Raw genomic sequence first — 72,089 nt, forward strand, 5'->3', positions numbered from 1 at the left:
CCCTAGAATGCCCAAAAACTAACCCCACTGCTGATAGGAATTTAGTCAAACAGTTTGCAGCCAATTCCTTATTCCTCCGTTTAATGTTTCAATGTTTTTTTTTTGTTTTAAGTCTTTGCACAGGTATGAAACCACATAACATGAACTAAAAAGAATTTACAATAATAGGCAAGCTGGAAATTGAACTACTGCTGTTATAATATTATTTCCAGAATTAACAAACTCAAATACAAAGCAGGTTATTTTCAACTCACTAATTACTCCAGCATTTTGACATAATGTTCCAACAAAAGTTTCTAATTTTGCTGCTACAGTAACATGAATAGTGCTGCATGAATAGTGCTAGATGAATAGTACCCGCGTGAATAGTGCCAGGTGAATAGTACCCACGTGAATAGTGCCACGTGAATAGTGTCACGTGAATAGTACCCACGTGAATAGTGTCGCGGCCTGTAGCTGGAAATGCAACCAAATAATGCTGTTGCTTGTAGCTAGAAATGCAACCAAATAATGCTGCTGCCTGTGGCTGAAAAATGCACCCAATCTGCCTATAAATGAAGCTGATCGCAAAGGATTCCAAAGGCCAAACCTCAAGGGAATGACGTCTAGAATGTCACAAGAGAGGATAGACGTCCTCTAATGCCAAGAACGGATCTGCAACTCACACACCAAATTCTTCTCATATTCAACCTGCCCAATGAAGCCACAAAAGCTCCCTTTTATTCTTTCTCCAAGCGGCGACCCAACTCACTCAAACAATGTGGGATAAAACATGTTCAATATAAAACATATTAAAATATTCACTTATGTCTCCCTTGGTTGCCCCTTTGATTTACACATATCTCCATAAAATAAATATTAAAGTAACACGTTAATATTTTACAATTAAATTAAATGTTACTTTAATAAAACTTCAGGCATTAAAATATATTAGCAATCGGACTCCGAATAGTGTGAGTGATAGCTCGTCGGAAAGCTCTCGCCAAGGAGTATCAAATCCAATCACCAAAACTAGCCTCCGTTGTGTCCTGCTGACTTACTAAAAATAGTAAGTATGCCTGAAACTAAGTAAATCAACTTCGTTTTGGCCCAAACTGGAAATGACTAGGCCAAAACACTCCAGGATCCCTTTAAACCCTTCGTTAGCCCTCGGGACCATGTAGAGCTAGGCTAACGCACATATGCTTGGTCAATCTGCTAGAGTGGGGACATTACAGAATCAAGTCATAGATGTGGGAGCAATGAAGAAGCAAAAGGAGAAGAATGTATGAATGAGATGGTGGAACCAAAAAAGGTGATGGATACATCATTTCAAGTTCAATATTTGGTAGAAGGATCTGTAATTTCCCCATTATTTTTTTTGTTTTTAGGCCAATAATAATCATCCACAAACAGATAACCCGTTAAGGTTAGAAAGCATAAACTAAAAACTTGCTGAAAAAATGCAACCCTTCCACTTTCTGATCAATATAGTGCCCAATGTGGGAAGGTGAGAGCATACAGTGAATAGGGGATCGTTAGATCTCAAATCTACTGAAAAATGAAGTGGAATACAATACTGGGCGGTAAGCCAACCCCTTCCGCTTATCCAGTGGGAATGCAAGAAACTTGGTGGTGAACCAGCCAAGAGAAACATACAAAGGCACAAATCACTCGACCGCGATATTTCAGCGGGAGGATTGAATTACAAACAAACTCAACTCAAATACTTATGCAGCGGGAGGACCATTACAATCAATCATCACTCGACTGCTTATGCAGCGGGAGGACTGAATTACAATTCAATTGAAATAGGCGGCAAGCCAACCTCTTCCACTTTTTAGCGGGATGAGAGTTACATGCCATAATTGGTTAGTAGTACTACTACTTAACCTTACAATAATCAAGATAGTGAGAGAAGAAGAGTAATGCTGAACATCCAAGTAATAAGCATGAAATTTCTGCTAACATCAAAATCTGCAGGCTGGAAATGCAAAACCAGCAGCCTATGGATTCACTAAAACACTCATAACTCTCTCATTACTCACCCAATTCACCCAAAATCAGTTCTAAACTAATGCTACACCAGTCACAATGAAAACAAACCCAAAGGAAGCTATCAAAGCACCCATATTTATTTTGCACGCTTCCCAATGCACACACTAAACCCAACATCTAACTTGGGAAGTTCGATTTTCAATATAAAATTCCACACTCAAAATAAGATGCTAAAAACTTACAAGATGTATTGTCAGTGGTAGGAAGGATGGATGAGCCGGTACCTAGAATGAGGGAATTGCCTGGCCAAGAGGTATTAGCAAAATACACGTTCAACAATTCCGCGACCAGCAACTAGAAAACACTCCAATCTCACAAAAAACACTCCACAATCTGCAACTCACTCACCAACAACACTGGAAATACATGGACACAACTAGGTACTATCTTGCAAGTATGAAACTGAGACTTAGCTAGGAAGCCACACTTCGAAGCTCAGATTTTTCAATCGCCAATTCGGCAGCATAACGATGCAAATTCATATGATAACCAAAATGGGAGCCCCAAGGCTCTTATTTATAATTTCTAACTCCCCAAAACCAAATGCAAATGTTTACAAATTCGCCCAAATTCAACTTCTTCATTTGCATTTCCTTTACCACGTGGACCCAAGGATGGTGCCTGTTGGTTGAAAATTTTGTACACTTGGGGAAATATACAAAATTGTGGTTTCAACCACAGCGTGTGAGTAAAACTCTCCTAATTAAGGGAAGACTCCCCCTATCTAACTACAACTTTGAAAATAAAATAGGATGGGACAACAATCTTTCTTCTTCTTTCAAGAAAGACAATATCCTTTTCTCTTCACAAAAAAGGATAGCGATTGAATATAAACAACAGTAACCACTTTCAAATGAAATGAGAGAAAGGAAATGAAGTTTCCTGAAAGCGCAAAAACTTTCGTCACTTCCTTCGGATGGGACAGCAATATCAAGCTCAAAGACTTGATTATATGAAGTCCTATCTACCCTTTTATATACTAATGCTATAAAGGACAAGTTATAATAGCTCAAAGACTGGAATATCTTATTCTTTTCCACTTAAAAGAATGGGAAGTAGTATAAGCTCAAAGACTTACAGCTATTTCTCACAAAACCTACTCCTAAATTCTCCTAAGAACAAGTGAAAGCACAAAGACTTACAGCTTCTCTCAACAAAATATTTATTTTAATCTATATTAACCTCAACTACTTGCAACACAAAGACTGCAAATCAGATGTGATTAAGCTCTTTAAGAAACACTTGCAAGAAAGATAATATAGAACATAAACTCAAGTATGTAGCACAAAGACTCAAAGCTTGATCAATTTTCTTTTATTCCTTTCAATTCTTGAATTTACACATGAAAGCTCAAAGACTTCTTTGCTGTAAATTTGGCAGAGTTTTTGCTTGCTTTCCAAAAGATAAAAATTACAATAGACCCCTCAAGTATTTATAGAAGAGGAGCCTTGAGAAAAAGGTGGGAAGATTCTAACTAACTTGAGAGATTCTCTCAACCACCAAGACTTATTCCAACTACAGTCCTAATTGAACACAACTTGTAGTTGCCTTACATGTAATTATAAAAGTGCAAGTAATGAGTTAACTTGTATTTTACAAAAATACTTTTACATGTAACTTGTCGAAAGGAAAACTACAACTAAAGATTACAAAAGTGGGAAAATACAACTAAGTGTTGAAAAACACTTAAGTTGCAGCACATGAAGACATGAATCCTTTAAACTTCTGGATGATCATTTGTAGTTCCTCAGGATCCGGTTCATGGGTGTTATTGGCAACAACCGTGGTCTTCACGATAGTATCATGACACCGAAGGAGCGCAGAGCTATTTTTATGCAGGATGGACTGGATTTCATGCAAAAAGACTTGGTGTTTCATCAACATTTGAATTAAAGCGGTCGAGAATTGTTCGCTCCATTCATTATGAATCCTCATCTGTAAATCAGCAAGAACTTCTTCTTTTGGAATCAGCTCTCCATCCCGACTTAATATGTTGCAAGAGGCCCTTTCACAATGTGAGACAATATCTCGGAAAACTTCACCCCGAAATCTCTTTGCACCACCGATCTCCTCAATGAGGGATTTGAGAACAAGGGCCTTGTTTTCCAGAAGCTCTTCAAATTCCAAGTACATGACCTTGGAAGAGATGATGGCATGCTCCTGTAAAACACTCAGCTGTTGTTGGGGCATGGTACGCCAGATTGTCAAACTTTCTTCAACACTTTCCAGATTCTTTTTGAAAGTATCAAAAGTTTGATCCAGTTTCTCCTCAATGGTTTCCAACTTAGACATCATCTGAAAAATGTCTTTCATTACCTGTGCACATAGATCATGAAGCTGATCAACCCAGGAATTCAGTGCCTGTACATTCTGAGCAGCCCTTTCCACTCCACGAATTGATTCTTGGGAACCAGAAGAACCTATGGAGTTACTCCCTTCAACAGCAGGTTTTGTGATTTTATGAACGACTGCCATAAGTTATCGGTTTTCCTCTTCTAGCTTGTCTTCTTTGCTAGAAGTTCATCACACCTTTGTACCAGCGAAGCTACAGAAAACTGAGCATCATGTTTAATGACCTCATGCGTTTGTTTGCCCAATTCTATCCTTGTAACCGTATAATCAGCAGCTGACATTTCTTCAAGTGGCTTATCTAAAAATGGGTTCTACAATTTCAGCTACCTTCATCTTGTTGCTGTTAACAGGTACTCTGGAGATAGTCTTGGCCTTCTTAGTAACCTTGGATCTAGATTGTTTTAGTTGCTGATAATCAAAGACGTCAGGTGAGATTTCTTGCTTCTTCCTTTTTGGAGTAAAAGAGCTAAGCCATGGAGGCAAAGTCATTAACTCCCCTTCAGTAGCAGCTGTAGGCAAAGGAGAAGCAGTTTCTGTTTGAATCACCGTGGTCATCCTTGGAGAAATATTTGTTTGGACAGCGACCACGATTTGCTTAGTTACCAATGGGCATGAAGATTGCCTCATAAACTCGTCAAAATCAGAAGTGGAAGTATCAATTTCTGACAGCTGGATGCAAGTAGGAATATCCTCAGGAACTTCCAACACACTCTCTTGTTGATGATCAGGAGGGGCCTCGTATGCTGAAATGGGAATGATATTCTGAGGAGATTCATCCACAAGAGAATCCAGAGGAGAAAGAGGCATCTTAATGGAAACTGGGGGAATGATCTCATGAGGCGAGTTCGAAACTGGAGACTTAGGAGCATCATCAGATTGCTGCCCTTCTTCTGGATTATCTAGATCAACCACCTGAACATGAAATCGTGATTTTTCCTTCCCACGAACTGTCGTTTCCTCTGGAGGAAACACTACTGCCCGACTAACTCGCAACTTGATCCTTGTGCCCGAAGATGATGCACCTTCCTTGTTGTCAACCTGAATCTCAGACTTACGTCCAAGAGGCCCCATAGAATCATCTTCTTTTCCAACCTTGATTTTTATGAGTCTAACAACGTTACTTTTCAACCATGTGTTGGTGTTAGCCAAGATAGGCTGAAATCTCTCAAGGATGGATACACACTCTTTGTGTGACCATTGGATCAAAGGAAGTGGAGCTTCCTCAACCCTCCATGAAATGTACTCAGGATCAAATACGTGTCCATTGTCAATCATCCCTTGTGGGATGTCTACCAAGTTCAAATCAACAATTTGCTCAATAGTGAGCCTGCAGTAATCCATCTTCAGGACTTCGGCCTCTATGCAGAGATCTATCCAGATATCCTCAATGCGATGCACGTGCACAAAGGATTTTTTGATCTTCTCCTTCATACCCCTGTAATCAAAATCAGCTCTAGGTTTAAACCTTTTGAGTTTAATTTCCTGCATTTTAGTCTCCACGGCCTTAGCTTTTACGGATGTGACAAGAGAATATCGACCAATTTTTAATGGATTTGTTGTAAAGATCCCCATTCCAACCTTGTGTTTAGTAGACTGAAAAGTGTGGACAGCCATGATCTGTCTTCCCAACTCCATAAGAATGATCCTATCAATTGGGTATTGTTGACGTGTATTTTGTACACAATCAAACACAGAATAAAATACCCAAGGGTACCTTATCCTCTCTTGAATAAAGCCTCTGATTGCTGAAGATGTCGCAAAAAGGATCAATCAGGATGACTCCAAGGTTCTTTAATGTAGGATCTCTACGTGTGGATAAGCACCAGTGATCGTTGTGAATGCTGTTTCATCAAGGGGCCTTACGTTTCCGTTATTGTAGGAACAGGATTTCCTAAAACTAACAAGTTCTCAAAAAGATCAAAAGGTAAGGTTTGCAAGGGATGAATTCTAATCTAATCCTAAGAATGACTCAATGTAGGCTAGACTTGGCAAGATTCTACCAATTTCAATATTGCCAAAACATAACAACTCAACTGAAATTGATGTGATCTTCTAAGGTGACTAATGATTTTCCAATTCATCAAGGATCGTAGACACTACCATGAAGGTACATATCAATAGTTCAATGATGATTGAAGGTTTAAGTAATCCGAATATCTCCAGTTGACCACACAAGGTGTTCTTACAATCAGTAAGAAGCTAGTGGTTTGGAACGTGAATCTCACCGAAGATCAAGCCCAACACTTAGTCCTTCAAATTTAAATACTACTTCGACCAAGAATGATTCAAGAAAGTAAGCAACCACGAAAGTAGCCACAAGAATTGCACTAAAACACCATAACTTCAATATTTTATTGATCTCAAAGCCAAAATAGACAACAATTGCTTTAAATTCTCTCTTCAATGCTCAATCTTGCTACAAAATAACTTTCCAACTTACTCTCTCTAATCTCTCATTTTCTAATTTTCTAATTAACAAAATGAAAATGAATGAGGGTATATATAGCATCCTCAATTACAATGAACGACCCAGATCAAAAGAAGATCAACGGCTGAGATTCTGACACCTAAACCCTAATTAGGGTTTATTACAAAAAGTTCCCCTTTTATTGAACAATATTAAATGCATAGCCAAATATTTAATTGGCACAAAAATCTAGGAAACATAGACCAATGATAATTAAGGTGCCACATCATCTATAACAACCTCTCTTCTAGAACCTTGTTCCCTTTCCAATGCTCCTTCTTAGCATATGCAGTGAATCTAGACACAATTCCTTCGATCTCAGCAATAAGAATCTCTGGAAGATTCCTCATTCGTTCCTCCAAGTGGATGACCTGATCAAAAGCCTTGAGAAGAGCTGCATCCCATCTAGGTTCGAGTTCTTTGATTTTCTCAATCAGGAGCATAGTAGCGAACATTTGATCCCTTTGTTCATCTGTGATAATATTCTAATCTTTGCAAAAGATGACCTTGACCTTCTCCTCCAATTCTTGAAGATTCACATCTGTCTCATCTTCAATCCTTCTGCCAAGAATAGAACATAACACCTCAAACACCCTGTCCTGAATTGGATGGATGACCTCCTCAACTTGATTGCATTTGGTACTAATGTCTTCGAAAAGAACTTCCTTCATCTGAAGTAGAGTTGACCATTGGAGTAAATTATGAGCTCCTCCATCCATTATCTTTTCTTGTGCTAAGATCTTCCTTGGTGTTTGCCCGATTACTTGCAGAACAGGAATGATAACATCTCTAGTGTGGGCAAAGGCGGCTACTGTTATCATTAGGTTGTGAATGATCTCAAGGACCTGGATAGCTCGATGGGTGGTCTGCATCATTCTTGTTGTGAACTCAATGGCAACGGTATGGGATTTGTCAATCCAAGAGCTCTTAAGCTGGACCAAGCTCTTAACTCTTTCTGCCTCACCAACTGATTCAAGGGGAAGTGCTTGCACAGGAGATACTGCTGGATCCTGACATCCCAAAGGCTGATTGAGATGGCTAAAGTAACCTCTCCAAGCACTGACCTCTCGCTCAAGCTTTCTATTCTTTTCCATTTCTTCTCTAAGCTTGTCTTTAAGTGCCTCAAATGAATCAATTGCCTCATCCAGTGTCTGCTCGGCTGTGAGTGGACCAAGTTCAAATGTTTCTACATCATACTATTCTGCAAGGATTTCACCTTCGTACTTGTCCACTGCCGGTGTAGCTATCTGCAACTTCCTGGACCCTGTCTCATCTCTGATCATCTTGGACATCTTGGTGGCCTTCTTCCTTTCTATTACTCCCTGAGAATTTCCTACAAGGCTCTCTAAGTCAATTACATTATCTTCATCTTTGATCACAATCACCCTTGTTAGCCTCTCCTTCAACCAATCTGGAATGGCGTATCTTGTCTCTCTAACTTGTATCTCTTTAGGCAATGGTTCTTCTTCTCGGAGAGGAGATGTCACTTCATCATTATTCTTGTCTTCATGTAGCTCATTAACTTGAGGAGATTGACTTGATGAACGTTGAGACGCCTGCCCTTCTTCGTGTGTATCATTCTGTACCATTGATTCCATAGATTCCTCAACTTCAGGTACCCTCTTCTCTTATCCTACATTCTGATTTGTCTTTTTTTCATGTCGAGAAGATGTACCGGATGAGCGATCTTGATTGGCCTCTTGTTTCTTCTTGGAGGGTTCTCTTTTCTCAGGTCTTTCTTTCCTCTTCGCACCTCTAGGATGGGGATTGCCTTCACTTACACTTCGAAGATTACCTTCACTTGTGCTTCTAGGATGAGGATAGCCTTCACTTACACTTGCTCCTCCTTCCCCTGGTCTTTCCTCCAAAGTAAAAGTCATAGGTATGTTCTGTTCTCTCAACTTTTGATGTTGCACATCAACCCATCTGTGAGTGCAAGACAAAACTGGAGCCATCAAAGCTTTTAAGTCAAAAACCTCAGGTTCATTCCAATCTATCTTCACTGCTTTGTCTTCTCGGTCATAAGATGATTGGAGATGTCTGCCACTGTCCTGAGCTTGATCAGCCACTCTGTAAACTTTGCATTTCCTGATGAAATCCAAAGGTAACCTGGAATGCATCTTTCTTTTCACTTCTAAATCATCTGAGAGATTCATCAAAAAGTCCTCTATCTGAAATTCGTGCTTGTACTTTCTACCAACTGTTTCTTCTATATATCCATAAGGATCAAAGTTCTCTCTCAAGGCAAAGAACGAAAATGAATATAAGGCCAACTCTTTCTCTGCATCATCCATGGCTAGAGCATTAGGACATACCTCAACTGAATTCCCTAGTATGATAGGCACAGGAATTCCATTTCCATGCCTGTGTCTGAATGCCTTTGCATAAGCTGCCAACTGCCTAGTTACCTCAAGTAACACTATCCTGTCTGTCGGATATCTTGGCAACATATATGGAGGTGAAGGACACCCATGAACTCTAATATATGTAAACTTTTGGAATTGGATAAACCAAGCACCATACCTCTTCACAAGCTCCTGGGCATCTTGAGATAGCCGATTGTGAATCCCGCCTTGCAATGTCCTGGTGATGTTCATCATGAAGGTGTCATTGACTAACTTGTAGTCACTTCCAGGTGGATGTTGCAAATGGACATAAGAATCACAAACTCTGACTTCTCCAGGTCCTCTTCCGATCACTCCTCTGTGAGGTAGTCCTGCATATTCAAAACTCCCGATCAAGGCATATATGATGTACGAGCTCATGTGGAAGGATTTGGTAGCCTTCAGTCTTCTTAACTGCACATCCAAGCAATGGGTAATAATTCTAGCCCAATGAATTGTTCCTTTCCCTTGAACTATCACCTGGATGAAGTAGAACATCCACTTCTCAAAGTAGAAGGCTTGAGGAGCCCCTGTAACTCGATTGAGCATAGTTATCAAATCTCTGTACTCCTCCTGGAAGTCGATCCTATGTGGTGTGTTGGGAATCTTGCTCAGGCGAGGACGACTTTTGAGTAACCAATTCTTATTGATGATGCTCAAGCAAGTGTCTGGATCATCTTTGTAGATGGACCTAGCTCCTTCTAAGCTTTTGTAAATCATATCTTTATGTTCTGGAAGATGAAGAGCCTCACTTATAGCCTCCTCTGAAAGGTAAGCCAAAGTGTTTCCTTCCTTGGACACGATTGATCTTGATTGTGGGTTATAATGGCGGGCGCACTCGATCATCAGCTCATGGCACTGGACTGCTGGAGGGAAACCGGCCGCCTTGATAATGCCACTTTCAATTATTCTCCTTGCGATAGGTAATGGCTTTCCAATGTAAGGGACCTCTCGAAACTTCTTCACACTGAAGTTTCCCAAGTTGGTATCTCCAATGTTGCTCCATTTTGACACGATCTTGGTCTCCAATTCTTCATTCCTTTGATCTTCCTTCATGAGAGTTGGACGACTAGTGGATGCTCCTGCCTTTGGGGTCGCCATCTTGACACCTACACAACATTTCATAATGAGTAATATATTTTGCAATTTAAACATTTAGGAAACTTCATGATAAATCGTTGAATTGTCATTTCCTAAATATAACTACGCAATTTGAAATTCAAAATTCAAAATTTCAACATTTGAACAAGGGAGATCTCGCCATACCTCTTCTTGAGAACTAATTCTAAGAAATGATGCAAAATTAGGCAAGTTCGCTAGGCAAAATGTGGGTCGAGGCTCTCCCTTTAGCAAAATGTTCTTCCTCTAGACTTCGCAATCATTAATTCTACCACCTTTAGTCTTCAACGCCTTGAGGAAAATTCGCTCCACCTCTAGCCTCTAACAAAGTTCGCATTCCAACTTAGATCAGATTTCGCACTCCTCCTTGCTTCTCCAAATCGCACTTGAATAAATGATTGAATGATTGATTAAAATGGTTCAACACACCCCCATTATATAGGCGCTCACCACCTCACTTTCCCATAGGCCGACTTGGTGAAAATAGGCCAAAAATAAACAAAAAATTATAAAAGAAGAGGCCGACTTTTAAAAAGTATTAAAATGATACCCCAAGCGCTCTATCTTTTATTTTAAATTAATAATAATTAATTTCAAAAGGCCTTAATAATAATAAAAAAACGATTTTCTAAGGCTTAAATTAATTATTAAATATCAACGCACCCTTATTAAATGCCAATTTAATTAAGATATTTCAAGGTTTTAGCGAATTTGGCATTTAATGCGAGTTGTTTGAAGTAAGTGCTCAAGCATGGGAAAATAATGGACATCAATAACATCGCTCTGGTCCCTTGGAGAGGGACAGGAGCGATCATGCACTTTAGACCTTGCATTTCTCATTTTTATGTTCAAAACCTCACCTTTGGCGTCCAAAATGGGATTTTCATTTGGAACTTTGAGTTTAATTTGTTCAATCTTTGGAAGGAGCTTGCCTTAAAGCATTTTCGCCCTGGTCCCTTGGAGAGGGACAGGAGCGATTTTTGTCTTTGTCCTTGATCCTTGTCTTTCAATTCGCCAATTCAAGTTTGGAGGTAAACAATGATCTTCATTCGTCTCTTCAGTGCATGTTCAACTCATTTTTGCAAGGCAAAATTGACCCTCTTAAGATTTTCGCCCTGGTCCTCCAGTGAAGGACAGGAGCGATTTTTACATTTGAGCCTAAGATTGTCGATTCTTGGGGGCAATTCCTTGTTCATCATCTTTCGAAAGACATTTCTCACTTTGCACAACCTTGTTTTGGCGCGATTCTGGAGGAAAATTTGTTGATTTTATAGAAATCGCCCTGGTCCTCCAATGAAGGAAAGGAGCGATTTTTAGTCCATTGCACAAATTCTTAACCACATCAATATCTAATTACCTTCAAGGCATAAAACATCATTGGTTATTCCATCTTGAGTCTTGGAAACGAAAGTAGCATTCCAAAACGTTAGGCTATTAGGCATGTTTGAAGATTTCGCTCTGGTCCCTTGGTGAGGGATAGGAGCGCCCTAGCCCATTTTCATCGAATTTCATGGTCCTTGCAACTCCATTCTTCCTTGAAGCATTTTAAATATCACTCCAATCTTATGTCTTGATCTGGATTCGTCCAAATTTGGGGAGGAAGGCCTGTTAATGTGTTTTTTGCCCTAGTCCCTTGGAGAGGGACAGGAGCGCCTTGGCAATTATGAGCTTACTTATGCTTTGCTAACTTTCAAAATTATCTTCAATGGATTGATTACGTCCTCCTTCATTCATCTCAAACATGAAACTTGCTTTACCTTTGCCAAAAATTTGTCTTGTGAGAAAATCACTCTGGTCCCTTGGAGAGGGACAGGAGCGCCTATTGCAACTTGGGTTGATTCTCTCCTTTGTAGGCCACTCAAGTTATATTCAACGAATAAAACACACTTCCCTTGACCTCTTCAAATCGCGAAATCACTTAAATCTTGCAAGGATAATGCAAATTTGGAATTCAAGCTCCGGTCCTTCAGTGAGGGACAGGAGCGCCTTTTGTCCTTAAGGCCAAATCTTTTCACTTTTCATCTCAAATTTCCTTTGCTGGGGAAGATATCATCTTTTTACAATCCGTGAACGAGAGCCCAAATCCAAAGACGGTCCAAGAAGGTGTATACAAAGAAAATCGCTTTGGTCCCTTGGTGAGGGACAGGAGCGATCTCATCTTGCTAGACAAAAAGTTCAACCTTCCATTGCTTTTGACTAAGTCTGGGTGTTCTATCACGTTGATTTCATCCATCATTGTATCCTCGGCGCTTCAATTTGACCAATCAAGGCCAAGAATGGCCTAAGTAAACCATTTCGCCTTGGTCCTTCAGTAGAGGACAGGAGTGAATTCACCTTAAACCTTCAAAATTTATCATTTTCGAGTCTTCAAAATCTTCAAAATCTTCAATTTATGTCCAATTATATCCCCTGGCGACCCTGTACAAAACAATTAAAGGAAGTTAGAGACAGATATGCATTAAAATGACATTTTCGCCTTGGTCCCTGGGAGAGGGACAGGGGCGATTTCACCTTTATAAGCCAAGATAACCACAATTTAGGTCTTCAATCACTTCACGAAGCAGGGTTAGGTCATCTTCAAGGCCAGGGACCAGTTAGCAAGCCTTCAAAAATTTGGTCAAAATTTATCCAGACAAAAAATGTACAATTCCATCATTAAAATGCTAACACTTAGACATAGCTTGAATTTTCCCCAAAATCCTGACTGGACCTATCCTGAGACATACCTGACTTTCCCATAGGCTCATCCTATTTCAAAAATTTGCAATCTTCGGGAGGGTGCTTAGCAATCTTCCAAAATTTGACTGGACTCGGCTTGAGAATATCCAAAAGAAACCCCTAAGGCTTAACCCTAGTCCAGACAACTCATTCACTTACTCAAAAAAACCCTAAAAGGAGAGAGAAGAACAGGCAAAACAAAAGCAAAAAGAGGGGGCCCCCATTTTAATGGGGCGATGTGTGAAATGGTCACAACAGGTATCTAGGAAGCATATATGGCTGACCACTATAGCATCCAATTCTCATATAGGTAAAGGTGGGGAACTGTAGAAACAAGCATCCATACTCGCTCACCCTTTCCCATGCCTCATCTGATACCCTTTTGTTCCTCAGAGTTCTGTCAAATTGACACATGAAGTAACCGAAGAATGCATCTTGGACTCTTCTGAAATGCAATCTGCTGGGTTTCAATGGCAATTGATCATAATATTCCCAAACTGGTATAAGTGAGTGATCACCCTTGGTAGAAAGACTTGGAAAGTGTCTAAGTGATGCTGCCAAGTATACCAAATATGAGTTCATGTAGAAAGTCATGGTGGAAGGGACTGCTGCAAGTTGTTCACACAAGGCATTGTTGATGACTTCTCCCCATGATATATGATGAGACTGCCTTCTGAACATAATGAACTGGTACATCCAGGGCTCAAAAACATTAGAATGTTCAAGGCCCATCATCCTGCTGAGAAGGGTTATGGTGTCTCCTATCTCTCATTTGAAATCACAGCGGTACAACTTAGCGCACCTTGAGAAAGAGGCTCGTGGCTCTTGGATCCACCTGTTGATATGTCGCTTACAATCTTTTTCTCTCTTCACGTAATAGTCAGCTGCACTTTCTTTGGAGATTTCCATGTAAACAGGTGCAAGAGGTATTCTGAAGACCTTCTCGATTGTATTTGCATCAAGATGGATTATTGCTCCACCATCATCATTTTTGATGACTCTTGTCTCCTTGTCAAAGTGATGGGTGCAAGCGAGAACAAATTCAGGTTCTAGAGCAGCCACCGGGAAGGAAGATGCATGATGGATATGGCTGTCCAACAACCACTGCATATTGTTATCTTGTGGATCTTCCACCCTCTTGACAAACTCTGACATATCCACGTGCCCTATTTCTGTGTCTCTGATACGATCCAAAGGGGAAGAAACTTGGGAAGGTGCAACCTCGTTCTGATACTTGTCATATTTGTATTTCATCTTTTTTGGAACTGGAGATGACGGCAAATCTGACATTGATTGAAAACCTGGAATACTGTGATGAAGACTTAAAAGTGTTAAGGCAACTGTTATCACTTGGACCTGCACCCCTGTTTGCTAAGCTATCAACTCAGCAGGCCTGTGACACATGGGAACCCTCCTAGGCCTGTGGGTTGCCTAAAAAATGGAGTGAACCTCCAGAGTAAGCTGGTTCTTTTCAGATTCTGCACCTAAACTAACAATTTCTTCAGGGAAAAGAGTAAGGAGGAGAAAATGTAAAACTAGAACTTGAATATAAGGTGATTGCACCAGATGGTATTCTTTTTGGGATCTATCTAAGCAAAAGACACACAGTACAACAATGATAATAAACCCTTTTTTACACTGGCCAACAACTCATATCCCTTGCATCAATGCTTCATAAACAGGCTGGATAATCACAGTCCTAAGAGGGAAAAAATCCTTTTTTTTCACAACCTAAGACTATTAATCATTAAAACACAGCTTATGACCTGCAAGTAGTATATGTATTTCTGCATAAGGCATCAAAAGGAGATGTAAATTTTAAGGGGGGCAAAAGCCAACCACCAAAGAACTGACTAACCCTGAAGATGCAGTAACAAAGAAAGATGAGAAGTAGAGCAGCAAACCAAGCTATTATCCTTGCCAAACAGGTATCACCAAGCTTTATAAATCCTGAAAATGTGTTACAAAGACATCCCTTCCTGCAGAGAGAACTAAAAAATTACAGTCTGCTCCAAGATGAATGAATCAGAACCCTTACAAAAATGAAGGCTCCCAGTATATATGCCTTTTTCCAAACATATCAAGAGGACTCCACCTCCTCCTTTTAGGTCGAGCAAACTCAAAAACCCTACTTTTTGGGCCTCCAAAATATCTCAAAAGGGATAAACCTGAGCCAAAAGGCTAAGTCATCCATTCTGCAAACATAAAACCTCATAAATGCAACATAAATGCTCCTGAAATGTCTCTGACAGGCCTGCAAGCCCTCATAAATGCAAAAATATCCCTCCCTTTGCCCAAACAGAAATATCTAATAAAGTGATTTTTTTTTTAAAAAAAGATTTATTATTATTTGGTCAGACATTTGTTTGACTTTATTTTTATTTATATTTAAAAAGCTTTAATAATATAAAAGTAATAGAATTGTTTTAATTAAAGCGATAAAACAAATAAATCACTTTAATAATACAATTTTATTATTTTTATTTATTAAATATTAAATAATAAAGTGTAATAAAAAATATATTTAATAAAAGTGTTTAATTAACACTTTAATAAATAAAATTTTTTATTATATTTTATTATTATTATTTTTTTAAATATTAAATAAGAATAAAGTCAACCTATGTCTGATCAAAAAGTAATAAATTTTTTAATAAAAGGAAAACTTTAAAAAAGACATTTGTTTACAAGCCTTCATAGGGCGCATTTTTGAGTTTTTATAAGTTAATTTGCATAGGAAATATGAAAGGGGACAAAGTGATAAAAATCACTTAGGAAGCAAGAAATTTACAAGGTTTTACAAATTTTTTAAAAGTGATTAACATCACTTGGAGGCATATGCGAACCTCAACATGTGGCCTTCCACCATTCACGTGGCATAAGAAGGGAAAAGAAAAATGCGAAGACATTTTAAGGGAAATGAAAACCCTAAAAGCTCGTTTGAGTCTTCATTTTGTCTTTCGACCATTCTAGAAACGGCTCTGCATCTTTCGAGGGCGCCGCTTAGGGTTTGAGCTGGGCGTGGAAGAAGAAAAATGTTGATTTTCTCTCTGTTCTGGGCGCATTTCTGAACGCTGGGCCTCTGTTTCTGCTTGAGACCTGTTCTTCGACTGTATTTTCTGTTTATTTCGGGCTCATTTTTTAGAGCCGCTGGGGAAATCCGCTGCATTTCTGGGTACTTTCTGGGTGTTCGGAGTTCGGCTTCCTTGCTTGTTGGGCACTCGCTTCACCTTGCATCTGCTACGTTGCACAGGTCCGCCATTTTTTTGTAATTCTGGAAAGAAAGAAAAGCTTTTTAATGCAATATGTTGGCTTTCTTCTCTACGTTTTTGAAAATTTTTTATGTATTCGAACCTGTTCGGCATTTGCTTGCATTTTTGCAAAAATTCATTTATGAAATTTGTTGCATTTTCTGTAAACTACTTTCCCTGGGCTGTAGGGTTATTTTTCTCCTTTCTATCAAAATTATCAGAAAAAAAAAAGTTCGAAAAACTGCGTTTTTCCATTTTTCTGTTTGAATATGCAATTCTGTATGCTATTCTTAATTATAATAACACTCTCTGCTAATAAGTCAGATGCCTGTGATGCTTCCTGAGCACATATTTTTGGGGAAAACTGTTCACTTTGTAAACAAATTCAGCAATATAATTAACAAAGGGTTCTTTTCCAGTGTATAAATTATAACTACCCATTGATGTCTTTAGCCTCAAACTCATATGAGAAGGAGATGTCTGCATCATCTTTTCTTTTAGTCTCCTTTGTAATTGAAGGGCTTCCGGATAACACCATGTGCACATCCGCATAATTGAGCTGAATATTATGGCTGTCAACAGATAATGTAACTTGACAATTTAGTTTAGTGCTATCCAGTCGGGAATCCTTCTCTAAGCATAATTCTCGAGAACACATGTCAAACAGCACTGATTCCTGTGACAGCATTACTTTATTGATTTCTGGCAGCTCACACTCTATCTCTGATTCCAAGGTCATATCATGGATTGTTTTCTCAACAACCTGGCTCGCATAACCAAGCTCATCTTCCTCCAGGATTTCACTTTCCAAGGATAAGAAATTCCCATCCATAGAAAAATACTTAGCATTGAACACACTCTCAGTCATTTCCCTCTGTCTAGACTCTATACATTCTTCATTCAAATGCAGTTCAGATAATTTCTGTTTCCTGGTATCTTGCAATAGCACTTTTTATTATCACTAGCTGCCTCAATTCTATGCTTCCTTACCGTAGATAAGCACCAATTAATACATTTGGCACTCTGATATCATAACTCAGGCCATCATATTCCCATCCTTTAAGACACTTCTCAACTCCCTTGATGTCCCCTAGCTTCACCAATGCAGTAAGCATACATATATAGTCTGTGTTGGTCCTCTTAGGAAAGACTCTTGCAAATTTCTTCCACACTGAATATACCTTAGGTTTATCAACAAGCTTGCTATGCATGATAATAAGGGACTTATAAGCATCACGATCCTTCTTCATGAAAATCTTGTGCTCTGTTTCTTTCAAGGCATCCTGTGCTTTCTTAATTAACCCCTCTTTGATATAAATGGCTGACAAGTTACTATATATGGACCAATCATATTTGAATCTGCCATCATGTTTCAATTCATCTAATACTTTCTCCACTCCATCAATGTCTGAAAGGTCAGCACAACTGTTCATCCAAATTTTGTAAGTAAATGAATCAGGTAAAATATTATCAACCTTCATATCTTGTATCAAAGATAGTACTTTCTCTGGCTGACCTAATGCCCTATAAAGAGTCATCATGTTGTTGTATGGAAGTGCCTTCAAAGCAAAACCAGATTCCTTAATCTTTACCATAAGTCCCTCTGCCTTTTCAGTCAGTTTATTCCCTATGTAAGAGTTCAGAAGTGCACCATATGTTTTTTGGTTCTTGGCTTTCTCAGGAAGATCTTTAAAATAGTTCTCAGCACTGCTTATGCCACGAACTTTAGCTATCAAGTCTAAGCGGATGGCAAAGTCGCTCAAACCCAATCTAAGTCCTCTATTGCCATCCATCTATTCTGAAACCTTTCTGCTGCTCTATATGTGCTCTTCTTGGCTCTTATCGGTGTCTTGGACAAGGTTCACTAACATTGTTATTTTCCCTTGAGGGACCTTCCAAGTGATGTGATTCTTGAAAACTAACATCTTCAAACAAATGTTCTGACTTGCCTTCATCATCATGCCATTTAAAAACAGCCTCCCTCGTAACATGTCTTCCACAAAACTTACGTTTTGAAGGTAGGTCAACATCATATTCAATCAAGGGAATATCGCCACAACAGAGGGTAGGATTTTTTACCTCAAGCTCTTTTTCAACTGCTGATGCAAAATCAGACTGTGAGAAGTCTGAATTTTCATCTTTAACTTCATACTTATCAATCCATTCTTGAGTGGTCCTCAATGCAAGGCTCATGTGATGGCAAAGGACTACTGGTTACTTTCAGAAAATTAGAATCATGTGCATGCTTCTTCAAAGTGTCTTCGTTGTACTTAATTGCATCTTTTTCCAGAGTAGGTTGTATCCCCATAAGTGCTGGTCTATGAGGTGTCCAGCTGTAAGACACACGTTTTCCTAGCTGCCTTAGCTGTCATAAAACCGATACATATCTGCATCTCCTTAGCTGTTATTTTATTTGCCTCCAACCAACTTCACAATGGTGAAGTACCCATGACAAACCAATTTCATTATCAAATTGTAGGACCTTCCTATTAGGCAATCTCCTAGTTTCTAAAATCAGCTTTCTTAGACAATATTGGTCATCTGATCTTAACAAGTATTTCTTAGTGTAATCATGTGTATGAAACAAGGAAAATCAATCTCACTGTAGACTATCATACCTCACATGTAGCCGGAATCTGATAATTGGTTTGATTCTTGATTGTCCACACTCACGTAAGGCTGAAGTGAACTTGTGAGCAGGGCTTCATCCCCATTCTGGTGTGGCCCAGGTGACTGATCACCTATAAATCTGACTTTATCTTTAAACAATGGCTGCCATTGTTTTGCAACTAGTACCACAATCTGAAATATTTTCTGACAGTAACTCCACCCTCGTAATCAGGATAAAGACTGTTAATTTCAAATGGAATAATGACTAGAATTTGAATGTCTTCTCCCTTTTATCACCAGCCCTGACATGATTTGATTGTATTAAACCTTGATTTTCCTCACATGAGCTGGGCTCAACCCTTGTGGGAGCCGCATTCGTCTCCACTCATCTTAGTGAATTTTATGATCAGCAAACTGTCCTTTTTCCTTTTCCTCTTCCTGCACATGAAACAAACCTGTCAGCAAAAAAAATGCATATCTATGGTGACCTTCCTTTGATCTGATTTTGCCTTCTGGAGATTCATTTGTGATGCGAGCTATATGCATTCGATGTACGTAGGGATCATATATTTATATGCATGCATTAGTACATATGTCAGAAATGCAGCCAGCTATTGCTTAGAACAAAATGTTCTAACACATTGTTTGTTTCAACTTTTTTGCAGATATCAGAAGGAAAACATCAACGGACCGGGGGGGAGCAGCAAGACAAAGGCTACGACGAGCGCCTCTCAACTGTTCCAGTCATTCAGGCAATGACTGGTTCCACTTCTGACATGCCTTATTTTTTCTTTGTACTTGCATACATATATGTATATTTCTCTTCTGCATTGGATATACGTAGCTAGTCCCACGGCTCCTGTGTGGGACGCATTTTGAAAATGAATAAAAAAAATACTTTTCTTTGCAATGAGAAGCTTTTCTTTGTTGTTACAGAATAAAAGTACTTAGAAACATCATCTTTAAAACACAAAATAGGGAATAAGTATACACTAGCTTTCTTTGTTCATGCTAGCATGTCTCAACCTATTTTTCAGCCAGGAGCGAAAAATAGGTAACAGCAACATCATATTCAGCTGCAAATAACATTCTTCCTTCTTCAAATGGGAAAAACTTCGATTCTTGAACCTCACAATTTTGTGAGAGAAAGAGGGGAAATATATGGAAATGGGAAAATCTTGACTTTGACCAATTTTGGATCTTGGGGAAATTTTTGCAAGTATACAAGTTGGAAAGAACATACATGCAATTGGATTTTTAAAGCCCGAATGCAAGTACACTTGTAAATTTGCAAATGGATAAATGGATGGAAAATGAGAATTTGACTTGCGGAAAATGACGAAAATGGAAAGTACGGATATAGGAAATATGAATGGATAGAAATGGGAAAATCCGGGAATGTCATTTTCATAAAAATGGGAAAAACTTTTCAACATGTAATCCGGTTTTTAAAACCCGATTTTGAAAGGGGGAGTATTTGGGGTATTTCACATCTTTTCAACTTGGAATTTCAACAAAAAATGGTTAAATTGTTTAACCATAAGGGAAGAACACAGATTTCCAGCCAACTCGTAATCGGGATTTAAAATCCCGAATACAAGTAAAGAGGGAAAATTGGGAAGAACAATGCAATTTAAAAATTGCATATCAAGGGGAAAATCTCTCTCACAAAAACCGATTTTTGGGGGAAGAACAACATATTTACAAAATTACAACTAGAAAGGAAAACTAAGAAAACAGGAAAATAAGAAAATGAAAGAAAGAAAGAAAGGAAAACATACCTTGAATAAAACTGAAAATGCTTCTCCAAAAATGCAATCAATCTTGGAATGAGGAAGACAAACCAATAAATAGAGAGAATCCACAATGCCAAACCCTAGCCACGTTTTTGCAAAAACGCCTTATGTGGAAAAACGTGGCAGCAAATGCAAGGGAAATGGCATGGAAGATATTTGAATCTCCTTCAACCCTCAATGCCTTATCATTCCAAGCAAAAACAATTCATAACATTGCTGATTCGTGGCATTCCAAATGGCAAAAAACGTGGTTTTGGAAAAAAAAAAACGTGGTTGCTGTTATAAAGCTAAAAACCAGCAATCTTAACCTCCATGTGGCGTGAAAGGTGTTTGAAAATGCATGGAAATAGGAAGGAATCCTAAACACCTTCCTATTCCAACAAATTCTCCACAAAATTTTGCTAAAAATCCTCAAAAACATTTTTTCCTTGCAAATCGGGTTTTTTGGAACCGATAACAAGTTCGAAATGCATAAAACAATGAAAATCGGGTTTTTTGGAGGATATAACAAGTTTAAAATTTCACTTTTTCAACATGTTAGGCAAAATCGGGTTTTTTTGACCAAATAGCAAGTTTAAAATGTCAAAAATGCACTTTATAAGCAAAATCGGGTTTTTGGAGACAAAGTGCAAGTTTAAAATTGTCACTTTTTCATTTTCAAGGCAAAATTGGGATTTTTTGAGAGAGATGCAAGTTTAAAATCACTTGCAAAGGGGAAATAAAATCCCCACAACAAGATATAATTTACTTGCACACATGTAATAGGGGTTTAAAATCCCTATAACATGTAAAAACCATTAAAGTAGGGGTTTTTGGAAAGAACTACAAGTTTACTTGTAACTTAACCAAAAAATCCCTATTTTAACTGAAAAGACCAAAAAAAAATAAAAGCAATAAAGGGGAAATTTAAAACAAATTACAAGTTTTCCTTTTTTAATAAAGTGCACATGTAATAAGCTAAAAATTTCCCTACAAAGACCAAAACAATGGAAATCATTAAAACTTGCAGTTCAAGGAAAATTCTCCACTTGCAGTCAAGGAAAAAAAACCCGAAATTGAAGGAAAGACATAGCAAACAAATCCAGAATGCGACGAAATTCGAAACGTAGTTCAAGGGTGGACTGAAGATTAAGCCAGTCCAAGGATTAGTCGAAATTATGCCTCGGGAAGCGTGCCACAGAGTAATTTTTTTCATTTTTTCTCAATTTTTTTATGTAATGGTCCTTCATTTTTGAAAACAAAAATGAGGACAACAGTGGCCAAACCATAAGTCAAGGAATTACGCCAAAAAGCACAAGACCACGATTTTGACTTAGCAAACATTTGTGGTGAATAAAAATAATATCTCCCACATCAAATTGGCATCCCTTTCTAGACATAAAATTCGCCTAGCACTTAGGAGATAATATGCGCAATTTCCATAGTCATTAAACAGTAGTAAAAATAATCAAATTAATTAAATATTAAACCTTAGGATAAGGAAATAATATTTAATTATGTCACTTATGACTCCAATACTGATTATTGCCAAAACCAGCATGAAGCTGAGCCAGGAAGACCATTGAACTGCTGCAGGATCGGGACCCTGTCCACTGCCAAAAATAGAAATATGCCATACTGCCACTTACTAAAAATAGTAAGTCATGAGCTACTGCTCCGAAAAACATGATCTTCGCACCCAGTGACAGAGCATGGAGAGCTTAGTAGGACAGTATCACCAAAACGGCCAACCCCTGACTTACTAAAAATAGTAAGTTCTCGCCTCATCAATGCTTGACCCTCATTCTTCATTCCACCTAGCCTACGGGTCTCAGGAATAGGCTAATAGACCACTGGGAAGACATCAACAAGGAGGGGACATTACAGAATCAAAATCAGAGCCAGAGGTTGAAAGTGATGAATTTTTAATTGAGAAAGATATTTTAGTAAATAAGATTTCACAACAAGAATGTGTTGCTTTTGATTAAGTTAATTTAGGATCAGAATTGCATGTCAAATATGAAGTCCCCGAATTTGGAAAAGTGAGTCCTATGGATTTTAATGGTGTTCAAGGAACAACCATTGAGGGTCTAGGAAATAAAAAAGAAGAAAGTAGAAAAAGAATACTTTCAAGCCAACTTTTTAGAGGTTTCAATGGAGGAGTTTGCTAATTTTGGAAATTAAACCAAGAAGGATGTATGGAAATCTTGGAGTCACAAAGATGAGGGTATTAAGGTTATCTCGAAAAATTCTCTCATGGGAAATAAGGATGAGCATATTGATTTTTGCATTGGAGTAGCACAACAAAAGCATTGGTAATAATGAAGAGGATGTTTTCTCAATTGATAGCTCAAGGTATGTTGAAGATTCACAAATTTCAGATTTATTGCCTCTCCCTATTCCTTGCGAAAAATGGGTGACATAATAATGGACACAACATGCAAAAGTCATTTTTTTTCAAGCTTCAAATTTTTCTCATATATGGGATCCAAGTGATGTCTTGAAGATCAAGATAGAAAGAGGCATAATTGATAGTATTGAAATTGTTAAAATATTCGATGATATTAAACAATAGAGCGAGAGCTCTATATAAAGAATTTACAAGAGATGATGTTTCTATAAGAAACAATTGTAAACTGAAGCTGAGAATAGAAACTAACTAAAGACGACTAAGATGACTAAGATGATGTGATGTCCCCACTCGAGAAGCATTGAAGCAACTTCGTGAAGTCTCTAGGAAGAGACGAAGTTGTGACAGTAACAACACCACATGTGCACTACCTCGACAAGACCCAGATCACTGTAACACGATCATCATGATTAGGCTGGATCAGGGATGTTGTTAAGTTACAGTGGCCGAAACCCTTGCTCTTCGTGCCAATGAATAGTAGATATAACACACTACATCAGCACACTACCATTGGAAGAAATCCAATATGAACCAAGACGTGACAAATATCGATTAAGGAGGGCAAAGACTGTGTTTACAAGAATGTGTTAGAAGTAGGTTAACTTTAATAATGAACAAATACGATTATGATCACATGGCAATGAATTGTCTAAAGATGCAAAGATACGAACTAAGCACGGGTTCATGAAAGAATGCGAACTTAACAAGTAACTAAACTTTAACTAAAAGATGGGTTAAGAGATGCACCCATTCGAATGCCCAAGCTATTTAGGAGAAGTGGCATCGCTCCACCAAGGGAGAAAGGAGGATATCAAGGAAATTGCTGAAGAAACAAATCAGATTTCAATGGAGATAAGAAAAGGGTCATCGTATCAAAGGGATAGAGGGTCGACGCACACACAAAGGCAGTGGAAACATCAGCAGTGAGCCAGATTACACTATGAGCATAGCCCAAACTGTGTGGTTAATGTATCTAAAACCAAAATAAGGTTAAGAACAAGGATATGTTGAAGGATCATCATACGTATATGTAAATACATTTTTGTATGAAAGAAAGTATTCTCTTGCAGACTTCATATAATTGAATCATAATAATCTTATATCCCATTCATTCTAGAACTGTCTACTTTAGATATACCGTGATTACCCTAACTAGAGGAGGAGGTTTCAATCAAGAATTATCACAGAACCATCTCTGTTAGTTGCAACAGCAGATACATTTTGTACTCACACAACAGAGATAAATTACTTGCAGACTCTATATAATTCATTCAAATCCGTCTTCAAAATCACTTATTCTGAAACTACTTGCTGCTAATTAACTGTTATCCATCATCCGAGGAAGAGAGCCCCATAGAGGACATTACAATTGTATCAGAGCCAAAAACCTTGCCATCCTGTGGGAATTTGGTGAATGCAAATGTATCAACAAAGAAAGAGCCAAGCAGCCATGGCAGAGTAGTTGGCAAAGGAAATGAAGGCTTTCATAGAGCAGACCAATGACAAGTTCGAAAAGACAAATCAGCTAATCCTCTGAGCCATTCAAAACGTGAGTAACAACAATACCAGGGTTAATCCCAATTTGGGAAGAGACACACTCCAATCAATCTGAAAATGAACATTTATCTCAAGGCTCCATCCTTAGACCTACTATGCCATCATTCTTGCCAAGAGAAGAGCCCATGCTAGAGGTGGAGGAACCAGTAACTGAAAATGTTGATGAGATAGCAGCAATGTATGCAAGGTTAGATCCCGAAGTGCAGGAACGCATTCCATTCAAGGAATATTATGAGGTAAAAACCCAAGCCAACCCAAATAGGAGGAAGAAGCGTATTGACAAAGATCTCAAAGCAAGGCTGAGTAAAATGACATTGCCATACTTTGATGGGACAAGAAAATTCTTAGCTCAAGCTTGGGTTCAAAAATTGGATACATACTTATCACTCAGCCCTATGACGGAGGAAAATGCCATCAAATTTGCCACACTTCATCTAACAGGGATAGCACACGATTGGTGGAACCATGGCCTTATCACTCAAGATCACCAAAGAATCACCACATATAGTGAATTCACTCAAAGGCTCATCATAAGGTTTGATCAAAGACATCCAGAGTGGTACTTCAAGGAACTAACTCTACTCACACAACAAGGGATGGTAGAAGAATATGCAAATGAATTTCAGAACTTAGCAGTCATGGTCCCCAACCTCTCTCAAGGAAGGCTTACCTACCTGTTCATAGAAGGACTCAAAGAATCAATCAAGAAGATAGTAAATCCCTTGGAACCTCCAAATTTAAGTGAAGCAATACAAAGGGCTATTGAAGTCGAAGCTAATTATTCCAAAGAAAGACCAAGATACATGACTTCCAAGACATCCTAGAAATGGTCGTAGAGATGAACCCCATAAAGAGAAGGGAACACAATGCCACTTTTGCAAAGAGACATGGAGACCCGGACATAGATGCCAAACCAAGGAAGGCCTAGGACAAAGGGAAGAATTGAGAAGGAAGAACCTATGTTTTAGATGCAAATAGCCATGGAGACCCAATCATCAATGTAAGAGAGGTCAATTACATCAAATGGACGAATCTAAGGACGAAAGAAGGGAAGGAAGCCCATACAAAAGGCCAAAGTTAGAAGAGAAAGAACATGGAACCTTAGCTGTAATTTCAAGAAAATATGAAGAGAGGCCACTAAAACTTAAAGGGGTCCTCAAAGGACAAAAAGTGATTTCCTTGGTAGATAGCGGGGCTTCCCACAATTTCATTAGCAAAAATTTGGTAGCAAGAAGGAAACTAAAAGCTGAAGAATTTGAAGGATTTAAGGTGGCTTTAGCCAAAGGAGCCATCAATCATTGCACCAAGGTCCTTCCTCAATTAGAGATCAAGGTGGGAGATCATATTATCAAAGGGAACTTCTATGTGATCACATTAGAAAATGATATAATATTAGGGAGACCTTGGATCCATTCATTGGGGCGCTTCACCATGGACCTCCCAAATCTTGAGATTTGTTTCCAACATGAAGGACAAGAGGTGACCTTAAAGGGCCCACCTAATGGAGATCCAAAGGTAGTTTCTTGCAAAAGCATAGAAAGAATCATTCGACATGGGCAAGGAGAATGGATTGCTCAATGTTTAGTCTTAGACAAATCTGGCCCAAAATTGCCTATGATCCATGTGGATATTCAACCCATATTGAGGAAGCATAAGAAGGTTTTCAAAGATATTCCACATGGAATCCCGCCAAGGAGGGGATTTGAACACTCCATAGAACTTGAAGAAGGTGCCAAACCAGTCATTACCACCCCCTATAGACATCCACGAAGATTCAAGGAGGAGATTGAGAAGATCGTCAATGAACTCCTTAAGATGGGGCACATTCAAAGCCCCTTTGCATCTTCAGTTGTTTTAGTCAAGAAAAAGGATGGAACCATGAAGATGTGCATAGACTACTGAGCCCTCAACAAAAGAACCATCAAGAACAGGTACCCTATACCAAGAATTGATGAATTGATCGATGAGCTTCAAGGAGCAAGATATTTCTCCAAGATTGATCTGCGAATAGGTTATCACCAAATAAGAATGAGGAAGATGTACCCAAGACAGCCTTCTGATGTCATTATGGGCAATTTGAATTTTTGGTCATGCCTTTTGGCCTAACGAACGCACCAACCACTTTCCAATCATGCATGAATCATGTTTTCCGTCAGCAATTGAGGAAATTCTTACTTGTATTTTTTGATGACATCCTCATTTACAACAAAACCTAGGAAGAACATCTCCAACATGTTGATGAAGTCCTAAGCATCCTAGAGGAAGAATCCTTGTACACCAAAGAGCCAAAATGCGAATTTGGCATGAAGGAGATACTCTACTTAGGCCATAAGATCAATGAAGAATGGGTGAGCATTGATGAGGAAAAGATCCAAGCTATTAAGGAATGGTCTACACCCAAAACCTTGACCCGACTCTGGGGGTTTGTAGGTTTATGCAACTATTATAGACATTTTGTTAAAGGTTTTTCCAAAATAGCAGCACCCCTCACGGACCTAACCAAGAAAGGAGCCTTCTCATGGAATGATAAGGCACAACAAGCATTTGACCAATTGGAGGAAACCATGAGTTCATGTCCGGTCCTAGCTATTCCAGATTTCACACTACCATTTGAATTGCTATGTGATGCGTCAGGAGAAGGGATTGGAGCAGTCCTCATGCAAAGAAGACACCCAATAGCATTTGAAAGTAGGAAGTTGACAAAAATAGAAAAACACTTCAATTTATGACAAAGAAATGTTAGCTATTATGCATGCCTTAGTGTTTAGTCCTAAATGTATAGTTGGTGAATAATCAGATAACACGGTATCTCCTGCACGTACCAAGTATTCATGGAGCAGAACAATTGTACATCATAACATAAACGACAAATGATAATAATTAGACCAGAAAGTTATATCTTTATTCCAATGTCCAGAATTGTCCATACATAATCTCCCCTACCGAGGTTCCAACCAAACAATATAAAGACCTGACGGTTGGTCAAGTTGCCATCCGTCACCAACTCCCAACTACCCGACGGGAACCTCTCGGCGACAAACATAAACATAACACAACATAACACACTTATAAATTTTATTCTTACTAACATACGTTATTTACCCCTAACATTAGCCCCCCCAAAAACGTAGTCGTCTTCCAGACGACTCAAACAAGAGAAACTGAATTATATAAAACATAGCTAAGACCGAGAAGAGGGAGGAGGCGTCCCTGTAGTGGCCACAGGAGGAGGTTGTTGTCCGGCCTGAAGTTTCAAGTTCTTTTCCGCCAGTAGCTGCCGTTCCCGTGCTTTCTTTACCATGTGAGCAGCTTCCGAGAGCTTTTTATCTTTCTGTTCCAGCTGTAAGGTGAGCTCTACCACTTGGGCTGCTAATGCCTCCAAGTCACCCGTACCAGTTTCTGCTGGTACAGTACCGGTTTTTGCTGGTACCATACCGGTTTTTGTTGGTACCGCACCGGTTTCTGTCGGTACCGTACCAGTTTCTGATGGCAATGTACCAGCTCCTACTGGCACCGTACCAGTTCTTGTTGGCACCGTACCAATTCCTGTCGTACCAGTACATGTTGGCACCGTACCAGTTCTTGTTGGCACCATACCAGTTTCTGTCATACCAATACATGTTGGCACCGTACCAGTACCTGTTGATGTTGTACCAGTACTTACTAGTACCGTACCAATGTCTTCCGTACCAGAACCTGGATATGCCGTACTGTTGTGATCATTTCACACATCGCCCCATTAGAATGGGGACCCCCTCTTTTTGCTTTGTTTTTTGCTTTCTCTCTACTTGTTCTTCTCTCTCTTTTTAGGGTTTTGAGTGAGTGAGTGATCCTGGGCTAGGGCTAAACCTTAAGGGTTCCTTTTTGGCATCATTCAGGCTAAGTCCAGTCAAATTTTGGAATGTTGTTAAGTATCCTCCTGAAGAATTGAGATTGTTGAAATAAGGTAAGCCTTCTAGAGGAGTCAAATAGGTCTTAGGTTAGGTCTAATAAGGGGTTTTAGGGTAAAGTCCAATTTCGACTAAGTGTTAGCATTTTTGAAGGAGAAATTGTGTGTTCTTGCCTGGGTAAGTTTTGATCAATTTTTGGAAAGTAAGATGATGCCTGAAACAGAGAATTCGCTCCTGACCCTTGATGAGTGTCTAGGGCAAACTTTATCCTAAGCACAATTTCTTGTTTTTTGATGGACTTGCTAACTGGTTCTTGGCCTTGAAAATGACCTAACTTTGCCTTGTGAAGTGATTTGAGACTCAAATTTTGAACAGTTTAGCCTAAAAGGGTAATTTTGCTCCTGACCCTTGCTGAAGGTCCAGGGCGAAAAAGTGGTTTAAAGCTTATTTGTCACTGACTTTTCTAAATTGTTTTGTGCAGGGTCACCCAGAAGGATGATTGAACATGACTTAAGGCAATTGAAGTTTTGAAGACAAGAAAAATGATAAATTTTGAGCACTAAGGGCAAAATCGCTCCTGACCCTTGCTGAGGGTCCAGGGCGAAATCTTGATTTCCCTCATTTTGTAGTGGAAAGGGACCAAGTTTTGAGCATGAATGGAAAATGAATGACTTTCTCCACCCGCCTGAAAGAGTTTTAACTTGAAATGATGAAGGATCCTATTGAAATCATCAAAATCGCTCCTGACCCTTGCTGAGGGTCCAGGGCGAAAAATCTTATGGGGGTCATTTTTAGCCTTGTTTGGTCAATTTGAGATGTCAAAGGCATGATGAAGGATGAAATGAGCATGATAAAGTATCTAGACTTGATTGAAGATGATGAGATGAAGGAGTTTTGGCCAGGAAAGGTAAAATCGCTCCGGACCCTCTCTGAGGGTCCAGGGCGAAAAACTTGGAAAGAGGATTTTCTTGCTTAGTTTGGAGGCACGAACATGATCTTGCTTGATGGAGAAGTGTTTTGATAACGAAATGAAGATTTTTAGTCAAAATTGAAAAAAATCGCCCCTGACCCTTGCTAAGGGTCCAGGGCGAGAAACACCAAAATTACACTTTTTCTCCCAAGTTGGATAGAGCAAAGTCTGGGAGCCAGTGAGAAGATCTATTTGAAATGTCTTGAAAAGATTTTGAACGTTGAAAAATGCTAATCTTGAGCAAAATTAGGAAAATCGCTCCTGACCCTTGCTGAGGGTCCAGGGCGAAATTTCCTCTAAGGACATTATTTCCTTCAAAATTGTTGATGAATTAACATGGTAGTGCAAGGAAATGGATCTTAGAAGTGACATTGAAGGGTCAACAATCAAGCTAAGGTGGATTACAGCTAAAAAAATGAAAAATCGCTCCTGACCCTTGGAGAGGGTCTAGGGCGAAATTGACATTTCCACCTATTTTCCTCATGCAAAATGTCAAAATTTGAAGTGCAACACCTTAACTGGATATCAATTTACCCTCCAGGAGATTTTCAAGTCAAGATGCGAAGTATTCAAGGCTAAAATTGGAAAATCGCTCCTGACCCTCAAAGAGGGTCCAGGGCGAAATTATTTGCAAGCTTCATTAAGCCTTGTTTTAAAAAATTGATATTCTCCAATTTGCATTAGATCGCCAAAATTGCTAAATTTGAGGTATTTGGAAAATTAAAATTAAATTCGCATTAAATTAAAAGGATTTTGGCATTTAATAAATTAATTTTAAGCCTTGAGAAAATCGAAATTTTACTTTGGAGGCATTTAAAACTAATTTTTTATTAAATTAAAAATCATTGGTGAGCGCTCAAGGCATTATTTTGCTTTTATTTTTCAAGTTGGCCCCCCTTTTTTGAGATTTTATTTTATTTTTTACCTCCTTTTTGCCAAGTCGGCCTAGGGGAAGTAAGGGGTAAGCGCTCTATATAATAGGGATGCTTTGATCAAGTTTAATCATTCATTCAATCATCCTTTTAAGTGCGAAATTGGAGAGCTAATTGGAGGTGCGAAATAGAGCTGATTTGGAGCGAATTTCTTTCAAGTGTTGAAAGCTAAAGAAGTGGAGTTTATTCTTTTCAAGGCTAAAGGAGGTGCAATTCATCCAAGAGAGGGCTTTGATCTAAACTTTGCTTAGCGAAATCCATTTTTCTTGCATCATTTCTTAGAGTTTAATACTCAAGAGGAGGTATGGCGAAATCATCTTAACATCCTTGGTCAAGACTTGATTTTTGGACACTTTTTTTTAGAAAAGTCTAAGTGATTGATGAGTTAATTAGGAAATGATAACTCTATATTTATCATGAGGTTTCCTAATTAAAATCTTAAATCTTCCTTTTGAGTCTTAATTTCTACACTTCAAGATATAATGCTTGAGAACTAATTTTGAAATGTTGTGTAGGTGTCAAGATGGTGACTCCAAAGGCAGGAGCATCTACTAGTCGCCCGGCTCTCATCAAGGAAGATCAGAAGAATGACGAATTGGAGACCAGGATCGTGTCCAAATGGAGTAATATCGGAGACACCAACTTAGGAAACTTCAATGTGAAGAAGTTTCGAGAGGTCCCCTACATTGGCAAGCCATCACCTGTTGCGAAGAAGATAATTGAAAGTGGCATCATCAAGGCGGCAGGTTTCCCTCCAGCAGTCAAGTGTCATGAGCTGATGATCGAGTGTGCCCGCCACTATGACTCGCAATCAAGGTCGATCGTATCCAAGGAAGGGAACACCTTAGCTTACCTTTCAGAGGAAGCTATAAGTGAAGCTCTTCATCTTCCAGAACATAAAGATATGATTTACAAAAGCCTAGAAGGAGCCAAATCAATGTATGAAGATGATCCCGATACTTGTCTAAATCTCATCAATAAGAATTGGTTGCTCAAAAGTCTGCCTCGCCTGAACAAAATTCCCAACACACCGCATAGGATCGACTTCCAGGAGGAGTACAGAGATTTGATAACTTTGCTCAATCGAGTTACAGGGGCTCCTCAAGCCTTCTACTTCGAAAAATGGATGTTCTTCTTCGTTCAAGTGATAGTTCAAGGAAAAGGAATGCTTCATTGGGCCAAAATTATTAGCAATAGTCTGGATGTGCAGTTGAGAAGACTAAGGCGTACCAAATCATTCACAGAGGAGTGATCGGAAGAGGACCCGGAGAAGTGAGAGTTTGTGACTCTTATGTTCCTCTGCATCATCCACCTGGAAGTGACTACAGGTTAGTCAATGATACCTTCACGATGAACATTACTAGGATATTGCAAGGTGGGATTCATAATCGACTATCTTTAGATGCACAAGAACTTGTGAAGAAGTATGGTGCATGGTTCATCCAGTTTCAAAAGTTTACATACATCAAAGTTCATGGGTGTCCTTCACCTCCCTACATGTTGCCGAGATATCCGACAGACAGGATAGTGCTACTTGAGGTGACCAGACAGTTGCCAGCTTATGCGAAGGCATCCAGACACAAGCATGGAAATGGAGTTCCCGTGCCCATCATATTGGGGAATTTAGTTGAGGTATGTCCTAATACTCAAGCCTCGGAAGATGCAGAGAAGGAATTAGCTTTATATTCATTCACATTCTTTGCCTCGAGGGAGAATTTTGATCCTCATGGTTATATGGAGGAGACAGTTGGTAAGAAGTACAGACATGAGTTTCAGGTAGAGGACTTTTGGATGAATCTCTCAAGTGATTTAGAAGTTAGAAGAAAGATGCATTCTAGGCTACCTTTAGATTTCATCAGGAAATGCAAGGTTTATAGAGTAGCTAATCAAGCCCAAGATAATGGCAGATACCTCCAGTCGTCCTATGACAAAGAAGATAAAAGAGTGAAGATAGATTGGAACGAGCCCGAGGTTTTAGACTTGAGAGCTTTGATGGCCCCTGTTTTATCATGTACTCGCAGATGGGTGGATGTACAACATCAGAAGTTGAGAGAGCAGAACGTATCAATGACTTTTACTTTGGAGGCAAGGCTAGAAGAAGGAGAAGCAAGCGTGAGTGAGGACACTTCTCATCCTAGAGGCGTGTTGTGACGTTTTCACACATCGCCCCATTGCAAATGGGGACCCATGTTTTTTGCTTTTTAGGGTTTGTTTTCTAGGTCTTTTAGGGTTTTGTCAATTGGCCTTTGCATTTTTGAGTGCTGTCGGGGAGATCATGGATAGTAGGTCCTGCTTGAGTGAAGTCCTGATCCTGAAAATTGGCTAAGTCTGGAATGTCCTGATCCTGAAATTTGACTAAGTCTGGAAACGGAAAAACCTCAAAAAAACTAGATTTTGCAATATAACTCCTGGAGGTCTGAAACCACTCTCAAACATCCTGAAAGTATATATGGAATATAACTTAAAGTATAAGAAAGAAGAAAGATAGAAGGAAATGTCACCTATAATTATATTCCATAAAAATTATCCTGTCGGAGAGTTTGAAATGTCAAATTTCGCTCTTGTCCTTCACTGAGGATCCAGAGCGCATAGCGCTCCTGTCCCTCTCAGGAGGACCAAGGCAAAAGCGCTCCTGTCCCTCTTCAAGGGACCAGGGCGAAAAGACTTATTTGAGCCATTCCTGGCCTTGTTTGGTCAAATTGAAACATCAAAGGCATAGTGAAGGACGAAATGAACATGATAAAGCATCCAGACTTGATCAAAAACGATGAAATGATGAAGTTTTTGCCTAGAAGGTCAAAAGTGCTCCCGTCCCTCTCCAGGGGACCAAAGCGATTTTCCAAAAAGTGCTCCTGTCCCTCACTGAAGGACCAGAGCACTTAACATGTTATCTAGCCTTTCTCGCCAATTTTGGACAAATTGAGGCCAAGGCGCAAGTTTGAAAAAATGTTTAAAATGCCTTGAAGCGGAATTGAGATGCGAGAGTTGCAAATTTTGATGACAACTGGCAAAAGTGCTCCCGTCCCTCACCAAGGGACCAGGGCACAATTTCCAAATATGACCATTTACCTTGCATTTTGAAAGGATATTTTTATTACCAAGGCTCAAGATGGAGTGAAATGTGATATTCTACGCCTTGAGGGTAAATTGAAGATTAATGTGATCAAGAATTCATGCAATGGACTCCAAAGTGCTCCCGTCCCTCACTGAAGGACCAAAGCGCTTTTTATGAAACAACAAATTCCCTCCGAGATTATGCTAAGGCAAAGTTGTGTGAGATGGGAAAGATCTTCTAAAGCATGGTGAACAAAGGTTTGACTTCAAGAAATTGAGAATCCTAGCCTAAAAATGAAAAAGTGCTTCTGTCCCTCTCCAAGGGACCAGAGCGAAGTTAATGGCATTCATTATTTTTTACCATATTTGGGCGTTAATATCCTCCAAATCGCATTAGATGCCAAATTGCTAACTTTGGAATATTTGAAAAAATTAATTAAATTGGCATTTAATAAATTAATTTTGGGCCTCAAAAAATTGAATTTCTATTATAAAGGCATTTAAAATTAATTTTTGTGAAATAAAAAATTAAAAGTTGAGCGCACAAGGCATTATTTTGTCTTTATTTATCAAGTCGGCCTTCTTCTTAGTGTTTTTTATATTTTATTTTAAGGCTTATTTGCTAGGTCGGCCTCTTGGAGGAAAGAAGGTGAGCGCTCTATATAATAGGGGGGGCATTGTTTCAAGTTCAAATCATTCATTCATCCCTTCTAAAGTGTGAAAGTGTGGAGACTAAGGAGGGCGAAATTCATCTTGAAGGCTATTGGAGAGGCGAATTTCTTGCTAGATTGGAGGATAATTTCCAGATTTTTTGAAGACATTTGAAGGCGAATTTCCAGATTTTTGAAGAGGCTAGTGGAGTTTATTCTTTTTCAAACTAGAGGAGGCGTACTTCATCCAAGGAAGGACTATAAATCTTGCCCAACAAAATCCGGTCCTCTTCCTTCATTTTTCAAGGTTTTGTACTTAAATACTCAAAGGGAAGGTATGAAGAATCATTTTTTGAAGTTCTTATTCAAGACTTATTATGATCCCATTGCAATTTTGTAAAGTCTAAGTCTTGAAGATCCAAATTCCATTCATTATTAATTTGAAAATGTGTAGTTCTTGATTTATCATGAGTTTTTTCAAATTAATATCTTAAGTTTTACCGTTGAAAGGTCTTAAATTTCATGCTTTGAGGTTTGATGCTCAAAAGACTAACTTTAATATTTTGTGTAGGCATCAAATGGAGATCCCGGAGTTGTAAGATCAAGCAAGGACAAGGGCGACCTCCTCCAGTCTAGCATCGACAAGGATGGCTTTCTTCGATCAAACATCAACAAGGGCGACCTCTTCCAATCCAGCATTCCAAGGCGAGGTACATCATCATCCTGCAAATCAAAGACAAAAGAAGTCAGAGCAAAGGGTTCATTGAAGAAGCAGATAATTTCAGAAGTGTTAATTAAAGATAGCTTCTCAACAACATCAAGTTGAATATCTACCAAGATACAAGTGTCAGACCAGGTGGCATCCTAGTCATCACTTCTCCAGTCAGTGTGGTCCACCTCAGCGTGTCCAGATTCAATGTACCTAACTCATGGGAGATGGCACAAACTTCAATGCACCTACCCCAACTATCCATTGGTCGAATTTTCCAGAGAGGACATGTGTCCAAGCAATACAATTATTTCATTGGTCAAGCATTAAATGTTATGTAATGGTTGTAACAAACCCTAATTAGGGTTTTCATTATTGAATCTTGGCCATTGATCTCAAATTGATCTTAGCCATCGAATTGTATTGTGGGCACTATATAAGCCCTGGCTCTTCATTTTGTAAAGGAATAGATAGAAGCGGTTAATAGAAGATAGATAGAGAGTAGTTAGAAGGTGATTAGCTAGTTGATAGAATAGCAATTAGAGTAGAGTAGAGAGAGAAGGCAAAGATTGTTGCCAAGATGTTGTTGTAAAAGACTTGTAACTTCATTGAAGAAATGGTGAAATTTATGGGTCGATTCGACAATTTGCATGGTCTCTATACTTCTCATATTTGATTTCGTGTTATTAGATGAGTGGAAGAAATGTGCTTGATTGATGGTGAAATTCGTATATCCATACTATTAGCAGTTTGTTGATTGCAGACTTGCCTTGTGTAGTCAACTGGAATCATTCAGCTTAAGCTTAACTTCAATTGTCGCTTCTTCATTGATATGCATCAGCCTGATGGTGTCTATGCCCGTGGTGATGATTTGAACATCATAAAGCTTTCCTTCGAAGATCGCACTAACCTTGTGGAGATGGTCCTGGGATGTCAAAACAAGACTTAGTTAGAATTTCATCAAAGATCATTCATTGCTCTTACATTCTTAGTGTTAGGATTAGATCCTTTCCTCGCCCTCATCTTTTTCCTTTTTTTTCAAATCTAAGGCAGTAAGATCCTGTGTTCCAGCAATCTTCAAAGCAGATCAGATGTTCAATCATTAAATGTAAGTCCCCTTGTGATTCCAGCGAATCACATCATACCACAGAGAGCTTATCCACACGTAGAGATCCTACAACGAAGAACCTTAGAGTCATCCTGATTGATCCTTTTCGCGATATCTTCAGCATTCAGAGACTTTACTCAAGAGAGGATAAGGTACCCTTAGGTATTTTATTTTGTGTTTGATAGTGTACAAAATACACGTCAACAAGGCGCAAAGAGGAAAGAAAGACCTGAGAAAAGAGAATCTTCCAAGAAGAAGCAAGAGGCCAATCGAGATCGCCCATCAAGCACATCTTCTCGACATGAAAAGAAGGCAAGTCAAGCTGAAGGTCAAGAGAAGATGGTACCTGAGGTTGATGAATCTATGGAATCCATGGTGCAAAATGATAAGCCAGAGAAGGGACAGACACCTCAACATTCATCAAGTCAATCTCCCCGAATTGATGAGCTACAGGAAGATCAAAGAAATGATGATGAAGTGACATCTCCCCTCCGAGAAGATGAACCACTGCCGAAGGAAATACAAGTTAGAGAAACAAACAAGATCCGCCATTCTGGATTGGTTAAAAGAGAGACTGACAAGAGTGATTGTGGTTGAAGAGGAAGAAGATGTATTTGATTTAGAAAGCCTCCTAGGAAATTCTCAAGAGGTAATGGAAAAGAAGAAGGCCACAAAGATGTCCAAGGTGATAAGAGATGAGATAGGATCCAGGAAATTGCAAATAGCTACACCAGCAGTGGACAAGTATGAAGGTGAGATTATTGCAGATGAGTATGACTTAGAAACATTTGAGCTTGGTCCACTCACTACTGAACAAGCAATGGAAGAAGCAACCGATTTATTTGAAGCACTTAAAGACAAACTTAAGGAAGAAATGGAGAAGAATAGGAAACTTGAGAGAGAGAGAGGTGCTTGGAGAGGTTATTTTAGTCATCTTAATCAGCCCTTGAAACGTCAGGATCCAGCAGTATCTCCTTTACAAGCACTTCCTCTCAAATCGGTTGGCGAAGCAGAAAGGGTCAAAAGCTTGGTACAGCTTATGAGCTCTTGGATTGATAAATCCCACACGGTAGCTGTTGAATTTGCAACAAGAATGATGAAGACAATTCATCGAGCTATCCAGGTCCTTGAGATTATTCATAATCTAATGATAACTGTAGCTGCTTTCGCTCACACTAGAGATGTTATCATTCCTGTCCTGCAAGTAATAAGACAAACACCAAGACGGATCCTGGCACAAGAAAAGATAATGGATGGAGGAACTCATAACCTACTACAGTGGTCAGCTCTACTCCAGATGAAAGAGGTCCTTTTTGAGGACATCAGCACCAAATGCAGTCAAGTTGAAGGTATCATCCATCCAATTCAAGATAAGGTGTTTGAAGTATTGTGTACCATTCTTGGCAGGCGGATTGAGATTGAGACAGATGTGAACATCCAAGAGTTGGAGGATAGAGTCAAGGTCATCTTTTGCAAAGAAGAGAATGTCATCACAGATGAGCAACGAGACCTGATGTTCACTACCATGCTCCTAATTGAGAAGATCAAAGAACTTGAACCTGGATGGGAAATGGCTCTTCTCACGGCTTTTGATCAAGTCATTCACTTGGAGGAACAAATGAAGAATCTTCCTGAGATTCCTATTGCTGAGATTGAAGGAATTGTGTCCAGATTCGTTGGATATGCTAAGAAAGAGCATAGGAAAGGGAACAAAGTTCTAGAAGAAAGGTTGTTATAGGATGACGTGGCATCTTAATTCTCATTGGTCTATGTTTCCTGGACTTTTGTGCCAATTAAATATTTGGCTATGCATTTAATAATGTTCATCTAAAAGGGGAACTTTTTGTAACAAACCCTAATTAGGGTTTAGGTGTCAAAATCTCAGCCATTGATCTTCTTTTGATCTGGGTCGTTCATTGTAATTGGGGATGCTATATATACCCTCACTCATTTTCATTTTGTCATTAGAAGAAGATTAGAAAGAGAGATTAGAAATTAGAAGAGCTTAGAGAGAAGAAAGTTATTGTGTAGCAAGATTGAGTAGTGAAGAGAGAATTTTGAACAATTGTTGTCTATTTGGCTTTGAGATCAATAAAATATTGAAGTTATGGTGTTTTATTGCAATGCTTGTGGCTATCTTCATGGTTGTTTATCTTCTTAAATCATTCTCAGTCGAAGTAGTATTTAAGTTTGAAGGACTAAGTGTTGTGCTTGATCTTTGGTGAGATTCATATCCAAACCACTAGCTTCTTACTGATTGTAAGGACGCCTTGTGTGGTCAACTGGAGATATTGAGATTGCTTGAACATTCAATCATTATTGAAATATTGATATGTATCTTTATGATAGTATCTATAGTCCTTGATGATTTGAAAATCACTAATCACCTTAGAAGATCGCATCAATTCCAGTAGAGTTGTAATTCCTTGGCAATACTGAAATTGGTAGAATCTTACCAAGTCTAGCCTACATTGAGTCATTCTTAGGATTAGATTATCATTCATCCCTTGAAACCTTTATCTTTTGCTATTTTTTGAGAATCTGTTAGTATTAGGAAAATCCTGTTCCTGAAATCAAAAGAGAGTGACACGAACAAGCTTTCTCAGAAAGTGCGTAAGACCCCTTGAAGAAACAGCATTTACAACGACCACTGGTGCTTATCCACACGTAGAGATCCTACAACGAAGAACCTTTAAGTCATCCTGATTGATCCTTTTCGCGATATCTTCAGCATTCAGAGACTTTAATCAAGAGAGGATAAGGTACCATTTGGGTATTTTATTCTGTGTTTGGTTGTGTACAAAATACACATCAACACGTACCAATTCCTTTCTCGGCCATTATGTCTTTTCCTGGTACGACCTCCCTTGCCACTGTCTGGTCTACTGTACTGGTACCCTCTATGGTTTCTGACGCAAGTATTGGTTTTTGTGGTAATGATACCCGCCGCTACGCTGGTGATTCCCCTTCGAACAACACCCCTATTGGTCGTACGTCCTCTAAGGGCTGACTTGTGGTACCAAGTGTGCCGAAGATAATTTCGAGGGTGTGAATTTTACCCTCGTACTTTTCCATTGAGCCCGCAATCCTCCCTATTGCTCCTCCTCTTCCTCTTCTTCTTGCTGCCACCACTCTGTTTCCTCTTCCTCCTCCACAGCTGTGTGTCTTGACAGATGGAACCCTCATCACCGTTTTCCTGCTCTTCCATCTCTTCCACCTCCTCCGAATCCTCTACGCTGCTAACCTCTTCAATCTCCAAGGATGTGTCCAGTTTCCTCCTTTTTCTTGTCAGTTGAGCTATGTAGTGTACTTGCCAAATCAAATGGGGGTTTGGGGTAACACCCCCCAACGGGGTCAAGGGGCAGTGCCCCCAACGAGGTCAAGGGGCAGAGCCCCTTGCGGGGTCGAGGGGCAGCACCCCCGCCGCCAACACCAAATTACAACCTTCAAACCCACACGAAACTCCATGGCGTGTGTTGTCCTCATTTTTGAAAACAAAAATGAAGGACCATTACATGAAATTTTTGTGAAAAAATGAAAAATTTTACTCTATGGAACGCTTCCTGATGCAGAATTTCAACTAATCCTTGGACTGGCTTAATCCTTAGTCCATCCTCAAACTACGTTTCGAATTTCGTTAAATTTTGGGTTCGTTTGCTATGTCTTTCCTTTAATTTCAGGTTTTAAAATCCCGACTGCATGTGGAGAATTTTCTTCAAACTGCAAGTTTTAATGATGTCCATTGTTTTGGTCTTTGTAGGGAAATTTTCAGCTTATTACATGTGCACTTTTATTAAAAGATGAATACTTGTAATTTGTTTTAAATTTCCCCTTCGTTGTTTTTATTTTTTGGCTTTTTTAGTTAAAATAGGGATTTTTTGGTTAAATTACAAGTAAACTTGTAGTTCTCTCCAAAAACCCCTACTTTAATGGTTTTTACATGTAATAGGGTGTAATGTCCCCACCTTTTTAGCATCTCATTGGAGTTCTTAGCCTTTACATTCTCCGAAGGCTAAGTGGAGAAATAAGGAGAAATTGATTAAATTAATTTCTTATTAAGTCATTAAATAAAATAAAATTAAAAAAGGTGACTTTATATTTAATTAATTTAATTAAAAGTGACTTAAGTGATTTATTTAAATATTTTAATGTTATTATAAAGTTATAAAGTAACTTTATAATAATAAAGTCACTTTAATATTATAATGTGTGAATATGTCTTTAATCCCACATTGGCCAAGAAAGTGTTCGAGCTCTCATAAGAAAGAATAAAAAGGGACTTAAGAGCTCATTTTATATCATCCATCCAGAAAAATTGATATTTGTTTGTTATGAACTTGGGAGAAGAAGCCAAGGGTTTCTGATTCAGTCAGCCATTGGAGAGCGACAATTCTTCAGTGTTGCAACCATTTGAGGTGGTGAAATATCCACTAAATTTGGCATTTCAGGAGAGCTTCATTCTGGAGTTCTATTTGGGCTTTAAAAAGAAGGGAAGACATCTAGGGTATGCAGATTTTCGAATATATATTAATTGCAGACCTACAGTTTCATTTGGCAGCCATTAAAAATCAGAATTGAAGCAATCATTTCAAAATACAATTGCTGCTACAGTACCCGCGCTACAGTAAACGCTACAGTACTGCCGTACAGACTGCTACAGTGCCGCGTGAACAGTACCGCGTGAATAGTGCCGCCGTACGGATTGCTACAGTACTGCGTGAACAGTAATTTTTTCAAAAAAATTAAAATTTGCAGTTGGCAGATTTTTTTCAACTACTAGGACAGCAAAAATCAGTTTTTTATCTTACATTGTAATGAATTTGTTTTCCAAGCATATTGGCCATAAAACAGAACAAACATTCCCTTGATAGTTTCGTAAATTAATTCCAGCAGTAATATTATTGTTCCAGTATTATTTTAAGCATAGGAGTTTATTCCAGTATTGTTTCATTGCTCATTATTACCAAAAAAAAAACACAAAAAAATCTATAAACATTCAAAAACCAAAACAAATTCAAATCTATTGCATTCAAAAGAAACAGTCAGCAGAGGAGAGCCAAGTTGGGTTCTTACATAGGGATTTTAAACCCCTATTACATATGTGCAAGTAAGTTATAACTTGTTGCAGGGGTTTTATTTCCCCTTTACAAGTAAGTAAAGCTTGCATCTCTCTCCAAAAATCCCGATTTTGCCCAACATGTTGAAAAAGTGAAATTTTAAGCTTGTTATATCTTCTAAAAAACCCGATTTTCATTGTTTCAATGCATTTCGAACTTGTTATTGGTTCCAAAAAACCCGAATTGCAAGGAAAAACGTTTTTTTTGAGGATTTTTAGCAAATTTTTGTGGAGATTTTTTGGGAGATAGAAGGCGTTTAGGATTCCTTCCTATTTCCATGCATTTTCAAACACCTTTCACGCCACATGGAGGTTAAGATTGCTGGTTTTTAGCTTTATAACAGCAGCCACATTTTTTCAAAAAATCACGTTATTTTGCCATTCGGAATGCCACGAATCAGCAATGTTATGAATCGTTTTGGCTTGGTATGTGTTGATGTGTATTTTGTACACTGCCTAACACAGAATAAAATACCCAAGGGTACCTTATCCTCTCTTGAATAAAGCCTCTGATTGCTGAAGATGTCGTGGAGAAGGATCAATCAGGATGACTCCAAGGTTCTGTAATGTAGGGTCTCTACGTGTGGATAAGCACCAGTGGTCGTTGTGAATGCTGTTTCATCAAGGGGCCTTACGTTTCCGTTCAGGAACAAATTTTCCTAAAACTAACAAGTTCTCAAAAAGATCAAAAGGTAGGGTTTGCAAGAGGCGAATCCTAATCTAATCCTAAGAATGACTCAATGTAGGCTAGACTTGGCAAGACTCGACCAATTTCAGTATTGCCAAGGAATTACAACTCTACTGAGATTGATGCGATCTTCGAGGGTGATTATTGATTTTCAAATCATCAAGAATCATAGACACTACCATGAAGGTACATGTCAATAATTCAATAATGACTGAAGGTTTAAGCAGTCCAGATATCTCCAGTTGACCACACAAGGCGTCCTTACAATCAATAAGAAGCTAGTGGTTTGGAACGTGAATCTCACCAAAGATCAAGCTCAACACTTAGTCCTTCAAATTTAAACACTAGTTCGACTGAGAATGATTCAAGAAAGTAAACAACCATGAAGATAACCACGAGAATTGCAATAAAACACCATAACTTCAATATTTTATTGATCTCAAAGTCAACATAGACAACAATTGCTTGAAATTCTTTCTTCAATGCTCAATCTTGCTACAAAATAACTTTCTTCTCTCCAAAAGCTCTAATTCTAATTCTAATATCTCCTTTCTAATTTCTTCTATTACAAAATGAAAATGAATGAGGGTATATATAGCATCCTCAATTACAATGAACGGCCCAGATCAAAAGAAGATCAACGGCTGAGATTTTGACACCTAAACCCTAATTAGGGTTTATTACAAAAAGTTCCCCTTTTACTGAACAATATTAAATGCATAGCCAAATATTTAATTGGCACAAAAATCTAGGAAACATAGACCAATGATAATTAAGGTGCCACATCATCTATAACAACCTCTATTCTAGAACCTTGTTCCCTTTCCAATGCTCCTTTTTAGCATATGCCGTGAATCTAGACACAATTCCTTGAATCTCTGCAATAGGAATCTCTGGAAGATTCCTCATTCGTTCCTCCAAGTGGATGATCTGATCAAAAGCCTTGAGAAGAGCTACGTCCCATCCAGGCTCGAGTTCTTTGATTTTCTCAATCAGGAGCATAGTGGCGAACATTTGATCTCTTTGCTCATCTGTGATAACATTCTCATCTTTGCAAAAGATGACCTTGACCTTTTCCTCCAACTCTTGAAGATTCACATCTGTCTCATCTTCAATCCTCCTGCCAAGAATAGAACACAACACCTCAAACACCTTGTCCTGAATCGGATGAATGACCTCCTCAACTTGATTGCATTTCGTACTAATGTCTTCGAAAAGAATTTCCTTCATCTGAAGTAGAGTTGACCACTGGAGTAAATTATGAGCTCCTCCATCCATTATCTTTTCTTGTGCTAAGATCTTCCTTGGTGTTTGCCTGATTACTTGCAGAACAGAAATGATAACATCTTTAGTGTGGGCAAAGGCGGCTACTGTTATCATTAGGTTATGAATGATCTCAAGGACCTGGATAGCTTGATGGGTAGTCTGCATCATTCTTGTTGCGAACTCAATGGCAACGGTATGAGATTTGTCAATCCAAGAGCTCATAAGCTGGACCAAGCTCTTAACTCTTTCTGCCTCGCCAACTGATTCAAGGGGAATTGCTTGCACAGGAGATACTGCTGGATCCTGACGTCCCAAAGGCTAATTGAGATGGCTAAAGTAGCCTCTCCAAGCACCGACCTCTCGCTCAAGCTTTCTGTTCTTTTCCATTTCTTCTCTGAGCTTATCTTTAAGTGCCTCGAATGAATCAGTGGCCTCATCCAGTGTCTGCTCGGCTGTGAGTGGACCAAGCTCAAATGTTTCTACATCATACTCTTCTGCAAGGATTTCACCTTCATATTTGTCCACTGCTGGTGTAGCTATCTGCAATTTCCTGGATCCTGTCTCATCTCTGATCATCTTGGACATTTTGGTAGCCTTCCTTCTCTCTGTCACTTCCTAAGAATTTCCAACAAGGCTTTCTAAATCAGTTACATTATCTTCATCTTCGATCACAATCACCCTTGTTAGCCTCTCCTTTAACCAGTCTGGAATGGCGGACCTTGTCTCTCTAACTTGTATTTCTTTAGGCACTGATCCTTCTTGTCGGAGAGGAGATGTCACTTCGTCATCATTCTTGTCTTCATGTAGCTCATTGACTTGGGGAGATTGACTTGATGAACGTTGAGGTGCTCGCCTTTCTTCATGTTTATCATTCTGGACCATTGACTCCATAGATTCCTCAACTTCAAGTACCCTCTTCTCTTGTCCTTGACTTGTCCTTTTTTCATGTTGGGAAGATGTGCTAGAAGAGTGACCTCGATGGGCCTCTTGCTTCTTCTTGGAGGATTCCCTTTTCTCAGGTCTTTCTTTCCTCTTCGCGCTTCTAGGATGAGGATTGCCTTCACTTACGCATCTAGGGTGAGGATTGTCTTCACTTGTACTCTTAGGATGAGTCACAAACTCTAACTTCACCGGGTCCTCTTCCAATCGCTCCTCTGTGAGGTAGTCCTGCATATTCAAAACTTCCGATCAAGGCATATATGATGTACGAGCTCATGTGGAATGACTTGGTAGCCTTCAGTCTTCTCAACTATATGTCCAAGCAATGGCTAATAATTCTAGCCCAATGAATTGTTCCTTTCCCTTGAACTATCACTTGGATGAAATAGAACATCCACTTCTCAAAATAGAAGGCTTGAGGAGCCCCTGTAACTCGATTGAGTAAAGTTATCAAATCTCTGTACTCCTCTTGGAAGTCGATCCTATGTGGTGTGTTTGGAATCTTGCTCAGGCGAGGACGACTTTTGAGTAACCAATTCTTATTGATGATGCTTAAGCAGGTGTCTGGATCATCTTCGTACATGGATCTAGCTCCTTCCAAGCTTTTGTAAATCATATCTTTATGTTCTGGCAGATGGAGAGCTTCACTGATAGCCTCTTCTGAAAGGTAAGCCAAAGTGTTTCCTTCCTTAGACACGATTGATCTTGACTGTGGGTCATAATGGCGGGCACACTCGATCATCAGCTCATGGCACTGGACTGCTGGAGGGAAGCCGGCCGCCTTGATAATGCCACTTTCAATTATTCTCCTTGCGACAGGTGATGGCTTTCCAATATAAGGGACCTCTCGAAACTTCTTCACACTGAAGTTTCCCAAGTTGGTATCTCCAATGTTGCTCCATTTTGACACGATCTTGGTCTCCAATTCTTCATTCCTTTGATCTTCCTTCATGAGAGCTGGACGACTGGTGGATGCTCCTGCCTTTGGGGTCGCCATCTTGATACCTACACAACATTTCATAATAAGCAATATACTTTGCAACGTAGAAATATAGACTGGATTTAAGTTTTAAATTTAGGAAACTTCATGATAAATCTTTGAATTGTCATTTCCTAAATATAACTATGCAATTTGAAATTGAAAAATTTCAAAATTTGAACAAGGGAGATCTCGCTATACCTCTTCTTGAGAACTAAAAAATGATGCAAAATTAAGAAATTCGCTAGGTGAAATGAAGATCGAAGTCTTCTAGCAAATGCGCCTCCTTTATCAACTTAATGGTCTTCCTCACGAGCCTCAACTCCACCACCTTTTGGTCTTCAACGCCTTGAGGAAAAATCGCTCCACCTCTAGCCTCCAACAAAGGTCGCACTCCTTCTTAGACCAGATTTCGCACCTCTATTGCTTCTCCAAATCGCATTTGAAAAAATGATTGAATGATGGATTAAAATGCTTCAAAATACCTCCCTTATATAGGCGCTCACTATTGCAATTGCCCATAGGCCGACTTGGAAAATAGGCCAAAATAAATAAAAATTAAATAAGAGAAGAGGCCGACTTTGCAAAAAACATTAAAATAATATTCCCAAGCGTTCCATTTTTAAATTTAATTTAATAATAATTAATTTTAAATGCCTTTGTAATTAAAAATTTTGATTTTTTAAAAGCATAAATTTATTATCAAATGATATGCGCCCTTATTAAATGCCAAGTTAATTAAAATATTCCAAGTTTTAGCGAATTTGGCATTTAATGCAATTTGAAGGATATTGGCGCCTAAGTATGGGAAGAATAAGGGATATCAAACAACATCGCTCTGGTCCCTTGGAGAGGGACAGGAGCGCCCATGCATTTTGGCCTTGTATTTCTTGCTTTTCACGTTCAAAGTCTTATCTTGGACGTCCAAAATGGCACTTCGTTTGGAGTCTTGAGTTTGATTTATTCAATCTTTGAAAGGAGTGTACCTTAAAACACTTTCGCCCTGGTCCCTTGGTGAGGGACAGGAGCGATCTTACCTTTGTCCTTGGTCCTTGTCTTTTCCAATCGCCAATTCATGTTGCAGGGCAATCAATGATCTTCTTTGTTCGTTTTATGCATGTTCATCTTGCTTCCTTAAGACAAAATGAGTTCCTCTTAAGATTTTTCGCCCTGGTCCTCCAGTGAAGGACAGGAGCGATTTTTGTATTTGTGCTTAAGATAGTCGATTCTTGGAGTCAATTCCTTGTTCATCGTCCTTCGAAAGACATTTTTGACTTTGCATATCCTTGCCTTGACGTGGTTTTGGAAGGGAATGGTTGTTTTTATGAAAATCGCCTTGGTCCTTGAGTGAAGGACAAGAGCGCTTTTTAGTTCTTGGTACAAACCCTTGATCGTGTCATCTTTAAATCACCTTTCTAAACGTAGAATATCACTCCGCCTTCCATCTTGAGTCTTTGAAACGAAAGTGGCATTCTAAAATTAGGCATACTTGAAGATTTCGCTCTGGTCCCTTGGTGAGGGACAGGAGCGCCTTAGCCATTTTCATCAAGCCTTGTGGTCTTTGCAACTTCGTCCTTCCTTGTAGCGCTTTAAATATCATCGCCATCTTTTGCCTTGGCCCGGATTCGTCTAAATTTAGAGGGGAAGACATGATAGTGTGTTTTTCGCCCTGGTCCCTGGGTGAGGGACAGGAGCGCCTTGGCCATTATAGGCTCCACTTGTGTTTCGCAATCTTTCAAAATTATCTTCAATGGAGTGATTACGCCTTCCTTCACTCATTTCAAACGTAAAACTTGCTTTTGCTTTGCCAAAAACTTGCCTTGTGAGAAAATCGCTCTGGTCCCTTGGAGAGGGACAGGAGCTTCCTCTAAAAAATCGCTCTGGTCCCTTGGAGAGGGACAGGAGCTTCCTCTTAAAAATCGCTCTGGTCCCTTGGAGAGGGACAGGAGCGCCTATTGCAACTTGGGTCGATTTTCTCTATTGTGGCTCATTCAAGTTATATTCAACGAGCAAAACATACTTCCCTTGTCCTCCTCAAATCGCGAAATCACTTAAATCTTGCAAGGATAATGCAAATTTGGAATTCGAGCTCCAGTCCTTCAGTGAGGGATAGGAGCGCCTTTTGTCCTCAAGGCCAAAAGTTCAACCTTTCATTGCTAATGACTAAGTCTAGATACTCCATTATGCTCGCTTCATCTTTCCTTGCATCCTTGATGCTCCAATTTGATGAACCAAGACCAAAAATGATCAAAACAAGCCATTTCGCCCTGGTCCTTTAGTGAAGGACAGGAGCGAATTCACCCTAAACCTTAAAAACTTGTCATTTTTGAGTCTTCAAAATCTTCAAAATCTTTAATTTACGTCCGATCATATCTCCTGGCGACCCTGCACAAAACAATTAAAACAAGTCAATAACCAAGATGCACCAAATATCATTTTCGCCTTGGTCCCTGGGAGAGGGACAGGAGCGATTTTACCTTTACAAGCCAATATATCCAAAATTTAGGTCTTCAGTCACTTCACAAGGCATAATTAGGTCATTTCCAAGGCCAGGAATCGGTTATCAAGCTATCAAAAATTTGGTCAAAAAAAACCCAGACAAAAAAAAAATGCACAATTCCATCATTAAAATGCTAACACTTAGACAAAATTTGAATGTGCCCTCAAAAACCGTGACTAGACCTATCCTGAGACATACCTGACCTTCCGGACAGGCTCATCCTATTTCAAAATTTGCACCCCTCGGGAGGATGCTCAATAACCTTCAAAAACTTGACTAGACTCGGCTTGAAAATATCCAATAGAAACCCATAAGGCTTAACCCTAGTCTAGACAACTCACTCACTTAATCAAAACCCTAAGAGCAGAGAGAAGAACAAGCGAAACAAAAGCAAAAAGAGGGGGTCCCCATTCTAATGGGGCGATGTGTGAAATGGTCACAACAGTATGCTAAGGCGTTGAGGTTAGAAAGAGTCTTGGCCATTTTCCATGCCATTTCTCATGCATTTGCTGCCACGTTTTTCAGTTTTGGGCATTTTTTCAAAAACGTGGCTAGGGTTTTGGAATGCGGTTAATTTCTTTTTAAGAGTTCTCCTTCCTTATTTCAAAGATTAATCATCTTGTTGAAGAGGCATTTTCAGATTGGAGCAAGGTAAGATTTCTTTTCTTCTTGTTTCATTTTTCTTGTTTTTTTTTGTTTTCTTATTTTCCTTTCTAGTTATATGTTTTGTAAATATGTTGGTTCTTCTCCAAAAAAAATCGGTTTTGTGAGAAAGATTTTCCCCCTCGTAAAGCAATTTTAGAATTGCATTGATCTTCCCCATTTTACCTCTTTACTTGTATTCGGGATTTTAAATCCCGATTACAAGTTGGATGAAAATAATTGTTCTTCCATTACGGATAAAAGATTTAACCATCTTTTGTTGAAAGTTCTTCCCATTTTCTTGAAGATGATCTTCCCAAAATCTTTTCATGTTCATTTTCATCATCCGTACATACCATTTCATCCACTCATTTCACACCTTCATTCATTTTCCCCATTTAAAAGTCTACCTGCGGTCAGCCATCCATAACCCGAAATTGGTCCAAAATGCACTCAAAAAACACTTGAAAATGACTTCTAAAGGTCCAATTACAAGTGCAAACTTGTGTTTACCCATTACACATATGAAGTTGCATGTTTGTTCCCCACAATTGCAAGTTAATGCTCTTGTTTTCCCCACACATGTAATGCAACTTCTAAAATCCGAAATTCACTTGTGAGCCCATTTTTGCATCAATTTCTCTCTTCCCTTGTCAGTCCGGTTTGCACACACGATCTACCAAATCAATGGATTAAGGCATGGGCCTTATTTTGCAAGCAAATTTCAAGAATGGAGGACAATACAAAAAAGAGATACAACAACAATTCATGGTTGCGAGCATAGAATGCTTTCAAGACAAAGATAGTCATGACATGAAAAGAGGAAGGCTACCCTTTCCCTCCTGAAAAGACAGTACTACCCCAAGCAAGAAGACAAGGATGCAAGTTCCCGTTCCGCTTCAAGATGTCTTTACCAATCCAGAATACTTCAAGTTCTAGCATCCTGAAGCGACATGAAGATCATCACAGACAAAGGATGATGCAGTTAGAGTCGTGTCTTTAGACACATGGAATAGTTTTAGTTATGCATTTGTAATTTTGTTTCGACAAGTTACATGTAAAAGTATTTTTTGTAAAATGCAAGTTACACATTACTTGCACTTTTGTAATTACATGTAAGGCAACTACAAGTTGTGTCCAATTAAGATTGTAGTTGGAATAAGTCTTAGTTAGTTATTGAATAAGTCTTGGTGGTTGAGAGTATCTCAAGTTAGTTAGGATCCTCCCACCTTTTTCTCAAGGCTCCTCTTCTTTTAAATACTGGAGGGGTCTATTGTAATATTGATCTTTTTGGAAAGCAAGCAAAAACTCTGCCAAATTTACAGCAAGTCTTTGAGCTTATGTATGTGAATTGAAAGTTTTTGAAGAATAATAAAGAAGGATAGCTCAAGTTTTGAGTCTTTGAGCTACATGTTTGAGTTTGAATCTTTTTATTTCTTCCATGCAAAGCGTTTCTAAAAGGAGCTTAGTCTAATCTGATTTGATGTCTTTGAGCTGCAAGTAGAGAAGATTAATTAAAATAGGAAAATCTCTAGAAGGAGCAGCAAGTCTTTGAGCTTGCGTCTATTCTTGAGGAAAAATTATTGTTTGATAAGAAATAGCAACAAGTCTTTGAGCTTGCATTAGTTCTTGTCTTTGTGTTGAAAGAATAAATTATTCCAGTCTTTGAGCTGTTGTCTTTTATTCGTTGTAAAATTTAGTATAGCAAAGGGTAGATAGGACTTCACATAATCAAGTCTTTGAGCTTGATATTGCTGTCCCGTCCCGAAGGAAGTGACGGAAGTCTTTGCGCTTTCAAGAAACTTCATTTCCTTTCTCTTATTTCACTTGAAAGTGGTTACTGCTGTTCATATTCAATAGCTATTATCATTTTCTGTGAAGAGAAAAGGATATTGTCTTTCTTGAAAAAAAGAAGAAAGATTGTTGTCCCATCCTATTTTATTTTCAAAGTTGTAATTAGATAGGGGGAGCCTTCCCTTAATTAGGAGAGTTTTTACTCGTGTGCTGTGGTTGAAACCACAATTTTGTATATTTCCCCAAGTGTACAAAATTTTCAACCAACAGCGTGCATCAATTTTCTGCTTTTTTAAGACGTCAAGAACAAGGCCAAAGAAGTCAAAATTCTGATCAAGGTGCATTCTCCCATATGGGAATTGTGTTTTCTGACTTGTTCTTTCGTACAAACTTGTGCTTCTCTCTTGGTTGTAAGATGCATAGGTGTGTGGCTTGAGACTCCCTTCATCCAACTCAAAGCTGATGCCTTCGAGTTTTTGATATATTGCTTCCTTGATCGTACAGTATTTCTCCTGTGGTCCATACGGATTTCTCTTGGTTGTCGTACGACCTCCGCCTTTGGTTGCCGTACCTGTAACGTGGTCGAACGACCTCTCCTTGATTGCATCCCTGTATAACGTACGATGCCTCATATACGATGTCTGTACGACTTTCATGCATGTCATACGATGTCTCATGTGCCATATCCGTCGTACGGTTTCACCGTAAACAGTACCCTTTTCTCTATGTATTTTATGTCGTACGATGTACAGATCAAATGAACGGACTCCACTGTACGGAATGGTTGGATGAGGTACGCCGTACGGGTGAGGTACACAGTACGCGTTGATGCTCTGTCGTGCGTCGTACGGAATGGTGCTCTGTTGTATGCCGTACGGACTCCTCGCCTTGTCGTATGGAATGGTGCTTCGCGCCTGTGTTTTGACCGTACTTGTTGACCGTACGATGTATAGTATTTTTACTTCTAACATTTTATTGATCTCCTCATTTACTTTGGCTGCGTAATTTTTGTTCATCCTGTACGGCCTCCTTCGTACTGGTTGGGCTCCTGGTACGAGGGTTATGCGATGCACGCGTAGCTCCAGCAGTACCCCCTTCAAGTCCTTGTAGGTCCAGGCAAAGACATCTTTATATTCCAGAAATATCTTGAAGGCTGCTGCCTTTATCACAGGGTTCCAGTCATCTGCTACAAGTATCACCTATGGTTCTACCTCATTGCCCAGATTAACCTTCTCCACACCCCGTTCCTCGTACTTGATGGGTTTATCCCGTTCAAATTGGTGGGCTGGTGTGTCGTCCATCCGTGCCATTCCCTCTTGGTATCTACCGTACTCCGGGGGAAAGGATTGTTCTTCCATCCTGCCGCTTGATTCTCCTATCTCACATATTTGAAGCATGTGACACTCCGGGTGGAAGACCTCATAGTCCTCCATTTGCTAATGAAAAAGTCCCGCCAATGAACTGGTTCCATCCTCGGAACATCCGTCCAGTTCCAACACTCCTTCCTTGTCGGGTTCTTTCCCTCCTCTGTCTCCGTCAGAACCCCACTCCCATCGATTTGAATCTTTTGAGTCGGAGTCCGATGACGTGAGCTCTTCGCTAACGGACTGGTTTCTTAGATCAATTACATACTTATGGTCGTCGTTCTCGATTGAGAGTGTATTCCTTTTCCAGTTGTGGTTAGCTTTGGCCATGATCAGCCACCCCCTTCCTAGAAGAGCGTCGTACGCTTTCCTTTCCAGTGGAATAACTACAAAATCCAGAAGAAATTGTTGCATCCCAATTACCACCTTTTGTGCCATGAGGGTACCAAGGGGTTTGATGCCGTGTTGATCCGCACCGACCAGGTGGAAGGTTGGTGGCCAGAGTGTCGGCTTGCCGAGGCTTCGCCAAGTTCCCTCCGACAGTATGTTGACTCCGGACCCACCATCAACAATGGTGTTTGTAAGCTTTTGTCCCAATATATCCATCTCTACCACTGCTGGTTTCCGTCTGACGCCCACCGTGAGTAGCATAGGGTTCATGGCATCCGTACCAGATTCCTTCACCAGGTTCGTACCAGATTTTGCCATCATTTGGTGTTCCTGACCAAGGGTAGTGTCCCCGGTTACATTTGTTAAAGCCATCCTTAACTGTGGCATGGTTTGTAGAAGGTCAGACACCCGTACGGGTATTGTGGTTTGTAACATCTGCTTGATGATATTTTTCTCTGGTTCCGACCAGACTAGTGTATCGACAGCCAGGTGCGAGGCCCTCCGCTTTCCAGCCATCGCCCGCTCGATATCCTTCCTTGCCTCCTGGAGCCTTTCTTTTTCTGTGCGAGGGTCCGGGTACATGGCTTTCTTGTTCTGCAACCTTGTGATTGCCAGTACGTCTTCTCTTGATCCCTCCACATCAAGCATGTTCACCCCTTTTTTTTTTGGACAATCCATGTCCTCGTGATTTCCTGGACCGCACCATCTGCATAGCAAACTTCCTGTATCACCTCCATTTTGGCATTCTCAGGCAAAGTGATCCCATTCGTTGCACTTCCTGCACTGAATCATGGGTCGCCCCTTCCCGTCGTATTGAATTCTGCTCCTTGGTGTGTTATTATTGGATCTGTTGTTACCCCTCCAATTATTTTTGTACCCTCTAGGTGAGGCGTCAGAGTTTGTTGTTGGCTTCGGTGGTGTTGCCGGCGGTGTGGTTTGGTCGAGTTGGGCGTAGAGTACTTGTGTGCTCCGTGCTTTCAAGTTGTATGGGCATTCCTTAGTGGAATGTCCCGTTACTTGGCAGATGTCACAGAAAACCTTACGGGGACAACTTCCTTTAGTGTGTCCTTCAATCTTGCAATCAGTACACCATAGTTCTTTTCCTTCCCTACCACTTTCTTTGTCACCTTTTAACTCCATCATCCTCATCATATCCTTCCGGAGTGCTTGCACGGTTTTGGATCCCCCGTCGCTGTCGTCGTTTGTGCTGTCACCATCGCTGGTCCATCGCTTCCCCCGGGATGTCTTGTTTTCACTTTCAATATCCATGGCGTGGTTGTATGCTTCATCGTACGATGGCGGAGGGATCACTTTCATCGTCCTTCTCAAGGATGGTACCAATCCTTCCACGAACCACCGCTTCTTGAGGCCATCTGCCGACTGGTTCTCCATTTTGTTAAGTAGTTCCCTCAGCCTTCTGTTATATGCGCGCACACTTTTGTTTTTTCCTTGTTTGGTGTTGTAAATTTCTGCCACAATTTCGTTGTCATCCCGTAGTAGTTTGAATTCTTCCTCGAAGGCCTTCCTCAGATTGCTCCAGGACGTTTTATGCTGAGCATCGAGGTTTGTGTACCAGTCGATAGCTATTCCTCGCAGAGTGGCCGGAAATGCCTTCACCTAGTAATCCCGATCGTCCTGGCCATTTTCTTCCCAGATGGTGACGCATGTCTTGCAATGCCGTACCGGGTCCTCTGACCCGTTGCCCATGAATTTTGGGAGTTTCTGCTTCTCCTGGGTGTGTGCCATCGTTCTATTCTGTACGGTTTTATGCAGTGCTTGGAAATGGCTATATGCCGGAAAGGTACTATGTGTCCGGGAGGTACCGTACACTCCTGGTCTGGTCGGGCCCCTGCCAACCGAGCTTTGGTCACCTTCGCTTCTATAGTCCCTCCTTCCTGGGGTTTCCGAATCTAATCTTCCTATTTTGATGCCCTCTGACAAGGACAAATTTTTAATGCCAGACAACGTTGCTTCAAAAATAGTGGCGATTTCCTCGTGCAGGTCTTGTACCACCTCCTCTCCTTGTTCGGAAAATTCCGATTGGGTGCTTTGTGATTCGGCTCTGGAGTCTTCTTCACTTGACGTCAAGTGTGGGGCCTGGTCGGCGAGATCTTCCTCCGCTACGTCTGGAAGTGGCAGGTTTCTGGCGACCTCGGCCAACTCCTTCCACGTACACGGTTTTTGCCTCTCCCGACTACGACTCCGACTCACACTCCGACTTTTGCTATGTTTCTCCGGACTCCTCGAGTCGGCAACCTCCCTTAGTCGCCGTCTCCTGTCGGCCTGTTCTTTTATGCGGAGAGATCTCCGTAGAATTCCCTCGTTTACTCCTTCGGTAGCAGTGGTACGTCTATCTTTGTTCGGTCGTAGGGGCATCAAGTGCCAGAGGTACATCGCCGACTAGCCTCCCTCTCCTCTTCCTCCCTACGACTCCGTTCCTCGTACCGTCGGAGAACTTGTTGCCGCTGAAGTTCCTTTGCCGTTTCCTCCCTTTGGTTTTGGAGTGTAATCAAATTTCTGGCGAGTAACCTTGGAATACTCCCGAGTAGGTCAAAGACGGGGGTGCTGATGGTGAGTTCACCACGTACCGTGCCTTCCGAGATGGCTCTCTCCTGAGCCTCTCGCTGCACGTACTGCGTGACCGACACGTCCCACAACTCCACCAAGTCTGCCGTCAACTGATCCTCTCGTTCCTTTTCCGCAGCACTCTTTGTGCATGTCGCTGTCCACGACAATTAATTGTTGGTTAAACAGTCGGCCCATTAATTGCTTCCGCCTGCCACCATAGTTATCTCCAGGTTCGTTCAGGCAACGACGCCAAAATGTTTAGTCCTAAATGTATAGTTGGTGAACAATCGGATAACAGGGTATCTCCTGCACGTACCAAGTATTCATGGAACAAAACAATTGTACATCATAACATAAATGACAAATGATAATAATTAGACCAGAAAGTTATATCTTTATTCCAATGTCCAGAATTGTCCATACATAATCTCCCCTGCCGAGGTTCCAACCAAACAATATAAAGACCCGACGGTTGGTCAAGTTTCCAACTATCACCAACTCCCAACTAATTGACAGGAACCTCTCGGCGACAAACATAAACATAACACAACATAACACACTTATAAATATTATTCTTAACACACTTATAAATATTATTCTTACTAACATACATTATTTACCCCTAACACTTAGCAAATTTTCAACAATATGTTAAGACGGACCATAATAGTCTACGTTATTTTATGAACCAAAAGGATTTGAATGATCGTCAACAGAAATGGATAAGTAGGATACAAGCTTATGATTTTGACATTGAATATGTCAAAGGAACCCATAATGTGGTGGTGGATGCTTTGTCAAGACACCCTTGTGTGAACACCATCATAAGCCTTACAGAAGGTTGGAAGAACGACATCCTCACAGAATATGCCAAAGATCCCCTTGCCAATGAAATTCTAGAAGGGAGGATGCCAAATGATGAATACAAGGTATGTGAAGACATTATTTTATACCAAAACAGGGTATACCTTCCTACACATTCAAAGATGAAAGATAAAATTCTGAGGGAGTACCATAACAATCCCCTAGCAGGACATCAAGGTTACTACAAAACATATAAGCAGATTCGGGAAAGATACTCATGGAAGGGACTAAAGAAAGATGTCCTCAAATATGTGCAAGAATTTATGGCTTGCCAACAAAACAAGGTAGAATAGGGACACCCAGCAGGCCTCCTACAACCACTACCCATTCCAAACCAGAAGTGGGAAAGTATCTCCATGGATTTTATAACTAGTCTACCTAAGGTGCATGGTAAGGATTGTATTTATGTTATAGTAGATAGACTTACAAAGTATGTTCACTTCTTTGCCATATCTACCAGTTAAAATGCGGTTCAAATAGCATAAGTGTTCTTTGAGAAAGTTTTTAGACTTCATGGTTTGCCAAAAAATATAGCCAGCGACAGGGACAGCCAATTTTGGCAAGAACTTTTCAGATTAGCAATTACAGAACTTACACCTAGCACCAGCTATCACCCGCAAACAAACGGTCAAACCGAGATTGTTAATAAATAGATAGAAGGGTATCTAAGGAACTACATCACAGGGCAGCAAAGAGCATGACCTAAATGGTTGCATCTTGGAGAATACTGCTATAACAACACACATCACATGTCCATAGGGATGAGTACCTTCAAGGCATTGTATGGATAGGAAGCCACATCATTTGGGGACCTTGTCCAAGAAAGTAAAGTACTTGGGGCTAAAGACTTTGTTCAACAGAATGTTGATATCATGAATACCCTCAAGGAGAACCTCCATCAAGCCCAGAATCAGCAAAAACTATACGCTGATAGGAACCGTCTGGAAAGATCATTTGAAGAAAGAGACATGGTGTTCTTGAGGTTACAGTCGTACAAACAATCATCAATTAAGTCAAGTGGAGCGGAAAAACTCAAACCACGATTCTATGGTCCCTACAAGGTCTTGAGGAAGATAGGAGGAGTAGCTTATGAAGTAGAGCTCCCCGAAAGCAGCAAGATCAATAATGTATTTCATGTAGCCCGGTTGAAAAAGGTCCTAGGCCAGCAAGTTGTCCCATGTACACAATTGCCACTACTTGATGATGAAGGAAAACTCATATTAGAATCAGAGATTATTTTGGATACTAAAGAAAGAAGTTTACAAAATAGAACCATCACTGAGTTCCTAATGGAAAGGCTTACCCGTAGAAAGATGCCACATGGGAAGGAAAGAAGATGTTGAAGCACTCCAGAAGGAAAGCAACACTCACATATAAGAACATATAATGAAATTATATCACTGTATTTTAATTGTAAATATTAGAAGGATGTACAAATCAGAATTTTTACAATCAAATTATGATATATGAACCGTTCAAGAATTAAAGCAAGCACATAGAAGGGCGGTATGGCTCAAGAAAGCCAGCGCCCTGCCTAGATGATTAGGATGACACAAAGAAGGTCAATCCTCTCTAAGTGTAAGAGCTCAAGGAAGCCAATATGGGCAGCTAGGCTCAAGGAAGCTAGCACCCTAGATGAGTAGGATGACACTAAGAAGGCCAATCCTCTCTAAGCGTAGGGCTCAAGGAAGCCAGCACCCTAGATGAGTAGGATGACACAAAGAAGGTCGATCCTCTCTAAGTGTAAGGGCTCAAGGAAGCCAATATGGGCAGCTTGGATCAAGGAAGCCAGTACCCTAGGTGAGTAGGATGACACAAAGAAGGTCAATCCTCTCTATGTATAGGGGCTCAAGGAAGTCCATGAGACCGAATGATCCAAAGAAGGTTAGTCTCTACAAAAGGCTCAAGGAAGCCAAAATAGGCAAGGGCTCAAGGCAGCCAACTCCTTCCCTAAACATATCTAGCATAACTTTGATTTACTTAATTATATATATAGTTTTACTAATCTGGGTGCAGGAAAAGGGAAGTCCATAAATTGCTTGAGGACAAGAAATCTTAAGAGGGGGAAGCTGTGATGTCCCCACCCAGGAAGCGCTAAAGCAACTTCGTGAAGTCTCTAGGAAGAGACAAAGTTGAGATAGTAACAACACCACATGCACACTACCACGACAAGACCCAAATCACTGTAACATGATCACCATGATTAAGCTGGATCAAGGATGTTGTTAAGTTACAGTGGCCGCAACCCTTGCTCTTTGTGCCAATGAATAGTAGATATAACACACTACATCAGCACACTGCCATTGGAGGAAATCCGATATGAACCAAGACGTGACAAATATCGATTAAGGAGGGAAGAGACTGTGTTTACAAGAATGCATTAGAGGCAGGTTAACATTAATAATGAACAAATACGATTATGATCACACGGCAATGAATTGTCTAAAGATGCAAAGATACGAACTAAGCACGGGTTCATGAAAGAATGCGAACTTAACAAGTAATTAAACTTTAACTAAAAGATGCAATTAAGAGATGCACCCATTTGAATGCCCAAGCTATTTAGGAGAAGTGACATCACTCAGAAAAGGGAGAAAGGAGGATATTGGGGAAATTGCTGAAGAAACCAATTGGATTTCACTGGAGATAAGAAAAGGGTCATCGTATCAAAGGGATAGAAGGTCAATGCACACACAAAAGCACTGACAACATCAGCAGTGAGCCAGATTATATTGCAAGCATAGCCCAAACCGCGTGGTTAATGTATCTAAAACCAAAATAAGGTTAAGAACAAGGATATGTTGAAGGATCATCATATGTATATGTAAATACATTTTTGTATGAAAGAAAGTATTCTCTTGCAGACTTCATATAATTGAGTCATAATAATCTTATAGCTCATTCATTATGGAACTGTCTACTTTAGATATATCATCATTACCCTAACCAGGGGAGGAGGTTTCAATAAGGGATTATCACAAAACCATCTCTGTTAGTTGCAAAAGAAGATACATTTTGTACTCACACAACAGAGATAAATTACTTGCAGTATAATTCATTTGAATCCGTCTTCAAAATCACTTATTCTGAAACTACTTGCTACTAATTAACTGTTATCCATCATCCAAGGAAGAGAGCCCCATAGGGGACATTACAGATGACCATTAAAGAAATATTACAATATTTTAATACCCTCCCTTAATGGTCATCATTCTAACTACCCAGAGAAACACAAAGAAGGCTGCCCCCTTCTTCTCAAAATGTTCTGCGACATGAGCCTGCCACTGATCCTCCTAGAATTTGGAGAACTTCTGGGTAACACAAATCGTCCACAAAATTTTGCAGATGAGCATGACATCCCAAAACAGACTGCAACAAGCCACGATTTTAGAGGAAAAGATCGCCAAACCCAGAAATTGAAGTTTACAAAGCATCGTTTTTTTTTCTTCTGAAAAAAACGGTAAAAACCCTAAGACAGAAATGCCTGTACCCATGATTTTTGAGGATAAAATCAAGCAAAACCCAACATGATTTTTGAGGCAAACATAGAAAAAACCCTTCCAATAAATTTTGAGGAGAAAATTATAAACCTTATAGAATAATTTTTAAGGTAAAAAATTATAAATCAAACAAAATAATTTTTTTAGGATAAAAATTATTAAAACCCTCCTACAATTTTTTTAAGGGAAAAAATTATTAAAACCCATCAGAATTTTTTAAGGGAAAAAATATTTAATAAAACCCATCAGAACATCTCCAAGTGACCAAACAAAGAGGCAGATTGTGCGCCCTAGTCGAATTGTTGCAGGGAGATGAAGACATCAAACAAGGCCTGACTCCACGAAGCCCTAGATCGTAGGTACAAAGGATCTGAAACCCTAGGTCACGGGATGCAAAATACAAATTCGGGTTGCAAATCTGAAACACCATAGTCGCAAACAAAAACCAAAAATCCATGGGCATGAAAAAAAATAGAAGAAAACCTCCACAATATTCAAACGTAGCACCCAAACTGTCCACAAACCCACAAAATATTTGAATTATATCTCCAAAAGAGCCCACTGTTATCGGGAAAAAGTGTATAGTTAGTAATGTTAATTATCAATAGTTAGTTAGCCGACGGGTAGGTAGTTGGAGTCGCGACGGTTGTGTCGCGCCCCTTCGGCAGTCATATATTGTATCACCTCCGGGTGTTGGAGAAGAGGTAATGTTGACGACGGATATAATATGAACATCCTCTGACATTAATGGAAAGTTTATTCTGGTACTTCTTTTATAATTGCATTGTACATTGCTGTTCGATTTCTGTATTCTTCCTATTTACCCAATGAGGTAAACATTTGGCGCCGTTGCCGACACGAACTCGGGAACAGGAGACACGGAGACACGGATGGCGCACAAACACAATGGGCCTACCCGTTGGTGAGGTGAACCCGGAGGTCGACGATGCCCAAACAGAACTCTACGTAGGAGAAGACACTGCGACGAGAGAATTTTCGATTCTACTCCAAGTAGCCATGCAGACCTACGTGCGACGAGAGGCGGCGGAGGCGGAAGTCCCACCAAGTGCCGTGTGGACAGCGTTAGAAGTGAGTCCGGAGGTAAATCAGTTGATGAACCATCTCCCCCGATTGCTAGCACAGGCATCGTTGGCACAACAAGCTCGCCTGGAGGAGATTGCCCAGGACGAGCGACGCCAACAAATTTTGCAGTAGTACGAGGAACGGGAAGCAGAACGAGATGGCGCCAGGTCAGGGGCATTTGAACCGTGAGCCATACGGGGCGGAATAAAGAACACTTATTGTAATGATTATGTCATATTGTTGGCATAAACTTGTCTTCCACATTATGAATGAATAAAAGTGTTCTACTTTTTATGTCATTAAGTATATAGAAAGCTGTCTGGGAATTAATGCCCAATACACTGAATAAGGACAAAAATAAGCCACAATATATAGATGAACGTGCAGTAGCCCAACGTGCCTTGATCCTTGAACAGCAAGCGGAAAGGCGACAGAGGTATAAGCGAAGAGAGGAGGAACGCTCCGAAGGGGACGGTGAGGCCAGCGGCCACCCATAGAGTCGGGAGGAGTTACTTGCGGAAACCCGCCGTAGGATAGAGTGTACCAAAACTCAGTTGAGGGATTTGAGGGACTTGCCACACACACCAGAGGCTAGGAAAACTCCAAGGAGTGGGGAGGAGGCAGAAGAGGGAGAAGACACCGGGGCTGCCAGGAGTGTCGGAGGGACACCGGGGCACGGCGGTCAAGCACCCCTTATAGGATCTGACCCATCCGGAGTAGGACAACAGCCACCAGTAGCAAAAAGGCAAGGTATGGCACAAAAACAAAAACTTCCAAAGTTCCATGGGGATGGGAAAGAAGACCCTGTCCGCCACTGTCGCACTTGTGAAACAATTTGGGGAGCGAATGGTGTTACCGATGAGGACTAGTGGGTAACACAGTTTCCCGCAACCCTGAGGGGCGTAGCCATCGACTGGTTTTCGGATACGGATAAGGCTAAGATTAGCACATGGGCAGACTTGAAGAAGGAATTTCAAGCAGAGTTTCGTCTCCTAAGAGACAATAATGAGATCGTAGCCGAAATTTACGGCACGAAACAGAAAAAGGACGAGACTGTTCGAACCTACAGCCGGCGGCTCAAAGAGTTGCTAGGAAAGATGGAGAACCAGCTGGCAGACGGACTGAAAAAACGGTGGTTCGTGGAAGGTCTAAAGAAATCCCTTAGACGAAAAATGAAGATAGTACCTCCTTCTTCATATTCCGACGCCTATAACAGGGCAATGGATTTAGAAAGTGAACAGAAGACGTCCAAGAAGAAGAAAAATAAATCCTCGTCGGAGGATGATTCCTCTTCTGACAAAAGTGATAGCAGTGATGACGACTCTAAGAGGAAGGTACGGGCTCTCCAAAAAGATATGGAGCGAATGATGAGAGAGATAAAGGCAACCAAAGGAAGCACAAGCAAGGGCGACGAAGGGGAGTTGTGGTGCACGGACTGCCGTACCGACGGACACACCAAGGGGTCTTGTCCGAAAAAAGCATTTTGTGATATTTGCCAGATTGCCGGACACCTTACCAAGGAGTGTCCGTACAATATGAGGACCCGTAGCCAACAGGTTCTCTTTATAGAACCATCTGCGTCAGCCGGCACGTCCCAGCCTGCGAGCAACAACGCCTCGTCTGGCGGCTATCGAAATAACAGGCGAGGAAGAGGTAATAATAACAATACGAATAATAGAAGCCGAATCCAATACGACGCTAAAGGGCGGCCGATGATACAATGCCGAGCTTGCAATCACTGGGGGCATTTCGCCAGAGACTGTACAGTGGAGGAAGCACCACAAAAACTTTGCAAGTGGTGCGGTCCGGGGGACCATGATGATGGCAATTGTCCCAAATCTGGCGTGAACCTATTGAATGTAGAAACGGAGGATGCACTCGCCATAACAAGCTCCAAGACGAAAACAGCCACTTATCCAGACCCCCGCACGGAAAAACGAAAGGCACTGGAGGCACGAGCGGAACTGGAGAAGGAGATGTCAAGGAGCAAGGATGCACAGGGGCTTGCGGGTACTTCTCGCTCTGAAGGAGAAACAAACATTATAAACCAACTGTTACAGGTCGAGATACCCGTCAAAATGAAGGACCTCCTGGAAAGTATGCCGCACTTGCGAGCGACGTTGTTGCAATCCACAATAATAACCCCAGTAGGCCAACCAATACATGGCAAGGACAATCTTGGCGAGACAGCGGCAGACCCATTAACCCTGACGATCAACAATGGTAGACACCCAACAGTGGTGGAAATGGGTATATTGGGCACCATCCTGACCGACACAATTGTCGACGGCGGGTCGGGAGTAAATGTCTTGCCAAAGGAAACATGGAAAAAATTGGGTAAACCTACTCTCTGGCCGTCCACCTTTAATTTATTGGGAGCAGACCAACACGGCATCAAGCCGCTTGGCACACTCATGGCGCAACCAGTGACGATCGGAACACAGCCGTTCGTCTTGAATTTTGTGGTCATCCCCTTGAAGAAGAAGGGGTATGATGCCATCCTCGGCAGAGGCTGGTTGGTGGCGGCCAAAGCAAACCACAATTGGAAGAAGAACACCTTGTCCATGGAAAAGGCCGGCAGAAGGTATACCATTGACCTCAAAACTCAACTGGTCAGTGAAGAGTTGGCGTCAGAGTCAGAGTCCGACGGAGACAACGATACCGACGAAGGAAAAGATGGCAGGGAACCAGATGATGAAGGCATCTTAGGAATTCAAGCTTGTTCTGAGGATGAGACGGATTCCTTGAGAGGGCTCTTCCATTGGCAAATGGAAGACTATGAATTATTGTACGGGTGCAATATGTTGGGGATTGAAGGACCTGACATGAACGAGTTTCCGCCAGAATACGGACAATACAAGGAAGGGGATGCCCCTATGGATGATGCACCAGCGCACCAGTTTGACAAAAGTAAGCCCATAAGGTACCAGGAATCCGCACTTCAAGTTACAAACCTTGGAGAAACTTCAGAACAGAAAAATATTCTAGTCGGCGACGACTGGAATCCGGTCTTAAAGACGGCGGCGTTCAAAATCTTCACAGAATACAAAGATGTGTTCGCTTGGACGTATAAGGACCTCAAGGGGGTACCACAAGAACTTTGTGTACATCGGATCCCCCTGGTTCCCGGAGCCATGCCCGTACGGAAGAGGCCATATAGGATGAACAAAAATTATGCGGCCAGGGTAAATAACGAAATTGACCGCATGCTTGAAGCAGGGATTATCTTCAAGGTCCAGACGAGTGAATGGGTATCACCCATTGTGATATCCTTGAAAAAGGAGGCCGATCAGATAAGAATCTGTGTAGACTTCAGGTGTTTGAATGCTGTCACAATTAAAGATCCATTTCCCATACCATTCACAGACACCATCCTCGAGGAAGTCGCGGGTCACGAAATTTATTCATTTATGGATGGATTCTCCGGATACAATCAAATTTCCATTGCAGAGGAGGACAAATTGAAGACCACCTTTATTGTAGAAGATGGCGTCTATGCATACAACCGGATGCCATTCGGGTTGTGCAACGCGCCAGCTACCTTTCAACGGATAATCCTCCATATCTTCGATAAAATGTCCGTGGGAAACTTCAAAGCATTCTTGGATGATTGGTCCATTTATAGCACGGAGGAGGCACATCTGGCCGCACTTGGCGAATGCATGGAGAGATGCCGACGAGCCCGCCTCGCCCTAAATCCCAAGAAATGCAGATTCATGGTGCCTCAGGGCAAGTTACTAGGGCACATCGTCTACAAGGCTGGACTGAAGACGGACCCTGACAAAATACGGGTCATTGTGGAGATGGAGGCGCCCGACAATGTCACTGGCGTCAAGTCATTTCTTGGACACATCGGGTATTATAGGCGGTTTATTAAGAACTTTGCCCAAGTATCATACCCACTTGATAGGCTGACACGAAGGGGGGAGCCGTACGCCTGGGGGACGGCCCAAGAAGAGGCTTTTCAAGAGTTAAAGTCACGGTTGGTGGGTGCGCCAATCTTGACATACCCGGACTGGGACAAGGAGTTCCATGTACATGTCGACGCATCCAACTTCGCCATAGGGGCCACCCTGGCACAGGTTGGCAGCCACGGGCTGGACCACCCAATGTATTTTGCAAGTCGACTCTTGTCAAACGCAGAGAGGAACTACAGCACGACGGAGAGAGAAGCACTCGGCATGGTATACTCCGTCCAAAAATTCCGACACTACCTATTGGCGACACCATTCACATTTTATGTGGATCACCAGGCGTTGATGTATTTGGTGAACAAGCCAATCATCCAGGGGCGGATTAGTCGATGGCTGTTGCTGTTACAAGAATTTACGTTCAACATCATTGTCAGACCTGGCAGGAGCCATGTCATAGCCGACCAGCTATCACGGATCAAGTCTGGAGAGCCGGCCGAAGGCGTTAGCGAGGATTTTCCGGACACCCATCTTTTCCGCATTGCCATCCTTCCTCCCTGGTACACGAGTGTGGGTGAATACCTATCAACGTCAAAATTTACTAAGGAAATGTCAGCAGGCGAAAGACGGAAACTTTGTACTAAGAAGCCGAACATTCCAACTTATAAATGGCCTTCTCTACAAAATGGGACCTGACCAGATCCTACGACGATGCGTCTTGGAAGAGGAAATCCCAGGAGTATTGAGAGAAGCCCATGAAGGGGCCGCTGGAGGACACATGGGACCGGATACGACAGCAAGGAAGGTCCTACTAGCGGGCTTATGGTGGCCGACACTGCATAATGACGCCAGAGAATGGGTGACAAGTTGTGATACATGTCAGCATGCTGGGCGACCGTTAAAGAGAGATTTCATGCCACTTAACCCGTCGCATGCTCAAGAGTTGTTCGAAAGATGAGGGTTAGACTTCGTTGGTCCATTGAAACCAAGTCGCGCTCGACGATGTAGATACATTGTCGTGGCGACAGAATATTTGACCAAATGGGTCGAGGCGAGGGCTTTGGCAGACAACTCCGCCGTTAGTACGGCGAAATTCATTTATGAACAGATTATCACCCGGTACGGAATACCTATTCAACTGACAAGTGATAGAGGGGGGCACTTTGTAAATCATATTGTTCGACTACTGACAACCGAGTTCAAAATTTTTCATTCTCTATCAAGTCCGTACTATCCCAGGGCAAACGGTCAGGCTGAGGCGACCAACAAAATCATCGTGTCGATAATTTATAAGTCCTGTGGGGTGGAAAAACAAGACTGGGAGGAGCGTCTGCCTTCGGTACTTTGGGCGTACCGCACAACTTACAAAGTAACCACCGGGCAGACACCTTTCCAATTGATGTACGGCCAGGAGGCTGTGGTACCGGTCGAATTCATGGTGCCAAGTCTCAGAATCGCTATTGACAACAAACTAGGCGACATGGAAAGCCTTCGAGAGAGACTATACGCCTTAAATAAGTTGGATGAAAGATGGACGATGGCACAATGGGTGACAGACGTGGCCCAGCAACGCAGGAAATATTGGCATGACCAACACATTCGGCGGGCGAGGTTCACGCCGGGCCAATTAGTCCTAAAGTATAACGGACGGAACGAGATTAAGCCCGGCAAGTTCAGAGTGAAGTGGCTAGGTCCTTACAGGATCCGAGAGGTCGCAGCGAATGGATCAGTCAAGCTCTCGACCCTCGACGGACAGGAAATTTCAGAGGGCGTCAACGGATCAAAACTGAAAGTGTATCACCAGAGGTTGGAAGCGCGCAGGAGCAGCCCGACAGGAGGCGCGCAGTCGCAGTCAGATAATAAATGAAAATGAAAAAAGAAAAAAAAATTAGAAAATTCGAAAAAAATATATATATGAAAATTTGAAAAAAATATATAAAAGAAAAATTGGAAAAAAAAAAAAAAATTGAAAAAAAAAGAAAAAAAACAAAGGAAAAGGGACCACCGTACGGTGGCCACGTAGTGGCACCACTGTGCAGTGGCACCACCAACGGTGGACACCACCGTGCGGTGGCACCACAGAAGGTGGACACCACCGTGCGGTGGAAACCACCGTGCGGTGGGACCACCGACGGTGGAAGCCACCGTGCGGTGGAAGCCACCGACGGTGGAAGCCGCGTGGGTATAAAGCCGCAAAACCGCCGAAGGAGATAAAACGGAGCGCAAGGGAAAAACAGGACACGCAGCAAGAACCCCGCACCACCACGCCACCACGCCGAAGGGAAATAAAAGTTTTCGTTTGCAACGCCACACAAGACAAAGCAAACACACCGCATAAAGCGCCTACCGAAGGGAAAACAGGCACCGCAAAACCAGCCGAAGGGAGAGAAGGTAGCCACCGTGCGGTGGAAGAAGCCGTGAGAAAAAAGCCGCACGAAGGAAACAGAACGCTACCGCATGAAGGAAAGCAGAAGAGCGGGCTTGGATGTTTGATCGAGGAGCTTTTGCAAACAGCGTTGGTGGTTCAATGACTGTGCTTCACCATATCTGGTGGAGGGTGCCTGTTTGCATATAACCTATAGCATAGCAAATGCAATTCATGTTGCAGACAGCATATGAAACGACATCAGTTTGAGAGGATAAATGGCGCAATATGAGTGTAAGTGACTTGCAATAGAAGCAGCACCCTCAACATCTACGGATAATCTTGTTTCCCGCAAGATTTCAACAAATGGAAGAACCCCTATCCCAAGGTATGAAGACATGATTGTAGAAGCCCTTACAGCAATATCCAAATGGCAACGATGTTATTACAATTGCAAGTTACATTGAGCAACGACATGAGGTGCCTCCAAATTTCAGGCGATTATTGAGTTCAAAACTAAAGCGGTTGGCTACACAAGAGAAAATTGTGAAGATTCTTCAAAATTACCGTGCGGTGTAGTGCGGGAGGTGGACGAGGATTTTTTTTTTAAGCATTTTATTAGCTGGAGGTAGTTGGGGATTACAGCCGTACGGCCTACCTGCCAGGAGGTAGTTAGGTACCTTCGGTCCGACAAAGGCAAATCAAGAAGTGGTTAGCAGGTCAATGGAGTCTGCGGGAAAAAGAAACTGGAAAAAACAATTGCAGGATAGCAGCCATAGGAAGCCGGATGCATGTATTCTTCCTTCAGGTGTTCGAATAGCAGGTGGCACAACGGAAGCCAGGCAGAAGAAAAAGACACCACAGCAGCCCACTGCAAGAGGGAAGAACACCTCCACTTCACAGAATATCACCTTTGAGGGATTGAATGGGGTGGAATGTCGGAAATGGTGGCAAGACACGCCGGATGATAATTTGGTGAAGACAAGTCTTTGCAAAGCAGGGGTAGAATGGGCTATACGGATGCCTGTGTTCGCCATTCGCGAGTACAAGGGAGCATTGCGATATATGGTTGATACCTTTGATAGCCACTCACGGACGAGCACATTTGAGTATCTTGGGAAGGATATCACCATATCCTTCAAACCTGCAGATTTCACCAGAGTATTTGGCATCCCAGGCATTCATGGCAAGAAAGTGGACTTGAAGCCAAAGAAGATGACACGGGAAGAAAAGGAACATTGGATTAGGCGAGTGTCCCGAGACTTGACCCCAGCAGAGTTGGCGAGCATCGTAGACGCCACGAAGGGTCGTGGGATGCGTAGGTCCTTTGTCGCAGAGGGTCATTGGCGATGCATAATGGACGTCATCAAAAGCAGGTTGACAGGGTCGGGTAGGGCATCAGACATCGCTCTACCACAGATAGTATTGATGAACGGGTTGATGAACGGAGTCGTGTATGATTGGGCTACCTTGTTATCAGAGCGGATGTGCGCATTCTTGATGATGGAGCAGTGCACCTTTTACATGCCCCACTATGCCATTGGACTATTCTTGGAGGCTACGTGGGAAGCAGTGCCAGACGCTGAGTTGGAGGTACGGCCACAGGGACCCTTGGCAAAGGGTGAGCCTCCTATCATGCATTGGCGACACCTGGATATTGGACACTCTTCCGCGAAGCGGAAACGGGTATTAGAGACCACTGCAGCAGAACCGGATAGTGGGCGAGAAACTTCAAGCAGTGCAGAGGATTCCGAGGATTCGGAGGATGAGGATGACAGTAGCAGTCGGGCCACAGACGAAGGGAGGATGGAGCCCACCGGAGAGCGAGTGTTGTTTGCACCACCCACACTCCCACTTGGCACACTTGTGGGGTCGTCGGCGGGCAGTACTTCGATTCCGGCATTTGGACAAAGCCGCACGCCCGTTACACTCGGGCCCATGCAGCCGGCCGCAGCACCTTCCGCCATACCAGCCGCAGGACCGACTCCCGCAGAGGCATGTACTCACAGCACGACAGAGTTGTGTGGTCCACCGCAGGGAGGCGTGGCAGAGGAGATGATTGAGACAGAGCCTCAGGTGCGACTGGACGTTGTGGGATCCGACACAGTGGTGACGGTTGCTGCCTCCTTGTTGGAGGAGCCCATCGCAGGACATGTTTCCGAAGGGGAGAGAGGGTCGAAGGTGTTGAGTGCAGCTCCATCGGTGGCGGCTATGGGGAGTTGGCTGACCCGGAGATTCCAGATGACAGTGATGCCACCCGTAGGAGCAGCTGTACTCTCACCTCGGCGAGAGCCTCCCACGGAGGTGGTGGATCTGGAGGATTCGGCGGAGACGCAGGCACCAGCAGAGGGACAGGTCCTTGGAGAGGGTGTTCCTCCCGGCCCAGAGCAGGCGACTGCTACACTTGAGGGGGCGGGGGAGACACCATTGTGCCAGCAGGATGGAGCAGGTGTGGTTGAGGAGACTTTTGAGTTACCACGTGGGCTTCCTGTACCTACATCGGGGCTAGATGGAGAGGATATTGAGGTTTATCTGGCAGATATGGTGACGAGGGGTCGGCGAGTGGTTGTGGGATCCGACGCAGTGGTGACGGTTGCTGCCTCCTTGTTGGAGGAGCCCATCGCAGGACATGTTTCCGAAGGGGAGAGAGGGTCGGAGGTGTTGAGTGCAGCTCCATCGGTGGCGGCTATGGGGAGTTGGCTGACCTGGAGATTCCAGATGACAGTGATGCCACCCGTAGGAGCAGCTGTACTCTCACCTCGGCGAGAGCCTCCCACGGAGGTGGTGGATCTGGAGGATTTGGCGGAGACGCAGGCACCAGCAGAGGGACAGGTCCTTGGAGAGGGTGTTCCTCCCGGCCCAGAGCAGGCGACTGCTACACTTGAGGGGGCGGGGGAGACACCATTGTGCCAGCAGGATGGAGTAGGTGTGGTTGAGGAGACACCATTGTGCCATGCCCGTCGTGGAGAGTAGGGTGACGACTCTCGTCCGGGAGATTGAGCAGGTTTATAGGGAGGCCTACTATGCCTTACGCCAGACACAGCATGAGTCTGCGGTTCACGAGGCTGCTCGAGTTGAGTTAGAGCAGGACATGGCCAAACAACAAGCCTCGTGGGCAGCTGAGAGATCAGAGTTGGTCGCACAGCTTGAGACAGCCCGCGCAGAGAAGGTTGCGATAGACACCCGTCTTTCGGAGGAGCAGAGTGCGCGGAGTCTCGTCCAGCAGGAGTTAGATGTTGTTCAGGCTCAGTTGGTTCGCATGACAGAGTCCGCCGATACCAAGGAGAAGGAGCTACTGGAGGCTGCACTTATGGTGAAGACGGCCTTAGAGAAGGTGTTGGTGGCAGAGCAGGATGTGGCAGCACGCACCCAGCAGGTCTATGAGCTCCGCGCCCGCCTGGCGGCCCAGACACCCGCATCTCACCCTTCGACTTCAGGGACGCTTCCTCAGCCCCCTCCTTGACTTTATCTTGGTTGTATATTTATATTACATTGTCTCCATTTTTTTGTTAGTCGTCGGAGACGACTTCTTTTTTGGGGGGGATGATGTTATCGGGAAAAAGTGTATAGTTAGTAATGTTAATTATCAATAGTTAGTTAGCCGACGGGTAGGTAGTTGGAGTCGCGACGGTTGTGTCGCGCCCCTTCGGCAGTCATATATTGTATCACCTCCGGGTGTTGGAGAAGAGGTAATGTTGACGACGGATATAATATGAACATCCTTTGACATTAATGGAAAGTTTATTCTGGTACTTCTTTTATAATTGCATTGTACATTGCTGTTCGATTTCTGTATTCTTCCTGTTTACCCAGTGAGGTAAACACCCACGAAATTCTACAAAGATTTCAACAAAACCTCCAACGATTTATAAAAAATCGAAAAAACAAATTTTTGGAAAAAAATTCTAGATAAGAAGAGGTTACAAATTTTTTCTCAAACAATTTGCCAAATTTTATGAAATCCCATTGGCCCACTCTGATACCGTTTTAAAATATTCGATGATATTAAACAATAGAGCGAGAGCTCTAAATAAAGAATTTACAAGAGATAATGTTTCTAAAAGAAACAATCATAAACTGAAGCTGAAAATAGAAACTAACTAAAGACGACTAAGATGACTAAGATGACCATTAAAGAAACATTACAATATTCTAATAGAAATTACCATGATTTCATTTGGTATCACATGGAATCCACAATGCATACTAACTACTTTGTGAAGGATCAATGTATTCAACTCATAGAACATTCATTGGATCCACATATCACTATTGAAGACAAAATTATAGGCGATAGCCTAAAGGAGGTATCCAACTTGAGAAGTTTGAAGCTAAGTCTTGGTAAGAAAAGTTGGTACCATTTTGATATTCAATATTTTATGACTAATTGTCCTTTGGTGATTTGGATATCAATTTTCCCACATAATGGAGTTTTCATGAAGAACATACTACAAAATCATAGAACCTTGAAGGAAAGGATATTGTTTATCCTTTGGAGTGAAGAAAAGATTTGTAAAGACATATATATCATGAGTTTAGGAGAAGCAATGACTTATATCTTCCGTATTCTTGGCATGCATGGGAATGCAACCATTGGCACTTTTGACACATTATGGAGGTAATCAACTCATGTATTATGTTTTACATTTCTGACTTTTCACATCCATTGGTAGAACAGCATGGTGTTTTAATGGATAATAATGGGGGAGCAAGTTGTTTGGTTGGGATGAATTTGCTAGCTATGATATTCTCAAGCAAGTCTCAGATTTTCTTTCCATTAATTTCAAATCAGCAAAGTTTTCAAATGTGTGCTCCTAGGATCTTCTATGAAGAGATTTCAGAATACCATTCATATTGCTTCATATGTTGACTGGGCATCAAGCTACTTGTTAATATTGATTTACAAGCACACAAAGTTCAAGCTTTTTTCTCAGGTAATACATTTTGAGTTGGGCTTTGTTGAAAACATTCTTTGCTTCAAGAATTTGGTTGATATTTTGGAACATTTGGAAATAGTTACAAGTGAGTATCATCTTACTGAACTACAAAGCATAGACTTCACCTACTTTGGTCAAGTCATAAGTACCCGAGGCATACAAGGAGTTGTCACAAGAAGCATTGAAGAGATTTGATATGGTAATCATCTCATTTTATATATTTACATTCCATATTCTTCATATGATTTTTCTATAGAGTGTGGTGTTACAAGAAAGGAAATAATTGGGATCTCAATGCAATCATGGGAACTCAATAAAATTGATGAAATCAATTTCAAAGTTTCAAAAGATGGATGCACGAGGTAAGTTAAGGACTTCAAAACCAGTTATGCCTTGAAAGAATTCAGATTTCCTATAGACATGTGAGGGTGGTAAATTGAATTAAATGGAGAATCTATTGGGTTTGGTACTTTTGAAGTGATGAGCCACAAAGATGGGAATTACAAGTGAAGGTAGTAGATAACTTTTTCAGAGGATTTTCTTCTTGGTATCTTCATAGAGGTCATGGTAATTCGGAATTCCTTCCTGATATGTTTTTTTGATGATGCTTTTTCTACTAACATTTTAAATGGAAATGTGAAGAATGTCAAGTATGTGGCAAAGAATGATTCCAGGGTATAGAATGAGTTGTTGCCTATCTTTTGGGTACTTAAAATGCCATGGAATGAATGTTGCTGCTAAATGACCACTCTACTATTGCATTTTGGATCATACAGATCAATGCAAGAGGTTGAAAAAGACTTCTCAAAAGTTGAGGTAATGTTTGGGTCTTTGGTTATGCATTTTCATGATATGTATCTTAGTAGTGTAGAGGTGAATGGAAGATCTTTTTCCAAAAGATGTATTTTCTGTGGTAGAGGATGCAAGAGTTGTTATAACAGTCCTAATAACAGAAAAATTCAGATCCAAAGCATTATCAAATGCATCAAAAATTTTAGGTACAAGTTGCCCAATGATAGTGTTCTTCTACGTAGAATTCCAAGACACCTTTTGACTTGCAGAGAGAGATTGTTTTGGAAGAGTTTCAAGGAGGAAACTATCAAGCATATCAGTATGTCTGCTATCATGGTAGAACATGTCCTACAACTATTTTATACTTTCATGTTGAAAATTTTATGTGGAGATCAGAT

The 72,089-nt window shown here is 41.0% G+C and overlaps 1 protein-coding gene across 1 annotated transcript; it reads right to left on the minus strand.

The window, feature by feature from the left end:
- Nucleotides 1-17,299: 17,299 nt before the first annotated feature.
- Nucleotides 17,300-18,129, minus strand: LOC131873917 (large ribosomal subunit protein mL101 (rPPR4)-like). Its single transcript, XM_059217080.1, has one exon. The coding sequence runs from the start codon at nt 18,119-18,121 to the stop codon at nt 17,315-17,317; it is 807 nt and encodes a 268-aa protein (XP_059073063.1). The 5' UTR covers nt 18,122-18,129; the 3' UTR covers nt 17,300-17,314.
- Nucleotides 18,130-72,089: the final 53,960 nt, after the last annotated feature.

This window comes from Cryptomeria japonica, chromosome 3 (assembly GCF_030272615.1).
Source record: "Cryptomeria japonica chromosome 3, Sugi_1.0, whole genome shotgun sequence".
Taxonomy (NCBI): domain Eukaryota; kingdom Viridiplantae; phylum Streptophyta; class Pinopsida; order Cupressales; family Cupressaceae; genus Cryptomeria; species Cryptomeria japonica.

Excerpts from the sequence above, each read along its gene's own strand:
- LOC131873917 (XM_059217080.1), bottom strand. The coding sequence starts at position 18,121 with ATGGATGGCAATAGAGGACTTAGATTGGGTTTGAGCGACTTTGCCATC.